The following is a 72,089-nucleotide window of genomic DNA, read 5'->3' as shown; positions in this document are numbered from 1 at the left end:
GTTGTGTGAAACCCCCTATGACCGGCAGTGGCCGCATCATGGGCGTGACTTTACATCAGGCTTCGGAATGAGGTAGGAACCACCCACTGATCGTGGCCAGCTTTGGATTTCCTTACCAGCAAACCGTCTTGGATTCGGAACATTTTTGGACATTTCATCAACACTCTTAGGTCCTCTTTCCCAATGTAATCGGTATCCGCCAGGGGAAAGTTCTCAGGGTCCTCAAGGTGCTGGTAAAATTTACCAATAATTGGATCCCCCTTCTGAGCGGTAATCAAATCAGCATCAGGGGTCTCCTTACTCCATTGTGCAATTGAAAGGTCGTTGTGACCATTTGTCTGGGACCTAGTGATAGCAGTGACCTGGATTTCCCCCAACAGGGACTCAATCTCAATTAGATCCCCTTGGATGGCCCCGGTTTTGGCCAGCTGATCAGCTAAGTCATTTCCAGTTTTGTCTGGTCCCTCTACTTTGGAATGACCCTTGATCTTTTTCCAGTAGATGGTCATCCCATTCGATGTGACCAGATCATCAATGTTTTGGATCAACTTCCCATGTTTCAAGGGTTTGTTGTTAGCACATAACATGCCTCTGGTTTTCCAATTAACCAGGTGCTCCACGAACCCGTTCCGTACATAATCCGAATCTGTGATTATGACCAGTTCGTGGAGTTGATGCTGGACAGCAGTGAGGATGGCCTGATGCACAGCCATCAATTCTGCCACCTGACTACTTCGGGGACCAATTTTGTATCCAGCGGAGGGTTCTGGGGACTCATTCACCCATGCATTCCCTACGCCAGCCACCAGTTCTTTCTCCCCGTCGTTGTCAACATGGTAAGAGCATCCATCCACATAGACAGTGGGCATTCCCTCACACTTGTCTTCTTCAAAGACTTTGTGTGGGGAATTAAGGTATGCCTCCATGTTGTCCTTTATTTTTAGACTTTCGTCCTCGAGACAGTTTTCTCTGGCACAATCATGCAAGTCAGCCAGACCTTGCGCGAGGGGACTCTTCTTGTTTTGGCCATATCTGACCTCCACAGGAAAGCCTTGCATTGACAGAATCCAGGAAGTAATTCGGGAATTACTCACATTTCCGGCCCGGATTCTGTCACTTTGGAGATATTGCAGAGGCTGGTGTGGAGTCTCCACTATGATGTGTTCCCCCTGGATAAACGGGCGGTAATTCTTCAATGCCCACACCGTTGCCAGGAGTGCCTTCTCACAATCGTTGAATTTTTCCTCCACAGAGGATAAAGTTTTGCTCGCATAGGAGATTACTTTATTGACCTTGTCATGCTTTTGATATAATACTGCCGTCAAGCACGTATTAGAGAACCCTGTCTCCAGGAAGAACTCCTTGTTTCTGACCGGGTAAGCTAGGCAAGGCGCTTGTGAGAGGCTTCTTTTGAGTTGTTTTACTGCCTCGGCTTGTTCTGGACCCCATTCCCACTTGACCCCCCCCTTTAGGAGATGAATCAGGGGTCTGGTGATCTCTGCGTAGCCCTCAATGAACTTTCTGCTGTAATTAGTCAGTCCAAGGAGGCTCCTTAGTTCCCGCAGAGTTGTGGGGTCTTTCAGTTTCTGAAGTGCTTCCACTTTCTTTTCCTGGGGACAAAGACCCTGAGGAGTAATCTCATGCCCCAAGAAGTTAACACGGGTTTTACACCACTGTGCTTTCTGAAAGGAAAGTTTTGCTCCGGCGGCCCTCAACTGTGTCAGAACATAACGGATCTCCGCTATGTGTTCCTCAACAGTTGAGCTTTTGATGAGGACATCATCTACATAAGCCAGGTTACCCCTTGCACCCAAGTCGGGCATGGCCTTGTGTAGAAAAATGTTGAATTCATTGCCGGAGTTGAGGTATCCGAAGGGAGTCCGGGTCCATGTGTACTGCTGGCCCCCAAAGGTAAAAGCCAGCTTGTATTGGTCCTCCCTACTGACAGGCACAGTCCAGTATCCATTGGTCAGGTCTATTGCAGTGAAAACCTGTGACCCCTGGATCTGGGCCAGCCCTTGGTCAATGTAGGGCAGAGGCCATCGGGAAGTATGGACCCGTTTGTTGAGCTCCCTGAGGTCGGCGCAGAGTCTCCACTGGCCGTTTGGCTTCAATATTCCCAGCACCGGATTATTGAAGGTGCTGTGGACTGGACGGATTATTCCCCGGGACTCAAGGTTCTTAATTATTTCAGTAAGGGACTCCATTGATGCGAGAGGCAAGCGATATTGCTTCACAAACACAGGAGTCATGCCAGGGTCCGTGGGGATTGTTGTTGTGTGGATGTCAGTGCGACCACAGTCATATGAGTCTACCGCAAAGAGATCTTGGAAATCCAAGAAAACTTGTTTCAACTTTTGCTTTTGTTCCAGAGTCACACAGGCATCAGCTAGGTTGACTCTCTCTTCCACCATCTGCCTGAAGCCTGGAAAGACTTCTGGTTTGGCTATTTCAGCGGCCTCCTCCAGCTGGGTGGAGAAGTCCCTGGTCAGAGTGCTGATTTGGACTGGAGGCTTCAGGTGGGAAAGGCAGCCCTCATGGACCTGGAAAATCACCTCATCCCTCCTGAAGTCACAAGTCACATCTTCCTTACCATAAGGGCAAGAAGTGTACACCAGGAAGTTCCCCCCACGCCGGGTAAAAATCCTGTCTGGTGTTGTATTGTCATCACTGTCACTGTCAAAGCAGTCCTTGGGGATTGGTCCTAACAGTTCATTTACTAAGTCGATGGAAAAATGTCGGTCATCAACCGCCATTCCAATAATGGTGCCTGCGGCTAGAGTAATACTCTTTAAGTCGCTGTTATCCACCTCTATTAGAATGGTGTCATGTTCTATGTTGACTAATGGTGTTGGGTTTACCCCCAACCCTTGCTGTTGGAGAGAAGCATTTAGATGTATGTAAGCATCAGGGTTTTTCAACTCTTGTCCCCTTTTAACTTTCACTTCCAGGGAGAATTGTCGGGTCCTTTCTGGGATGGTGACTTCCTCTTTAACCTGAATTTCAACTGCATAAGGTAGCAATTGAGCTGACCTAAATGCTTTTTCTGGATCATCAAAGCCCATGGGATTATCCGCTAATCGGGACCAAGCTTTGAAGTTTATTAGGTCCAAACTAATGGCAAAGCGATTGAGAATGTCACTGCCTACGTAAAAGGCGGCAGGGACGTCTCGCACGACCCAACAATTATGGACTATGCTCTTGTTGCCAATGGAGATTTTGAGCATACACCTGCTTGGCAGGAGATGTTTGGAATTAGGTGCTTCCAGGTCCATTTCCCATTTGTCTATCAGTTTGAAGGTGGGAATGGCTGGATCTTTTGGGAGTTGGCGAAACATGGCTTCGCTGATGAAGCTCTTACCGTTGTTCACACACACTCAAGCGAGAACAGAGTCCTTCCCATCATTTAACTGAACAGGGATGAACAACTGCTCTCCAATTTGCTGAATATCAGCCAGGCTCTGAGCTGATTTCACATCTTTCTGGACTATAGGAGTGGGAGTTTCTGATTGTGGATTAGTATAGAATTTCAGAGTGTTTCCTTCCAGCGTGGAATACCACTTTAGACTGGAAGGAAGGTTGATTTTCAGAAATAGAGAGGACCCCCCATCACCAGTCTGTTGTCCTACTGCTATTACTGTCACGTCTGGAATTTGGTTGTTCTGGAAGTGGAATTCTACTTGGTCTGATTTTTGTTCAACCATGTGGCATGTGCCATTTAAACTAACATGGTTGACACTCTGTTTTAATTTTATGGGTCGGCTAGTCTGGGTCCAGAGGACCTTGTTTACGCAATCAATTAGGGGTGACAACCTTCTCAGGAGGTCATTCCCTAGTAAACAAGGGGTGCCCTCTGGGGTCACAACTATGACCGGGTGTTTCAACTTATGTCGCCCAATTTTAATGTCCAAGTCTGCCGTCCCCTCAACGGGAATTTCCTTCCCGTCAAAGTTCTGGAGTTGTCCAGGAAGAGAGGTGAGAGGAATTTGGTAATTCTCTCCCCTTCCTGCATTCAGTTCGTCAAAGGCCCTTCTGGACAGAAGGGTAGCTTGAGATCCAGTGTCCACCAGTGCCAAAATTGTACCCTGCCCCTGTACTTGTACCGGGGCATAATATCTTCCCTCCTTCTCCTCAAGGGGGCACAGATAATGCACATTCTTGGACAACTGGTGGGCTAACTTTCTGGTTTTGGACATCGCTAGCGAAGAGATTTGGGCAGAATTCTGTGGAGAGCCTTGGGAATCTGAAAGAAAAAGTTGGCAACTGGAGATCAGAGCCATTGTGGGTTCCCCTGGCTCCGGTTCCGGGCCGCCCCCCCCTTTTTGGAGGCAGTCACCGGGATGGGTTTGAACCAGGGGATTTTCTTGCGGTTGGTTCTGGGATGAGATGGTGGGCGGCGGTAGCTCAGTCTCCACATCTCCCCAGTCTGGATTTGCATTCCTCGGGACCCATTTTTCTTTGGGAGGAGTTCCCCCCTCTCTGAAGGAGAAGATCCTTTTCCCAGGATCCTCTGAGGATCCCTCTCCCTCAAATTGGAAGATCTGTACCTCCTCCTCAAATTGAGTCTGTTTGGGTCTTTTGTTTCTCCTACCCCCCCTCTGCTCCTTAGGAGGCAGACTTTCAGGGGCAAGAGATTTTGTTTCCGGTTCCTGGGTTTCCAGGGGCTGTTTACAAGTGAGGAAGGAAGCTTCCTCCAAGGCTTTACACCCCCCTTCCCTTTGTGCCTCCTCCCTGGGAACCGGTGAGTTATCGGGGTGCTGCCCCCGTCATTGTTCTGGAGCACCAGGTCCAGAGTTGGGTGCGTTCTGCGCCGGCACGCCCATCTGAGGGTTCTGCTGAGCCCTCAGTATGTGACCCAGATCCCGCGCCATGTTTTGAACCTGGCGCTCTAACTGTGAAACCCGCTCAGGCTGATACGGGGCCCTGTTTTCTCCCCTGGGCTGATCCCGGGAAGGGTAGCTGTCCCTCCTCTGGTAATACCCCGGGTTGGGAAGATTTGGGTACCCCTCCACCCTTGGCCTCCCCTCTCCCGGATTCAGTGGTCTGGGCTCAGGGAATTGGGGAAAGAAGGATGGATGGTTTTGGGGCTGGAAGTCGGGTGGATATCTGGGGAAAAAGTTCTGCCCAGGGTTTGGTAAATTTCTGCCCTCCTGTGGGAAGTTTGGAGGGAAGTTCCCTGGGTTAGGTGCTTGTCTGGATCCCCCCCCCTTGGGCTGGAGGAGTCCACACATAACCCAGGATGGGTCGATTTCCCTTGTAACGGGGACTTACATAATCAGGAGAGCGAGGGACCCCATTTGTGGGGCTGCCTCCTTGGCTCCCTGTCTGTGACTGACCCGAGGACCTCCTGGGCCTAGCATTATTAGGTGCAGGCAGGTTTTTAGGCCCCCCCATCTCCAAATCCAAAACGGGGGTGACCTTTACCTCTGCCACCTTGGCAGCAGCAGGGGTGCTGTTGGCTTTGGGGGTTTTCTGGGCATTACTTTTGCTATCTATCGGTTTCTGCACCTCATAGATCCGGGTAGCCTGTTCAATGACCCAGTCTAAAGATCTTTTCTCGTGAAAATCCCTCACGAGCTGGGTCATGATGTATTTGGGCAAGGCATGGAAAAACGTATTTATGAACTCTCTACTATCTGTGCGCACCCTTCTTGTGGTCTGTGCAAAAGCACGCTTTAACTCCTGCACAAATTCTTGTGGGGCCTGATCCTCCCCACATTGCAAATTGTAGGCTGCCTTGCGAGCCTCTTGAGGATTTCTGTGAACAGAAAAATGTTTCAGGATGGCCGCCTTATATGTGGACCATCTTAAATGATTTTGGTCCTCCAGCCCCGCAAAGAAACTGGAGTATTCCGGGGAGAATGTCCACTTTACATATTGAATACAGCTTTGGCTGTCCTTCAAATGGAAAGTCTCCATCATTTGTTCAAACAACTCTAAGTGCTCCCAAACAGAATACTTAGCGTTCTTATGGTAAGGCGTGATGACGCTCCTGATCGCCTTAATCTGCTTTAAGGGGTCCTTAAGCAAGGCCCTTTTTGCCTTATTGGCCTTTTTGGTTCGGGTAACCCTTGTCCATTCTTCCTCGGACTCAGAGGCACTGCTCCCAGAGGTTCCCGTCTGTTCTTCCAGGTTTTCCCGGATTCTGCGAGCCTGGGAATGGCTGGCAGAATGTGGGGACCTGGTCTCCTGTGTCCTGCGCAGTTCAGAGGAGTCTTCAGATTCCTCCTTGCTGCCAGGATTTGATGGGTACCCCCTCCACTGACCTAACTGGGCAGAGGTTTTCAGGATGCCCTTAATGGGCCTACTCTCCTGGGGTTCCCCATTGAACTGTACTGTACTTGGGTGCCCATACCCGGATGCCCACCCCTCCATTCCTGAGTGGTACTGGCCTATGAGCCCCATACTCTTAGCTGGATAGTAATCTGCCATCCCTGCGGCCCTGTGCTCATGTGCGCCAGGGGACATGGGGGTGGTAGAGTCCAGGGACTGGGGGAGATGAAGGCCCCTGGGGTTAGGGCTCCTGCGGTTATGGTCAGGAGTCTCTCTTTCCCAGCGGACCTCATCTCTATCCGCCCCTGCTCCCTGTTGCAATGCAAGAGCCTGCATTTGTGCTTTCAGTTCCTCTGTTAAGGCCTTACTCGACTCTATCAGTTTCTCCTGCATCGCTACCTGTTGTTGGAGCCTATCATTGTGTTGACAGAGGGCCTCATTTTCCCTCTGTGCTTCCTGGTTGGTCCTGGAGAACTGGGCCAGTCTTTGCTGCAGGAGGTTTACCTCCTGAGCTGTGTCCCTATTGGCCTGCTCCTTTCTTGCCAGAGCCTCTTCCACCCTCCTGGTGTGCTCTAACAAGTTCTGGTTTTCTTTTTGGAGGTCACCCAGCCCCTGGAGGGACAGGTGATTTTCTTCCATTTTCCTTTTTAATTGGCAGACTTCCTGGCCTATGGCGTCTCTTTCCTGACTAAGAGCCTGCATCTGTGCCGCCAGGTCGTCCCTTTGCCTTTGGAAGGCACCAGCATTCTGGCGCTCCTGATCAAACTCTGCCTGGGTATCCAGGTCTTTCAGAATTAGTTTGTTGCTCTCTGCCTTCACTCTATCTAGGTGGCCTTGCAGGGTGACTACCTGCTCAGCACATACCCTGTTGAAGTCCAGTTGTTGCTCCAGCTTTTTCTGGCTTTGCAGTAGGGAGTCCAAACCTTCTTGGTGTTCCTTCTGCAAGGCCAGAAATCTGGTATCCTGTTCTGACTTTTCCTTTTGCAGCACATCCATATCCTCCTTTATTTTAGTGATGTACAGTCTGCTGTCATTTTCTGACTCCTGGCTCCTCTGCAGCCTCTGCTCAGAAGAGACCAGGTCAGATTGGACCTTCTCTAACACCATCTGTTGCCTATTTGCCAGATTTTGGCTTTCAGCACATCTATCCTGCATGTCTCCCATATATAGGTACAGGTATGCTGCTATCCTGGCAATCTTATTGTGTTCCTCTTTGGCTTTAGGAGCCATATATAGCTCACTCAGGGCCACATGTAAGGGACCCTGATCTCTATATATATCTGACCCTGTTTCAGTGACCTGTTGTGTAATGGCCTGCAACCACGCATCCTGGCCCTGTTCAGTCCATTCACCTCTCACAAATAGCTTATGCAAGAGGTGCTCTCTGGCTATTTTCATATCTACCAAGGTCGTCATTCTAGAGATTGGTCTCTGTCCTGACTTACAGAAGTTAGTATTTTATTTTTGCAGAACAGAACTTTTCTTGGAGTGTCCCTTTTGAGGAATGCTTTACAGCGTAACACAGCGTGGTGATCCGACCGGATGTATGTATCCCGTCAGTTAGCACACTGTATTGAGCTGCACAAGTGGTAAATCTAACCCAACGTCTCGGCTCGAGCCCCCAATTTGTAAGAGGATTCAATTCAGCACTACAGCTAAGTTAACGCCTAGTCTAGAATACTGAATGAAAACCCTTATTGATATATCTTTAGGTCCAGTTCATGCGTTCTGGATGACTACCCCTATATAACACCCCTCTCTTGGAATCCCCCTGACCCCACTGAGCCAGGAAGTAGTTCTGTTTTGCAAGTTAAAGGGTTTATTTGATAAATTAAACAATAGATATATATATCCCACTTTATAATAAATTAATAATTGAATACCACACTTAATCTGATATGATAAATATTAACAACGGAGAATCTGGCGCTAACACGCTTCTCTATAATCAATAAGGAGTTGACATGAAATGGATAAGGTAGCACACTGGTAAATAGGTACAGAAGTATAATGTGGTAGAGAATGCTTTATAGGGTTCAAACGGATGCAATGTTGAATGAAATGCAGTACAGAAAATACTCAATATGATTTCAACAAAACAATGTAATCACTTTTCTCTGGCAATCCCCTCCCCCCCTTGATGCAAGGCAAGGAAATGGAAGGAAACACACAGTTCTCAGAAATGCAATCAAATGTGATTCAGTTCACCCCAGCAAGCTTAGACAACAGAAGTTTAAAAACACAGGCCCAAATTGCTTTGATATGTGCTGGCAATGAATTGAAAAGTATGCTAAAATACTTTTAATTCCCTTTCAGAGGTTCAGGGTGATTGGTATCTAGTTAATATTAGTCCAGGCTCACACTAGCAATGATGCAGGGATAGTTAGCAGGTTAAACGAATTTCTGGCAAATGGAAGGCAAGCAGCAGCTGATTTTACATGTGGAGAAATTTGCAAATCGCGGCAAAATTCGCGGATGCGCCGAGCGCTATTACAGAGGAACCACAAGGACTATCTCTATCGTTTTGGGGTCCTAGGAAAGCCTAGGATCTCAGCTTCGAAATGAAAGTTACTGCAAGTCTCTAGCACAAACGGTTGCGGAGATATGAACGATTGAATAAAGGTCGTTTTTCAGATTTGAAATTTTAAACGCACACTTTTTCAGCTTTAAAATGATGGCAGGATAACACAATTGCTAAGCTGCAGTTCTACTTAGGTTAAAAATGGATTGAATTATATTATTTTAACTAAGAGATGGGTTCTACACAGTTTTACTATGTACTCACACTATATTCTTGAATTAAATGGGCCTCGTCACGGATCTGATCAGGGTTTTAGACTCGCCTCTGGTCTCTGCACTTCACAGTGATCTGGGTCAGCTCTCTCTGCTGGTCTGGGTCTCTCTGGGTACAGCACTGCTTTCTCTCTGGTCTGGTCTCTTAGTTCTGGATAGATTGAAGTCTCTAGTTTGGCTCTCTGGAGGTTTGATGGAGGTAAAGTATGGATTTTTCCGGCAGAGCGTCCCGCTGCAGATGGAATTTGAAGGTCCCTATCTGTCCTGTCTGTCTGCTTTTATGTGTTTAGAATGTGGGTGTGTTCTAGCATCACTGACCCTACCTCTCTCTCAGCTTCTAATTGGTCAAACTTCCATTTATCATTTGATTGGGGAATGAACTGTGAGTCAGAGGGATGTCATTTTATGGCTTGCAGATAGGACACTCCTCTGTCAGATTGCACATATTCTATATTTGATAATAAAAGACATATTTCACAGTTACACAGTTGCTTGAAATTACATATACATGGTGTGGCTGAATTTAGCCATGTCTCTGTCCAAATCTGCTGTTTCTAAGAGCTTGCATTCAGAAATGGCACATATTTCACTTTTTAACTGATTTTTCAATTTCTGACATTGACCCAACTTTACATACATGTGTGCAGGGAGTAGGGACATTAACTGATGAAGTTTCAGATTTTTAACATGCACACATTTAGAGTAATATCCACTTTTCCGCTGACACCCCCCTGAACATGCCACCGGGTCGAAAAACCTCTTAAAATGTGGGCAGAAAAATCACAAGAATTATGGTATCATTTATAAAATTTTCACATGTCCGCACCATGAGTTATTAATCTTTTTCTAAACAATATTCTGGCTACAAAGGGGTGTGGTTTTCTCTCAGCACAAGGTAGAAATACTGGTTAATCCAGTTCTGCCAAGCCAGCTTGCTCTCACAGGCAGTGCCCCTCCCAGCTCCTGCCAAGAGGAAGCTACATTTTACGACTGCGTAATAAAACCTTTGCCTGAGTGAAGAGGGCTTTGTTCACTCTCCTGCAGAGCACAGGTAATTCAATTATCAGATAGATGGCATATCCTTAGTGTGGGCAGCAAAAGGAAGGTTGGCCTGGGAACACAGTGGTGACTCAAGTTTCACTCCTGATGGGGGTAGCTGCCAAGCAAAATCAAGTTCCTTAAGCCAGACCTTCAGCTAAAATGTCACTTTTTGTTCCCCAGTTCCTGCATTCAAATAAAACTAAACATTTTTACATATGCAGCTAGAATGCTGATTCTAAGTGCAAAACGATGACATTTCAACAGTTACAAAGGCATGTGACACCAAACATAGGTCACTCATTTAATCTAAACATTTTCGATTTTAGTGTCTTTAAATCCAGTGCAAATTAAACTGCTGACTCCATAGCTCAGCCAGTTTTGTTATAAGCATTGTTCTGGGCTCTTCATTTCCCAGATTTTGTAGGCACACAAAACTCCATTCTACCAAATGTCTGCTGGTGTTCAGTGAATATTTTGCACATATTGCAATGTTTGAAATAGGCACTTTGGCTTGCCTTCAGAGAAACACAGGGTGGTTTTAAACTGCCGGCTTTTGGATAGTGGTGAGTACTGGTACTGCACCCCTTTTTGGGATTTAAGAAAATGAATTCCCAACAGTTATGGGTTTGCTTTTGGCAATCAGCATTGCCATTCCCAATGGTTTCAGACTACTGTGTGGGTAGTCCAATGGTGGTTTTAGGCAGTTTCCTTCTGTGCCCATAACATCGGCAAAATGAGTGGCAGCCTATTCTTCATGCATTTCCCTGTGCATTTTCTGGGAAGCTCTGGCCATCATGAGGTTTTCCATGTCAGTACTGCACAGTTTTGAGGTAGGGCTCGGATGCATGGGTAAATACATCCCACAGCCCTATGGGGCAAAATGGGAATGGGGAAGGGCAAATGGTGAATGGGGAATTACCGCCCCACCAACCTTGTGATGGGGGCGGTAATTCCGCCATCCACCATGCCGGAGACCGGCATGGACCATGGTGCTAATAGCACCATGGTCCAGCGCCTGGGTCGTAATGAGGCCCAGAGTGTGTGTGTGTGGAATGCTCTATGCCATGTGCACTGTTCTAGGGACTTGTTCAGACCAGTGGCATGAACAGCGCTATCAACATAGCGGATCTGTACTATAGCGCTGCCAGATGTGAAGAGGGCCAATATGATGCAAAAGCGTCTAGCTTCTTTTCCTTTGCGGTAACTGCGAGCTATAATGAATGTTTGGTTTACAAGAAATATGGCTATTATTTTAGTTAACATATATTTGTACTTACCAGTTGGTTTGAGAACTATGTTTTTACTCCCTAAAAACTATGTTTGCTCCCATCCTCTCAGAACAGGCAGTACAATATTCTTAGCTCGAAGTCTTAACAGGAGACTATGCTGAAGTTCATGGTGGAAAGTGATACATTTGCATTTGACCTTAATCTAGCACTCAAGCCAGATAAAATGAACAACTAGTTTTGCTCAATATAGTGTGGGATCTTAAACAAATTGGGGATTTAAGATGATCTCATCGTCCCTTCCAGAGGGTGGCACAGGTGGAGGGCATCGCTCCCAGCTGAGTCCTTGATAAACGGTGGAACACCTGAAGCTATTTCAGCCTTTCGATCATTGTTTGTTACATCATCAGTTTCTTGAAGGCACAACACACATAGATGCTGAAGACTTTTCTCCGAAACCTATGTACCAACTCGCCATTTTGATGGCATATCAACTGTTCACATTCATTAAAAGAAATTGTGACAGTAACCAAATTTCACAAATGCAAGAAAGCCTGGTGAGTTATGGTAAAAATGCATGTGGCAAAGATCAGAGGAGTAAGAACACATATGTGTGATCATTTAGAGTGAATGACAACCTGTTTAGAGCTAATGACAGGCAGCCTTAATTAATACTTTATAACTAAACTAGTGTAGAAGCCCATCTACACGAGCCAAAGTGCGGGTTTACATTAAAATCGTAGAACCACTATATATGTAACTCCCCCTAGCAGTGACAACAGACAAAGCTACATCTGTTCGGGCTGGGCCATAAAATTGTCTCGGCACGAATGAAAAAGTGGCCCAGAGTTGCAAATGGCTATTCATTCCTTTTGCGACAGACTGTTTGAAGAGTACCCCAGGGGGAGTTTTTTTTTTACAAAATGTGATGAACATTTATCAGCAACACTGCTCAGAACTACTAGCCGTATAGTGAAGTAACTCATCAAACTGTCCAACATTGGCCAGAAAAGTGGCCCACTTTGACCCAAAAAACAGGCCCACACCAGCATTTAGCTTTTTTGGTTCGTCCATGGGCCTATTCCCCTATTGGCCAGTCCCAGCCTGAAGCTACTGCATCAGACACACATACAGGGACAAACATGCATCTGGCCTTTTGCTTGTATTGTCAGATTAGATGATCATTCACAGTGCAACCGGTGTTGCTCTGCTTTGTCTTGCTTCCAAGGCAAACGAGTTGCCCCTGAGCAATCCTCCCTGCCCCACAGCAATCCTCCTTGCCCCACAGCTTTCACAAGCGGCTGTGTTTTAATTCAATCCAACTTGATTTTTCCTTCCTCACCCAAGTCTGGATTTCTGATGCTTTGTACCATGTGGTCTCGTTCAATCGAGAGCTGCCACCAAGACTACAGTTTGTCCAGAACATGGGCTGCACACCCCAGATGCGCGCGCACACGCGCACGCACGCACGCACACACACAAACATTTTTTAGGGCATCATACAACCATTGCTTCTACCTTTCATTCGCCATTAACAAGGTGTGTTTTGACCTCAATGCATTGAAACTCTGCATGTCAGTACCAAGTCAAGTGTGTAGTACACACTTGAAAAGCAGCATCTTATCAGTGAAACCATTCCTTTCTTTCAGATAAAGTTTAAGAAGAAAATGACCAGCAGTCGAGTTATATCTTAAGCTCGCCAAGACCCGCACTTTGGAGCACAGGTGCCAGATGAAATGGTGGAAAGAGTCCAAAACGAGCTCTCAGGAATGCCTCAGCTGCACACTTTGGCAAGTTTAAAAAGGTTTATTTTAAGCACAGCGTCAAATGACTCTCTAGAACGCCCTGAGATTCGTGTGCTTAAAATGAATCTTCGAGATTCACCATCATGGATAACTTCTAATGCCGCTCCCCGAATAGAACACTATTTTCCTGGAGGCATTTGACTCTTCATTGCAAAATTGTTCTAAAAACTGTTTTGCCTCTTCTTCAACTCGGAGATATCACAGCCAATCACTATGATCCTGTAGTCTAAGCAGCAGAATGCTTCTGCTTCATTTTCACTTATATGGCCATTTAAAGGCAAAAATTGACTTCAAGGTCGCGCATTGCTTCTAATATGCGCTCATCCCCCTCCTCACCGCCCCTGCTTGTTACTGTTCATTGTCATAAAATGCAGATCATCTTCCTGTACTAGGTTTGGCACATGACTCTTCACTCCCCCAACCATATAACACAAAGCGTTCATTACACAATCAGGCATTGCCACAGTACCAGCTACCATGGCTTATGTCCAATAAGGGATAAAGTGTCTGTGCATCAATATTCTTTTGTGGTTTTTCAAGACGTACATTTGGAAAGGTGGCATAGCTCTGCAAAACTTGGTTTAGGTAGATCGGACTCTAGTGCTGTCTATTCCGACAATTGTGATGTTAGTATCAAAGTGATTTTAGAAAAACATGACATCCTTTCTTGTATCATGACATGTCTACATCAACTTGTGTTTCGGGAGAGAGACATACACAACAACTGACATATCTTGGTATAAGGTGTGTGGTCTGTCCCCTTCTTCAGGACGCTGTCAATTTTTCATTGTATAATCCAATACACGGACAAAAAAGCAGTCAGTCATGTGATCAGCATGTAGTGCCTACAAACATAAACAAATACAAATGACATACTGTTCAAAATCTATAGTTCAAGTGACCGTGATTCTTTCTCAAAGCAGCTCAAGAGCTCAACACCCTAGTGACCTGCTACTTGCGTAGCTTCTTTCTACGTGTGGGAGTCTACTTTCATAGTTCGGTGTCACAACGTCGCCTCAGTAGGTCATTCCATACTGTGAGATAAAGAATAAAAAGGAGTCATGTAGACTCTCTTCCTTCTATTCTAAGCCTCTTGCACATATTTATTGTTTGGCATTTACCTTTTAGTCGTACAGAGTGTATAGGGCTTCTTGGTACCCTGTGTTGTTGTCGTGAATGGGCGAGGGATAGTCTCCGCCTAGTTATCTTCAAACATGATTGCAAGGCTGCGCTGCTGCTTGCACATGAAAAGGGAAGGGGGGAAGAAAAGGGGAAAAGGAAAAGGGGAGGGGACAAAGAGAAACAGGGTTTCAATCCGCATCCCTACTGTGGTGTGTATTTGTTAAGCGTCTATGTTCTTTCATGCCCACTTACTTAGGGGTCGCACCTGGCGTAGTGAAGGTCCAAAAATCAAGGATCTGCTGCTGCCTCCCGTTAAGGGTAATTTCAATATTGAAGACCTCCTAGGGATCAAAGGAATGGATTAGGAGGCCTATCGGGGCAGTGATCTGAGCCAGTGTGTATATCTAGTGGCTGTTTTACTTACTTCAGGTTGATAAGTCCTGGTCTCCCTGTACATCCGTCTTGCAGCGGCGTTCGAGTTCAAGCTATCGGCCGGCATCTTCGATTTGCGTGCAATTTTATACATTTGACGCGTGGAGGTGTGCGTGCGTCCGAGCGTCGTCACCATCTTTGATTGGGTGGTGTGCAGTGTAGCTGGATTGCCACGACTGAATGTCGTTTCCAGCTCTTAGCTTGGGGGAAATCCGCCGAAATTTTGCGCTCATACTGCCAGCGGGAAATCCGCCGGCGGTAAGAGCGCAGAATTTCCCCATTGAGCCCAATGGGGAATGGGGCATTCCCGAATGGGCTCAATGAGGAATGGCGATTTCCAATTCCGCCAAACCCGTGATCCGGCGCTAATAGCGCCAGTGGGTTTGGCGGTAGGGCGGATAACGCCAGTGATATTAGCGCCAGCGTTACCACCCAACTCGTGATGAGGCCCATTGTCTAAAACTTCAAAAGGCCTCCACAAGATGATACGATTTAATGCTCTCTTGAGATCTCTAGATAGTGGTAAGCTCCAGGTTGGACGGAGAGATGAGGTAGGGTATGGGATACCCTGAAAACCTCTTACAGCCTACCTGCATACTCTTCAACGCTAGCCATCCAAACTCTTAAAGTGGAGAGTGAAAGACCCAGCAGAAAACCCTCTGGTAGGATAACCAGAGGATCACATGATATTGGTCACAGGGATTTGGAGGACCACCACACAGAAAATTAAATACAATGTTGGTCAGACAACCTTAGAGCCAAAAGGTGCCCAGACCATTGAAATGCTGTTGTCAATTCCACTTCTGTTTAGTCTCCATAGCGACAGTGATAGGTGCCTTAAGGTTTGGATCAAGAGGGCTTGCTATCGAAGTGGGCAAGGTGCTAAGTGAAGAAGCCTCTCCTATAATACTGACAGGGACAGAGCAAGGGGGACTACATTTTCCATGGCCAACGACAAACTACCTAAACTAATAGTTCCATGGAACATCGACTGACGTCTATTTTGACCCATTTTTAATTATTAACCTCTTTTAATCCTGACTTTTGGACCCCCTGTTACCTGCCATTTATAATCCCCACCTTTGACTTTTGTCCCAATACTGTTTGGTGTGGGACAATTTGGGATGTTAATTGTTCTCCTTTTTGTTAATGGAAGATTTGCTCCCATTTACTCTTTTATATACTACTACCAGGCTGTATCAAACCATCTGAGATTCCTCCTGCCTGCTCTTGAAGAAGTCCTACTCGATTCATAGAATCAGTGGGAAAGTAAAAACCAGCTGCTCTGGCAAACTAAATGTCATTGCATCTGGCTCCAAAGTTTGGGGATTCCAGTATTGTGGAAGGACAGAATTTCTGCTGAATGCAAACATGTCTACCCATGATGTACTTTCCATTTGCCAAATCTCAAAGATGATTGTTGGGTTAGAGCATATTTTAGGGACGATAGGGCCACACAGCCAGGGGAGTTGCTAGGTCTGGAAAAGACCCGGGGCTAAACTGATGTCGGAACTGTTGGGACTGGGGGCTAGCTAGTCTTTTGGCTGTAGCTCCTGAGATTCTATCCGGGGCTACAACCAAAAGATCAGGGGCTATAGCCCTCTTAGCCCCCCCTTAGCAACGCCCCTGCACACAGCTCAGAGAATTCACCAATATGTTCTCTTAAATGTGGTTATAAGATGTCTTTACATACAGTAGGTGATCCTCTGCCCATTGTCTTAAGGGGCGAACTGAAACTGTCAGCATCCTCGAGTGTAGGCCCACTTTTCCGTTTACTTGGGCAATTGCCAACAGAGAGTGTGTCCTGAAATAACGTAACAAGAATATATATAAACCATAATGTGCAAATATTATCCTAGAAATACACTGCTGTCCCTTAGGGACTCACAAACAGGCACTTTATCATGTCGTGCTCTGAACAAAATTAGATCTTTAAAAAATCAGCTCTGATCGACCTCAGATTGCTGCAGATTCCAACAGGGCAACCCGATTAACAATGGCCTTAATGAATGCCAAATCAGCCATTAAGAATGCCACTGCTTTAAATGATTTTATTCATACCATTTACCCCGATTTTCTTTTTTTTATAACTGAGTCTTGGTTTACGTCTACTTGTGTGAGATCTTTTCATCTTCTGGTGCCGGACAATTCCTAGATCAAGTTGCATAGCAGGGAACATCATAAAGGAGGTGGAGTTGCCATTCTGTATAAAAGCACACTTGAACAGCAGAACGTCCACACTCCAAACTAGGATACTACATCCCAGGTACTGGCTTGCACCTTTCAGCTGACTCCTAATGATTCCTGTCAATTGATTTTATTTTTACAGATCTCCAGGATAAGCTAGACATTTCCTAGACATCCTGGATGCCTACCTGGGTACAGAAGCACTTTTCAATTGTAAGTTAATTATTTTAGGAGATTTAAATATATGGTGCAATGACCTGAAGATGTAGAATGCAGACATCTGAAAGAGATCCACAAATCACATAATCTTCAAATTGAGTGCAGTAGAGTGTTAGAGCAGTTGGGCAACTGATTTGTGCTTTGGATACTCGCCTCTGGAACTTGGCAGGAAAGAACCCATATCAACACTTTTGTTGGACTTTCTACCATGCAATAATCTACTAGCAAGCCTGGGAGCTTTCTGCTCAGCTTGTCTAGCCTTGCCTGCGATTTTCTATCAAAAACCTGCCTTCTGCGCAAAGTGTGAGCACGTGAGTGTGGTAGAGTTTTGGAGCAGCTGTGCAGTTCGGCAGTAAGGTGGTTTGTGTGTCTGCCTTACTTGTCAGCCACAACCCATTCATTAAATAATTGTGTTTTAGTCCCGTAAAAGTACTCTATCCAACAAACTGGACTCAATATATGAATTCCGTAGTGGTAGAGGCATGGCTGTTAATGTCCCTGCAAACCTGGTCCACATTTCGGATCAGGACATGCCATTGGCAATTAGCCTCCCACTTCATTTATCAACGGCGGAGGTTGTATCTGTTAGTGAGATCACTCCAGAACTTGTGGCGTCCTGCCCTCTTTCTCCTTCACAAGCTGCGAACTTGCTCGCTGCCTCATTATATGGCAAAATCACTGATCATTTTTCAGTTGCAGTATCACTCCCTTGTGGAAATCTTGAATTGTGTGATTCTCTTTCAGCTGTTAAAACCTTGTTGTTGGTACCAATGTGTATGTATCCTTTAATAGTTTCTGCTTCAGTGTGTGGCCAAGTGCACCAAGGACTGTTTCTGAACATAATGATCAAAGTATCATCTCTTTAATGATGAATTTGCCTCTGGATAATTCTCCTCTACAGCTGACTCAATCTCTTTCTTCCTCTTCTTCACTCTCTTCTACGCCTGTGGATTTGCCACCACACAGTCTCTCGACTATGTTTAAGCATATGGATAATAACTTCAATGGTTGTCAGAAGGAAATGTTGAGTGAGATTAACCAAGTTTTATGTGCCTTAGTCCCCTTGTATGAAGCGATTACAAAGAGACCAAGACACATTCTGCAATGTTGAAGTCTCTCCTGTATAAATTCAATAATCCAATAGTTTATAGCAATCTGAAAGACTTTGTTACTCAACATTATTGTACGGTGCCTGTAATGAATCCCCCCTTAATTAATGTGGAAGCTGAATCTTCTATTAATATTAACTGTTCAAATTTGGGATTGAAATCACAAAATAAACTAGTTGACCTGTCTTCTGGTGGGACTTTAACATGGAAAACAAGGTCAGAACTGTATACGGCCAGTTTACCAACTATTGTTGCTCCAGGTGATAGTGATCTACTCCCGTTCTCTCAAACTGGGGAGGTTGGTAATGTTACACTTATGGAGTTCCAAACTCATTAGGAGCAACCAAGCCTTGAGGTTATAACTGTTGGGGTATTTTGTGGATCTCAGAGCCACAGGACTACCTGATGTTATTTGTATATTCGGATCTTGAGCGGCAAGCTGAAAAACTGATTTGCTGTGCACTAGGACCCAATTTTCCATTTTTGGTGGTAAACTATTGGTGGTAAACATTATGCATAGACTTACCAGATCACCTGAAGACTGTAATATGGGAAGTCAGCTATTTATGATTTGCCCCAATACACAGTGTTCCCGTATATCTTGCTTTTTTTTTACCACATGCAGTAAAATGAAAATACCACATTAGCTATACACCTGTCTATATGCTATCACCAGTAACTAGGACACATAACATATAGACCAAGGCTAATTTATGTCTTTTGTATATACTTTATAGTCAGTCAATGTGTTTATTTGGATCCAATACTCCATCAAACACATGCAAAATACAAAGACACACTACATGTTAAAATTGTTATTTCCTCTTAACATCATAAATGAAAAAAACAATCAAAACACAATTCACGATAAAAATATAGAATGATAATAACAATATACAAACATTTCATAAGGTGCTAAGTCCCCAGTAATCTAAGTGATCTAAGTACAACTCTTTAAAAGGGAAAAAAAGACAACTATAACATGATACAAGTAGTTCATAAAATCCCATACAAATTAATGTAGGTAAAGTGCAAAGTGGCAGGTTCCTTGGTTATAAACATTCATAGAAGCAAAAAGTAACGGGGAGAAAGAATGGCATGATGCTCTTGGTTCATTAGAGCATGTACTACAACTGAATTAATGAATTTATGATCACTTACTATTCTTTTTATATCAATTATCAATTAGGTTAACAACCCCTTTCTATAATGCATGGCTCTTTTCAAGAATTATAATAATGCCCATGCTGTTAAGACAGAGTCAGCAGTCAGAAGGAACTGAACCGCCAAGTTACATGAATTGATGTTGGCTGACTGAAGGACCGGCAGTAAAGTTGACTGTCTGATACTATTATAGCTTGGGTAAAACAATAACAAATGGACTATATCCTCTTTAAGCTCTTTATATGCAATTAGAAGTTATGAGAAATAAACATGTACTATGTACTACATTTTCACATGATGTTTCCTGTAGTTCAAAATGAAAATGAACATAGCAGTGAACACATTTCATTTGCAATTCTTCCCCCCCATGCTAAAGAGCCTTTTCTCACAATGGACTAGCACCCTTTTGGCGATAAATGGCCAGAACACTGTTATAACTACTGTAACTGCACTTGAAATTTATCATTTGGCTTACTAGAAACCTGCTTCTTGGACAGTGAATGAACACATAAAATAAACTACCCACATTTGTAACTGTAGGACAGATTTCTCCAGCCTGTAACGGGCTGTAAAATGCACTCACAAACCATCAATTGCACACCTCACTTGGACTTGTGACATTACCTAAAGCACACTTGCCTCCATGTGCCCTCGGGCTGCAATGCTGGAATTCCCTCCCTCCAATCAGCTGGTGAAAATCTCTCTCCCCTGTCTGCCTGGACAGAGCCCTCACTTGAACGTTTCTTTATCAGCTTTTTTCCCTCTCTGCAAGATAGCTCAGCACACACTCTTCCAACAGCCAGCCTGCTCACCATCGGCCAATGCAGAGAGCCCAGCCCCTCTGACGGACAGCTTTTATAAACCATCTCTGTGATCTGCCCATAAAACATATGCTTGCCTACAGAAAGTGTAAGAAAATGCCGCCTCTGACAGTGATGTCACATGCCAGTCAAATACCACCTCCCTTTGTAAAGCCCCCAGAAGATTCCAGAAAGCATGTGTTCAGCCTGAACCTTTGCACAGAGATTCATGCAGCAAACAGATGAAAAAGAGTTCCATTATCTGTGCTCTTTTCCTGTGGTAGAAAATAAATGAACAATGGAGCTACTTTGAGCAACGTGGCTTTTCACATTGCTCAGCTCACATCTTCCTCGCAAAAACAGCTTAAATTCTGCATGTTTATTCTCTTTTGCCTTCTCCAAGCACATTGCATAGCCTGAGCTTGCCATCTCATTTAGTGTGGCAATTTGTACCCATGATCTGCACCAACATTTTGCACCAAAAAGATATGGACTGAGCTGCCTTGAACATAAATCAGGGAATAGGTTAGTTGTGCTGGGGTATTAGTAGAGTAAGTAAACTGTTAGTCTCATGCTTCATTGCAACTCATTCCATATTCCCATGGTGTGGTGATCACATCAGCTTTATGTCGTGCCAAATTTAAACCCCTCTTTCACCTTGTATGTTTCTACACACTCACAATGCCAACTCACACCAGATTCAGCTCAAAGTCTCACACGTGAGTCTGACACTGCTTGTTGTCAAATGGGATCAGTTTTCATTTTTGGTAACATGGTGGTATAGCTAAAATTCAGAGCGTCCTTTTTCCTTACATAACCACTGGCGATGTGGCTCGCATTCCATCTAGTGATGATGCTGCCATAGGAGGTGTTTCACCTGGGGCTGCAACAGTGGTTGTGGGTGCGGCCCTTGGGGACATTCCTTTAGGGCGGTTTGTGAGCTGACTTTGAATAACAAAAGGTGTGGTAAACATTTTAGGAAGACAAAAAACATGCCCCTTAGTAGGTTTACTAAACAGGCTATAAAGACATTTCTGAATAGCTTTTTAAAGCGTCCATTGGTAAAAAGGACTTTGGAAGGCAAGGTCATGGAAGTCAATGGGGAACCTTGCACCAAAGCTTCCAGTGAGAGTGTGACAAATATGGAACGGCGTGATTGGGCTAGGCTGGGGAATATGGGTCAACTCCGTGTTAACTTAGTGTCTGATAATACTTCGGATCTGAGGAGGTCTGAATGTGCAATTATCGATGATCAGCTTCCATCTAGTAGTTGTCTGCTGGTTGACCTAACACAATCTGTTACAGCTTTCAACTCCGGGAATCCATTATTATTGCAGGTGCGGTTTACTGGACTGCAAAATACTGTACCTACGGAGCCATCTTGTTTGCCTACTATTACTTGCAGAAATATTTTCCTTTTATTGTCCTCTGAGGCTGTACCATCCACTGAAAGATTTGTGCCTACTAATCCATCTAAAAAAATATACAATTTTAGTTCTAAACATCTTGTGGCTTGTAATGTTTCCACCAAAGGTGGGGAGCATGTGTTTTCCTTTCATCTGAATGCTTACAGTATTTTAAAGGTCACTAAGGGTTGTGAGCAGCCTTACCTTCGAGGACCGCCATCCAATTGGCCCAGAGGGGATCAGAAACTTGGAATTCGTGAGTTCCTCTGATTTTGGTAGAGTCCCGAATTCAGATCAGGAATTTAGAATTATGCTTGAGTGTGTTCTTCTGGATAACAAACATGTGCTGAATCGAAGCAAAATTTTAAGGCTACTGAATGCAATTTCATCACTTGGGGTCTTAACTTCCCATGACATTGAGCAGATCTATTTCTCTGACCATTTTAGAACAGATTGGGTTTTACTTTCACTCTAGATTGATCTTGGACGCAGTCATGAAGGAACAAAATACTGTTTGCATATTCGGTTTTGATATTACACCCTATGTGGATAGGGGTACTAATTGAGACAGAAATACAGAAGGAGGTGTACCTATGGTCATGCCTACGGATATTGTTGTTTCTTTTGATCAGGGTGTGATCTCAACTAGGTCGATCCAATTATTCCCCTGCAAAACCAGTGTGGCTAAGTGGAGGCAACAGTGCTGGACCCCTGAAATCTCCCTAACATTAAGGGCCTCATCACGACTTTGGCGGTAACCCTTAAATCCGGCGGTAGCGCTATTACCGCCTGATTTAAGGGACCGCCAAATCAGGACTTCGGTGGATTTCGCCCCAGGTCTGAGCTGGGGGGAAATCTGCCAAAAATGTGTGCTATTACCGCCGGCAGGAAATCCGCCGGCGGTTAGAGCGCGAAAATTCCCCATTGAGCCCAATGGGGAATAGGGCGTTCCCAAATGGGCTCAATGGGGAATGGGGATTAACTTTACCGCCAAACTCGTGATCCAGCGCTATTAGCGCCGGGGAGTTTGGCAGTAGGGCTAATACCGCCGGCGGTTACCGCCAAAGTCGTGATCAGGCCCTAAGTCTTATGACATGTTTTTTCTATCATGGAATACTCAGGGTCATATTCATCTCTTCACAAATCCAGCACTGAATCACAAACAACTTACAAGAAACGTGGCTCACTAATGCACCTATGATTGATGGTTATGTTAATTCCTTTCAATTGGTCAAAAAGGGATCATTTGGCCACCCATTTGGTGGACGTTTGACATTGGTTAAATCCACCTGAGTATTATCCATCATTGACCAAGTAGATGTCTGTTTTGGCATAATGGCAACGCACATTCGACGTACACCTGATTCTATAATTGACATTATTGTCGTGAATGTGTATTGGCATTTGGGACATGGCAGTATAAATAGCTCTGTAGAAGAAACTTTGGATTGTATTAATGAATGGCTGGACAACTGGGAGAGAGGATTCATTCTCTTTTCCGGTGATCTTAATTCTTTATGTTTGCCTTCTCTGTCATCAGTGGGAGTTAGCGCGATTAAAGAAGGAAAAGGCCATTTTGGCCATTTTTGGTCCAAAGTTCTAACGGAGATTGGCCTAGAAATGTCGAATGGAGCTACTTGTGGGGATTTACAGAGCCATTTTGCATGTTTCAGTGGCTTGCGTCACTGCACTCTGGACTATATATTTGTTAGTCAAGTTTTGTCGGAGAGATGTCGTCATCTAAACGTCTGCTCCAGAAAATGTTGTAACCTCTGCACGTTATCTGCAAAGTTTGGGATGGGGGGAGTTACAGGCATAGATCCAGGGCCTATTGCAACAGGTTTGAGAGTTAACATGCCCGGCAATAGAATTAGCTTGAATACTTCATCAGTGACAATAGTTAATTCTACCATTGCCACGTATGTTAACTACAATACAGAGGCCAGTCATTATTCTTGCTTTTCAGTGGACAATTTTGAGGATTCAGTTAGACATCTAATTGATCAAAGTGTGCCCATGCATAAAACAACCCCTAGTGACATGTGAAGGAAACATGCACTTAAACGATGGTGAGGTTGTCACCCAAAAAAAGAATTTGAGGGCTGTGATCATAGTAATAAATAGATCTTTTTTGAACTCTCTGTGTTTGAAAAGTCTAGGCACATAGGCACATCTTAAAAGTTAAACAGGTATATCAAAACTGGTTAACGGGCCATCATTTTCTGAGGGGTCATCGTGAAGCTGAGCATATGGTCTCTATTTTGGCAAATAAAAATGTGCAGGCCTTCTGGCAGGTATTAAATGATCTTAACAATCCTAAATCTGCAAGCTCATTAAACCCAATTTGTGAGTTGACTAAGGTATGCCATTGTACAACTCTATTTGCCCTGCTTATAGGCCCAATTGGGAATAAGAATTGGAATTTAGGGCTGGCTGATAGTGCCTGGAATCTCCCTATTGAGTCCAGAGAAATTGAGGTGACTATAAAGAAAATCACTTCCTCAAGCGCCACTGGGCCAAATAAGTTGTCCAACCTGTTATTTAATGGTTCCCCTGAATTATGAGCTGAGATTTCGGCTACTTTATTTGAGCAGATTGTCTCTTCTTGTCAGTTTCCCTCCTCTACAGTCTTTGTCCTGCCTATTGTCAAAGAGGGATTGAGATCCAATCCGATGAATTATCGTCCCATTGCCATCCTCAATGCCAAGAGCAAGGTCTTTTCGGCTTTGCTGTTGGTGCATCTTGAGGAATGGCAGAAGACGACAGGGAAGATCTCGAAATGGCAGAATGGGTTCCGCAAACACTTGGGCACTTCCATTAAAGGCTTTGTTCTTAAAGGTCATATGAATCAGGCATGGTGTTCTAAATATGACTATTTTTCTGGTTACCATTGACCTCTCGGCTGCGTTTGACACGGGCAATTGGGGCCTTTTATTGTCCAAATTAAATATTGGGGAATTCCAGAAGGGTTATTGCGTCTTTGCATTGGTTTCTAAGAAGGCTTGCATGTTGAAGTCAGATTGGACGATCAGTGCTATCTTTTGCAAAGTTAAGACGTGACCCTGGATAAAACAAAGGTAATGCAATGCACTCAGCATAAGATTGCTCCAAAATATAGTTGGCATGTCAAAGCTACTCCAATCGAGCTGGTAGATAACTATTTATTTGGGCTTTCCTATTCTGGCAAAACCACATAAAGAATGTATTAAACCTTGGCTAAAGACGCGGATAATCAAATTGTTAAACCAATTTTGTAGAATTGATGTTAGGTATGGTACATGTTCCCTGATTACTGCTATGAGATTTTATGAGGGTAAAATTGTCCTAAAGATTTTATACTGGTTGGAAATTCAGGCAATTTGGGTATTAGACTTACTACCCTCCTTGGAAAGTTTTATTTGGAAAAGGTTGCTGCAACTACCGAATTGTGCACTTCTTGCTCTGATTTGGTATAAAGGGTGACTACTCTTAAAGCTAGGGCCTGCTGGAAACTCTTAAATTTGTATTACATTTTAAATCCACCTTAGGACTCCCTCTACATAGACTTACGTTTCATTTTAGATAGTAAGGGGGATCGCTTTGTGTAGGAAAGACACAAGGCGGAAAAGTAAGTGATTACTTTTAGTTTAATATGGCGAGCCCGCTGAACAACCGCTCCTCCAGCTGCCTACACCAACTGTCACTCCCGTCACGCGAGCTCCCCTCTACTCAAAACAAACAAAGTGACAGAAGCTTGCGCAACGGCACGCACCTTAAGACAGTGCTATTCTCAACACATCTCCCCCCTTAGGAAAAAAAATAAAATATCACATTTAATGAACAATGGATAACATTGAATATTATATAAATAGCAAGTACAACATATTAGAACAATATGAAGCACCAAAACAAAATATGGTAAATAACATCTATAACAAAATGCGGAACCATTAGAGATACCAACATCTATAAATAAAATGTATAATGTCATATTATTTCAACACAAAACCTGATATGCTCACTGCATATAGTCTTTCATCCAAACTGGTTTGAACCTCAATATCAATTTCCCAGCTTTCACTTCTTCATCCTCACTCCCCTTTCTATCACGCTGACCCTCATCCTCCTGTCTTTCATTCACTCCATACGCCTTTGCAATTCTTCCTTTAGACCACACTTGGCCTCCTTCCAAAATGACCACTGACATTTCCACTGCTGATATCTTCTTTGGGCCCAAATATTTACTTTCACAACATTTATTAACCAATCTGGGGTTCTTTACATACACTTTCTCTCCCACCTTCCACTCACGTTCCTTTACTCTCTCACGAGCATTGAAATCCGCTGTACTCTTTTCTTGACTGGCATGTATGAGTCTCATTATCTGTTCTCTATCTACAGGAATCATTTTGGCAACCCCTAACCAGCCCGGACACAATTTAGTCCCTGGTTCTTTACTCTTCAGAGACACAAAAGGAGACACTCCTGTCACTGAATGTGGAGTGGTAACATAACTCCACGTCAATACATTCAACACTTCTCTCCACGGTTGCCCCCCTCTCATAGCTAATTGCAACCCTTCTTTCAGCCAACGGTTGACTCTCTCCACAAGACCATTCGCTCTTGGGTGAATCAACGCCGTTTTAATGTGTCTTATACCATAACTTCTGAGAAACGTTTTCATAGCTTCTGACACAAACTGAACCCCATTGTCTGAAACAAGTTGCATTGGCACCCCTTCTCTAAAGAACACTCTCTCAAAAAATGTTATTAGTTCTCCAGCTGTGACATCCTTAACAGCTTCCCATTCAACCCATTTTGAATGATAATCAATTAGTACAAACAAAAACCTCAAACCCCCACCTAGACCTCTTATTGGACCCATAATGCCCACAGCAACTTTGGTCCAAGGTTCACTGGGAACAGGATTAGGACTCATTGGAGTCTCACGCACAACTTTAGTTTTGTCACTCGTCTGGCAAATCACACAGTCTTTCACCCATTTCTCAGCCATCTTGTCAATCCGAGACCACCAATAATTTTGACAAAGTTTTCTTTTCATAGCTCCTTCCCCTGGGTGACCCTCATGAGCAAGTTTAAGTAAATTGGATCTGACAGACTCAGGAGGAATAATACACCTCCTTCTCCTTAGTTTATCCTCAAAAATATTCAATTCCTCCTTGAGCTCCCACCATACATCATATTTCCTTTCCAAAGATTTCTTTTGGGGCCATCCCTTTACTGTCCACTCTTTGATTAACTTAAGTTCAAGATCCGCTTCTTCTCCCTGCGACCATATTTCCTGACTTACCGCTTCCATTACTTCTGGCACTACTGACTCCTCCATACTACCATCATCAACTTCAAATTCACTGTCCTCAACCAGCAACCTGGATAGGCAGTCCGCAACTATATTTTTCTTTCCTAGAAGAAAACTCACCTCAAAGTTATATGAATATAGACCTAAGCCCCATCTACTTATCCTGGGTGAACCTAAAGCCCACCTTCCACTTTCAAATAATTGCACTAGCGGCTTGTGGTCTGATCTAACAACGAACTGTCTTCCCCACAAAAAATATTTAAAGTGCCTTATGGCCCAGTACATAGCTAAAGTCTCTCTTTCTATGACAGAGTACTTAGACTCCGCTCCCTTCAATGCCCTTGATGCAAATGCAATGACCCTCTCACTCTTATCCTTGTCATATTGTACTGACGTAGCTCCAAGACCTATCATGCTTGGATCCACTACCAACACTGTCTTATCATATGAATCAAATCTTCCAATTGAAGAAGCTTCACTTATCCCTCCCTTCATATTTTCAAATGCCGCAGCACACTCTGGAGTCCATTCAAACTTGGCACCCTTCTTGAGTATCATTCTTATGGGAGTCGAAACCATTGCAAAATCCTTGACACATCTATGATAATATTCAGCAAGACCCAAAAAGGATCTCACTTGATCCTTACTGTTTGGTACAGGCGCATTCTTTACTGCTTCTACTAAGCTTCTCTTTGGTTTCACTCCAGACTCATCAATTTCATGCTCAAGATATTCCACTTTACAGACCACAATCTAGCACTTATCTCTCCTCACTGTCAAACCCGCCTCAGACAGTTTGCGCAATACATTTGCTAAAATCACATCATGCTCAGCCACACTACTTGCATACACCAGAACGTCATCTTGAAATACTATAACATTCTCTATCCCTTCTAAGACAGTGTCCATCACTCTCTGAAACACTGATGCTGCTGAGGCAAGCCCGAAGGGCATTCTACAATACTTGAAGGTACCAAAGGGCGTTATGAACGCAGTTAGATGTTGACAGTTCTCTTCCAAAGGAACCTGATGATATGCTTGAGAGAGATCTATCACAGAGAACACTTTGGCACCCTTGAGAATAGACAAAGTATCCCCAATTATCGGTAATGGATGTATGCCCACCAGTATATTTTGATTTACATCTCTCATGTCCACACAAAGCTTTATTTGTCCATTTGGTTTTGCAGCTACCACAATCGGGGACAACCATTCTGAGCTCTCACATTGTTCTATGATCCCCTTTTGCATCAGAGTCTCAATCTCCAATTTCAGTTTATCTCTCAAATCGTGAGGTATCGGTCTCACTTTGTGCACCTTTGGTATTGCTCCTGATCTCAGACGAATTTCATGTTCAAACCCTCTGAGCATCCCTAAATCTTCCTGAAATACCTTGGTAAAATCTCTTTCTCACTTATCCTTCACTTCTGCAACCGTAACTGTTTCCTCTGCACTTGCTTGAATCCGAATACCTAATTTACGTTGCTCACCCCAACCCAAAAGAGAAGAACCCTCTTGCGTTACATAAACTTCTTATTCACAACTTCTCCCTTTTTACTTAATAGCTGCATGAAACTTCCCCAACACCTCGATCCTCACTTTACCATAAGCATATGGTTCAATGCCATGCTCCTTCAGTTCAGAGAGTTTTCCTTGCAAACAGCTTACACAGGTCTTTTTAGATACTAAAGTCCAAGGCGAACAACTATCCACTTTTAGTGTAACTACTCTTCCATTCATCAAAAACACATCTGTCGGAGAACTGTTTTTATTGGAGACTTCTGCTACCTCCAACACATGTCTGGTTTGCGTGTTCTGGACTGTGCGCACACCATCTTCTTGTTCAGGGAATCTCGCTCCAGATTCAATATCATGAACTTGATTTGCCTCTCAACAAACCCTTGCAAAATGCCCCCTCTTTTTGCACTTTAAGCAATTAACATTTCTCGCTGGACAAAATGCACTTGTCGATATGTGGCGATTGATACCACACTTGTAGCATTTGCTCTCTCTATTCATGTTCAATTTTCTAATCCCTCTCACAGCCACCACCTCTCCCTCCTGCTTGTCCCCCTTCATAGTCGACATGTACTTATGCGTCTGCTCCATACTTCTGGCAGTCTCCACTGCTACTTCTAAAGATGCATCTTTAGTCAAAAGTCTTTCTTGAATCTTCATGTTGTTAGTACAGCGTACTAACTGATCCCTTATCAGTAAATATGTCAATTGACCAAATTCACATGTGTGGCTCAGAGATCTCAATGCCGCAATGAAGTTCTCTACTGTTGATTAGGGTCCTGTGTTCTTTGAAAAAATGTGTGCCTCTCAAATGTTATGTTTTTCCTAGCCTCAAAATGAATTTCCAGCTTCCTTTCTGCCAAAGTGTACTGGTCTACATCTCCTTGGCCTTCTTGTGGAGGCTGTGGCAAACCTTCATATACACTTCGCCGCTCTGTGCCTAAATTATGCAAAAAGATTGCTTCCTTTCTTGCCGCAGCAACTTTGTTACCTCCAATTGCCACAAGATGTATCAAAAAGTTTCTTCCACCTGTCCCACCTTATTCCACCTGTCCCACCTTATTATCCTGGTTCCATTATAAAAGGAGGGGGTGGGGCCATACTGGCTGCTGCCATGTTGAATATTCAGAGTCCAGAAAAAAAAGATTTGTAGCAATAAAAACAAATTTAAACTTTACTGCAGCTTTATACAAATCCAAGGAATATAGTCTTTTCCTGTCTAAACCACAGTATGTGTGTCACTTTTGATATTCTTTGCTTCCTCTGCACATGTGCTAATCAGACCAGTCTTTGAAACAAATATCTCCTTCTAATTAGAGTCTGCGTGGAGATTGGGCATGTTTCCCCCTTTCCACTGTGGCCATGGACTTGTTTGTTTACATTCGAGTCCTTTAGGCGGTGGAGCTTGTTTTGCAGTGACTTCCTGTATAGTGGGCGGGCCGAGGGATGGGCTACACTATCGCTCTGCTGTGTACTGCAGTGTTGAGTGACGATAAGGGAACGCCCCCGTGGCCTTGCTCCGTTCCCGCCGCACTCCCGTATGCCTCACAGGAGTATGCGCTGAATGAGGAGGCTGGCAGCAGGCTCCGGCGGCGCCTCTCACTGCGTTCCCTCGGGGCTCAGGGGAAAGCAGGGGTGCCGGAGCACACCGGCGGTCTCCTGACACGGCCGGCGTCTTGCTGCAGTGTTGCTTCCTGCCACGGGCTCGCTGCAGAGTTCGTCCTCGTCACCAAATGTAGGAAAGACACAAGGCGGAAAAGTAAGTGATTACTTTTAGTTTAATATGGCGAGCCTGCCGAACAACCGCTCCTCCAGCTGCCTACACCAACTGTCACTCCCGTCACGTGAGCTCCCCTCTATTCAAAACAAACAAAGTGACAGAAGATAGCGCAACGGCACGCGCCATTAAGACAGTGCTATTCTCAACACTTTGCTAATAAACTACAACTATTTGGTTATGACTGGGTTCTTACCATGGAGGAGATGAATGCATACAAGTGTCTGAGTCACTTAGTGGTCACTATAAAAAAAAGCTGGTATTCCTTAAAAATATATACCCACTTAAGAATCAGAGGTAATTTTCTGCATTTTCACTGGAGCTTACTACCAATAGGGAGGTTTTAATTTGTTATGGGCTGCTTCACCCTGAGTCAAGTATGAGTAAATTTGGTCAGGTGGAGAATCAAATCGAAACACAGAGGCATCTAATTGCATCTTGCCCTTCACTGATAGCCAAAAGACTCATTTATTTTAACAGATATGTTAATTTATTTGCCTTGTGTGAAAATGAGTCTGTCTGGCAGCTTTGTCTTTTGGGTAGAACTACTGCTATTGTGATTGTGGTGACTAACTATCTAGATTCTCTGTTATTAGACTCTTTAGCATAGGAATAAGGCACTCTCAGCACTTTGTCTTTCATGAATTGTAAGATATGACAAAATTGTTCATTTTCTTATTGATTGTATTTGCATATATTGTGGTAATAGAATCTGAATGCATCTTCGTTTTCATCTTAATTGTAATGAAATTGAATGTTATTTGTTTTTTAATCCTGTTTTTATCATTTTCTTGTAATTGTTTCTTCTTTTTAACTGGTGTTTAAAATATGTAATTTTGATGTACTGAAGATTTGATAAAGGTTATTTATAACCATATAACATTAAAACATTACAATAATCTTCAAATTCTTTCCAACCTACCGACACATAAAAGCGTGCACTACCTCCACCCTATATTGTCCAGAGACATAAGTCTATGCCACCATGATAATGTGCCAGTTAGTTGGTCAGACCATTTCATGGTATACTTCACCATGGCCACTAAGCATACTTTAGGTAGAAAGAAGCTGAATTTTAACTCAGAACTATGTTGTCGAAAAAAGGATCTTGATTGTATCTTGGACGACGAGCTACTGGGTAATGTAACAGCAGTACAATCTGAAACCACTTGTGCAGCTTTATATACTAATTTGATGATACAGATGCAAGCCAAATGTGACATCACTGTTCCTTTGAAAAAGGTTAAAGCAGCACCTAAGAAAAATAACCAATGGCAGAATGAAAAATGTAAAACCATTAAGGGATTATACTGGAAAACTGAGAAACTATTTCTCCAGACTAGAGCTGACCACCTTAAGGTTAAACTTGCACTGAAGACATATGAGGATGAGATTTTATTGGCTAAATCTTTATGTCTTCAAAAACAGATCAACCTTGTGGATAACAGACAAAAAGCCCGGTTTAGGGCAAGTAGACATTTTTCTAACCCAACCTGCATAAATGCTAGCATACTGGTATCTCAAAAGATGGGCAATGTTTGTTTCAGAAAACATTGATCCCCAAGTAGTGCCCCCTCATATAGAGGCAACAACCTTGCCTTTTTGTTGGTTACTGCAGAAAGCATTGTGAAATTAATTACTAATATCAAACCTACCAATCATAGTTGTGACATCTTCTGTCCTACATGGCCAACCAGCATGCTCAAACCCTTAATAACCCTGTACAGACCTTGGTGAATGCCTCGTTAACCCATGGCTGTGTACATGTGAGATTAAAAATATATTATCTTACTCCATTGTTTAAAATGTCCACACTGGACCATAAACCACTGCCTAATTATCGTCCTATTGGGGCCCTCCTGTGGCCGGCCAAAATCCTAGAGAAAATTGTGACACTGTTGCAGGGTTTCCTGGAGGAAAATAACATTCTAATTTCCTATCAGTCAAGATTTAGACCAGGTCATGGCACTGAGACAGCCTTACTTGCCGTCTGGGACAATCTTCTCGAGACTGCTGGCAATGGTGACATCAGCATGCTTATCATGCTTGACTTGTTGGCAGCCATCGATGCGGTTGACTTTGGCATTCTTAAATCCAGACTTTGATTACCGGCACATGTATTTGAAGAGACTATTCATTGGTTTTGCTCTGTCCTGGCCAACCGCTCTCAACAGGTTAAAGCAGGTCCATACTTGTCCGATGCATTGTCAGTAACCTGTGGAGTACCGCAGCGGTGATCTTTGTTGCCGGTACTGTTCAATGTAAATATACGGTCACTGCTGAACATATTTGCCCAATTTAACTTGCACTAACATTCATATGAGGATGATCCGCAGATATATGTTTGATTAAAGCAACCGTTGGAAGCAGTGCAGCGAGTTTTAAAATGTGCAGAAAAAAAATTAATCTTGGATGCTGGAAGACAAGCTCCATTTAAACCCTTCTAAAACAGAGATGATTGTCTTTGGTCCAAAAAATAAATTGTTTAATATACTACATCTGGTTCCTTGTCCACCCTTGTTCGGAATTGCTACTAAATACACTCAGAGAGTAACAAATCTGGGATGCATCTGACAGTCCAGCATGAGTTGTAACTTACAAGTTAATCAAATTATCAAGTCTCTACATCTTCAGTTGAAACTTCTTAAACATTTACTCCCGCTCATTTCTGAGAAGGATCGTCCAGCTGGGGTGGGAACCCTCACAAACACCAAACTGGACTATTGTAATGTCCTTTTATCTGGCAAATAACAAAATATCGACTCCAGCGGCTTCAGGTTGCCCAGAACTCAGCAGTGCAACTGATTCTTGCATTACCACGGAAAACATCAATTTCAGAGTTACGAAGAGGACTTCACTGGCTTCCAGTGCAGCAACACATACAGTATGTCTTGTCTTTAAGTGTCTTCATGGCCTTGCCCCAACTTACCTGAGATCTAAGATTGTAACCCATTGTCCCACTCATAAATTGCGATCTATGCAAAAAGGCTTGTTAGTGATCCCCCCTGCAGAAGTACCACTTGGGGAGACAGACGGTTCTCTCTTGTGGGTCTCCATGCTTGGAATTCTCTTCCGCCACAGTTACGGAAAATCAATTCCTTAGCCACCTTTGTGAAGCAATTGAAAACATGCCTCTTTGATAACTCTGTGGTCAAATTTAAGGCAGGCAATATATTTCTACTTTATATTAATTCTATCTCTGCCCAGGTGAGTTCTCTACCAGGCTCCCATCTAGGGATATATCCATTACAAATATAATTCTCAAATCAAAATCAAATATTAGTGGCAGAATAGCCTGCAAAACCTAAAAACATTTCTGCTAATTCCAACCAGTTCAAGAAATGTATTTATTTATTTGTGCATTTGTTAAGCGCACAAAGCCCAAAGGCATCTAGGCACTGACTCTTAAGAAGATGGTTACAAGTTTTGCAAAAAATTAGATACTGACTTCGAGACCGAGGGTAACAAGAGTTGCAGTGGCTAGAGGCTAGGTATGCATGGTGTTCATCCTGGTATCGGCAGAAGTGTCAGCATAAAGGCTGTGAGCTGAGAGGCAGGGTTGTGTAAGGTCTAACCTGAATAGTAAGGTTTTTAGGTTTTTTTCTGAAAGACCAGAGGGATGTGTTGTTTCTAAATTGTGTGGGGCGGGAGTTCCACAGTTTAGCTGCTATCACCGGCAAGCTTGAGCCTCCCGCTTTCTGTCTTCTATATCTAGGTGTGATAAGCAAGTTAGTATATGATGAGCGAGTAGGTCTATTTGATTGGGCTTTGCTGGTCTGGTTGCTAAGGTAAGCTGGTGCATTATTTGTTAGACATTTATGTGTGGGTGTAAGAATTTTAAATGTAATGCTGTCATGGACTGGGAGCCAATGGACATTCCGCATAGTGGATGAAATGCGTTCATTGATAGGAATACTCAATGCTGCTCTAATGGCATTATTTTGTACAGTTTGTAATTATTTTATGTTTCTGATACTAGTTCCAGCGAATAGTGAGTTGCAATAATCAATTCTGGAGAGTATCAAGGCTTTACTCAGTCTTATCATCATTAAGAAACAATCCATTGAGGGCCATCCAGTCCTGGATTTCGAGGTAGATTTTGTTCAAGTTTTTGGAGTCTGGGTCATAGCATCCAGTAATCGCTATGAGTATTTGTGTATCATCCGCATAATTTGTATACGTGATACCCATTTTATCAAGTTTGTTGAATAAGAGCTTGGTAAACGCATTGTATAGGGTAGGTGACACGCAGGATCCTTGTGGTTTTCCACAGGTTACCAGTGCAGGGGGGGCTGCTGAGGTGTCCGAAAAGACCCTCAAGGTCTGGTTAAAAATAAAGGATTTGATCCAGTTAATGGGTTCAGGAGAGAAGTGGGCAGCTATTTGAAGGTGTTGGCACGGAATATTATGATTGCCCAAATCAAAAGCTGCAGAGAGGTCCAGCAGGAGAAGGATGCACAAGCCACCTTTGTCTTTATAATGGTCCATTTGCGTTTTCAAATCTTAGAGGGCTGTTTCTATTCCATGGCCAAGTCTGAATCCTGATTGTCTTGGACCCAAGAGATTATTATGTTCCAAGAATTTCTGGATCGGCAAATAGGCTGTGCGGTTGAGGATTTTTATTAAAAATGGTACTTTGGTAATGTGACAGAAGTTAGTACGGATGTTGGGATCTAGTGTGTTTTTCTTTAGTAAAGATAGGACTGAGGCTGATTTTAGGTCTTTCGGAAATGAATTAGTGGCAAATGAGCTGTTAATGAGGCTAGTTATGAAGGGTGAAAATTCAGGCTCACATTCTTTTACCAAGGTTGCCGGGTAGGTATCACCCTTACAACTGGAAGATTTTAAGCCTTTAATAACATTGATAGTGTTGGAAGTGGATAGAGGTGAGAAGGAAATGTGCACTCCTTGAGTGGTTCCGATGGTGGAGGTGTAGTTGGCATGGGAGGGATGATGTTGAGTTTGGATTTTTTTAATGCTATTTTTTTTTTAAGTAGAGAGATTTTGTCTGCCAAGGCATTTTGAATATTAGTGCACCATTGTTTGTTTTTGATGGTGTGATCAGGGGTAGGTGCTGGTGATTCCAATTCGCTGAGAATGGTAAATAATTCTCTGGAATTAGACTGGGCGTTCAAAATTCTTTGGTTATATACTTCGCTCTTTGCTTTAATAATTTCTTTTTTGTAATTATTGGCTGGAGTCTGGAAGAGAATTTTGTTCTCAGGTGCAGGTGACTTTGGCCAGTTGTTTTTAGCTGACCTTTTAGTTGCACGCATGGTATGGAGTTCAGGGGTGAACCACGAGTTGATATGAGCAGTGGGTTTGGCTTTCTTAATCTTCAATGGGGCTACTTTTTTGATAGCTGCAAGCATAACTTTATTGTATTGACTAACCAGAGCAGATGGGTCATTGTAGGAATAGGAGTGGTAGCATGTTGTCTTGCTCAATATATTTCGGGCTTCTGGATGGCACTGTAGGTAACAGAGGTTTTTTTCGTAGTTTTGGTGGTGAGAGAGGTGGAGAAGATTATGATGTTGTGATCTGACCAAGGCGTAGGGGCGTTGGAGAGGATGTCAGTGACACAATTAGAGTCAGCTATCCAATCTATGGTACGTCCTTTATAATGGGCAGGGGAGCATATTCTTTGTGTGAACCCTTGGGCTTTCATAGAATTAGCCAGGAGACTTACATGGGTGTCCTGAGGGTCATTAAGGCCTAAGTTGAAATCGCCCAGAATGATGACTTTAGAGAGGGGTTTCATATTATGTGCCAGGAGCAAGGTGATGTTGTCTTCGAATGTGGAAATAGCGGCTGGGGTCCTATAGACAATATTTAGAGTGAGAGTGCAAGTATGAGTAAGAGAGATTTTTAAGGTGATGACCTCACCTGTGGTGAAGGGGGGTTCAATAGTGAGTCTGATGTTCAGGGCTTTTTTGGCTAATAAGGCTACTCCGCCTCTTTTTGTTGTTGTTCTGTCCTTCCTAAAGATCAAGTAACCTTCTGGGATGGCTAGGGAAAGTTGGGGGCATGAGGCTGTGTGGAGCCATGTTTTGGTGACTGCTATGAAGTCTAGATCATTCGTTTTGATGACGTCTGCAATATCAAGGGCATGAGCAGTGATGGATCTAGCATTGATGAGACCACCTTTTAGGTGTGAAGTCTAGTTGCCGTTGGTTAGGATCTTGTTAGGTGGGTAAGCAATTTTGTGGCATTTAGGGGGGCATCTGGCATATGTGATTTTGGTGAGTTGAAGTATGAGGGGTGGACACTTTTGTGGTACGTGGAATGTTATTCGGGTGTGGAGCTATCGCTACATCAGGAATCTTGTGAGTCTTGGTTTCTTTTGAGTTAAGGATGCCTGGTTTGTTATGCCTTTGGGTATGGCTATGGTGGGAGCGAGAGGAGAGTCTGAGTCTTCTAGAGAGTCCAACAATGGGACGTGAAGGCAGTGATGGGGTGGTAGTTTGTAAATCAAATTGCAAAGGTATCAGCAAAGAGATGGCAGGCGGTGGGGGTGTTGTGGCATGAGAGTGTTTCCGGGCTATCAACGCAGATAAGCAGTGTGTTCTTGTGGGTCCATCCGAGGAAGTGTAGGTGGGATGCAGGTGTTAGTGTGGAGGGTATGACCTCACCTTGTCCGGGGAGGGAGAGGAGTAGTTAGATGGTGGGGCGAGGTCAGGGAAAGGCTTGGTTGTATCAAGGATGGGGGAGGGGCATGAGATGGGATGGTGGTGGGTACATCGTAGGCGGGCTAAGCCCATCCCTAGCTGGATGAAAGAGCCTGCTGTACAAGGCATAGCGTTTAAGGTGGAGTTTTCCATGAGGGAGCTGGAGTGTGTAAGTTGCAGGTCTGTAGGTTTGTCCAATGTTCCCGGGTCGAGAGATACTTCAGAATCATGCCCCACCTAAGCATGCTGGTACCCATCATGTTGACCTGAGGAGGATCTGGGCCAATTTCTAAACCTTTCAAGTAGGTGGTCATCCTGCATCAACCACATCAGATCATCTACTAAGCAGGAATCTGGTGACTGGACACTGAGGTTTATTTATTTAATTTTTATTTAATTTCATTTATATTTTTAAAGCGCTGTTAAGTGACTTCAATTCAGCAATCCCACTAAGTCAGTGCCTCGACTGGGATGCCCAAGGGAAGCCCTTATTTATATATTTTTATGACAAGTTATAGCCTGGATGATAAACCCTTATATAACACCCCTCTCTGTGAATCCCCCTGACCTCACTGAGCCAAGAAGTAGGTTTGTTTTGCACTTTACAAGGTTTATTGAGAAAGTAAACAATATATATATATCCCACTTTTATGAATAAATTAATATTTGATAGCACACTTAGGCATATGACAGTGATCAACAATGGATGATGTTACACTAGCAAACTGATTTAATTACTTAGGAGTTAGTATAGGGAGGATAAGGTAGCTGAGAATACTTTTATGATTTCAAGGAAATGCAATGATGAATAAAAATGCAGTACAGAAATAAACTGATAGGGTTTCACAAGAGATAATATGTTCACTTTTCCCCTTGTGGCAATTCACTCCCCCCCTATGCAATATAAGGAGATGGAAGTGAAGCACACAGTTTTCAGGAATACAATCACAATACAATACGAATTTCAGTTCCCCCCTAGCAAGCTTTGAGAAACAGGGATGGTTTTAAACACAGGCAAAAGTACTTTTAAATGTGGCATGCAAAGAAGGGAAAAATATGCTAAAAATGATTTTAATTCCCGATAGGAGATTCAGGGTAGGTGACAGCTTCTTTGAATAAGTTCAAGTCACCCTAACAATGATAAATAAGGGATTATCAGGTTGAAAACTAATTTCAGCAATGCAAGCAAAAGCGGTTATTTTGACAGAAAATGAAATTGAGCGAAATGACAATTCGCGGCAATTTAGTCGCGTGCGTCGAGCGCGATTACGGAAAAACTATAAGGACTAGAAAGTTGGCACATACGGATCAAAAGATACGGACGATTTTGTGGAGGTAGTTTCTCGAAATTAAAGTAAACTTCAGAATGACAAAATTACACTTTTACAGCTTTGAAATGACAGAATGAACACACGATTCCTATGATGCAGTTCTGGACAGGTTCAAATGTTTTGAAACAGATTATTTTAAACTATGAGATGGGTTCTGCACAGGCCTCAGGATACTCACTCCTAATTTTGGAAAGAATGGGCCTCGTCACGGATCTGGTCAACAGGTTGGACTGGACTTCTGGCGGCTTCTGGTTCTGCTCACAGCGGTCTGGTCTGGGTCTGCTAGCGGTTCTGCACAGCGGTCTGGTCTGGGTCTGGTCTCTCTGGATACAGCACTGCTTTCTGGGTCTGCTACAGGTTCCGGCAAAAGTTCTTGGCAAAGAATCCAACAGCACACCCAGCTGTTGACTAGTTTGGTTAGGTTGCTGGATTCTGAGGCCTCTGAAAAGGATTCAGCTTGTGGAGTACGCCTCTCTGCTTTAAGCTCTGGCTTCGGTCTGGATCTATCTGGAGTTAAGTTCTGGATCTCTGGATATTGTCTGGATTTGAAGTCGTCCGGCAAAATGCTTCGCAAGAAAATGGAAAGTGAGTGTCTTGCCTGTTCAAAGCAGTCTCTTTTTATGTGTTTTGAAAATGAATGTGTGCGTGGGCATAACTAAGCCTGCCACTCACAACTTATCATTGGTCAAGCCCTCCTCTCTCCCTTGATTGGGGGAAGGAATGGAGTGTCATCGTGATGAGGTATGTCTTATGGGTCAGAGGATCCTTCCCTTTGGTTTCACTTGGAAAAATTAATTTTACCCAAAACACATATTTCCCAGATACACAGTTTGTTGAAATTACATGTACACATCATATATTAATTCGGGTAGGTCTCTGTTCCAACTCTGATGTTCCTAAAAGCTTGTATTCAGAAATGACAACTTATTTTCGTTTTTGATTGGTTTTCCAATATTGGACTTTTACCCAAATTTACACAGAGGTACACCCCCCTTCTGGGCATATTACAGTAATTTACTATGTCTCTAGCATAAACCCTGTGTCTGCAATATTATTAAATAGTGGGGTTCGGTCCCAGAACACTGGACAAAGTGGAGTTTGGTCTCAAATCGTGAGGGCATTTTTCATATTGAGGACCCCCAGATATTGAAAATATCTTTGAGATACAAGATTTTATAAGCAATTTAATCAAACATACATTTGCCCTAAATTGAATTCACATATGAGTCTGGGTCTTCCCCCAGAAGCTTGGCTTGACTCAGAGCTCAAATGTCTCTCCTTCCCCCAGAGCACTGTTTACAGTCACAGCTCAAATCAGCATATTCTATTCAATGGAAAGAGTCTATTGTGTTGACTGAGGTCAGCAGACCAGGGGGCCACTCTGCATTTGGTTAACAGAAACCTGTGATTTCCTGCCTTCTTGTGTGGAATTCTGAGGTGTGAAGGCTTCCCAGCCTCTGGGACTGATAAGTTGAATCAGACTGTCTTCTGGGAACAGCAGGCGTTAAGAATTTTCATTAACCAGCAAGGCTTTGAAGTCCAGGCTGGCTCAGGCTCCTTTGTCAGCTACTGAAGTACAGTTCTCCTGTCAGAGTTTAGACCGCTAGCGCCGGTTAGTGTCCAATGCCGGTACTGCACCTATTTTTGGAAGCTGTCTTGAATTAATACATTTCAAAAAGAAAGGATTTTACTTGATAGTATATGATCCTTGCTTGACATGGCATTGATGTGTATCTGCAGTAGAGTAAAGTAGAACACTCAACCAGAGTTGGATTTTTGTTTGGTGGTTTCGTGCCCATGATCTTAGCAATTTTTGACATTAATAAAAACAGATTTTGAACAGAACCATCTTTCTTTGCACTGATGGGTAGCAGGTCAGGCGACCATTTTGGTGTGCGCAAAACTGCGCAGTTCTCCTGGATTCTGGCACAAATGTGGGCTTTTCCGCCATCTTGTATTTTCTAAGCCCACAGCACCAAATGTTGTAGCATAATAGTTCAAACATGGGTCAGGACACCCAACAAGCCCCCCTGCCCGACTGCACTTTGATTTCGAGTTGAGGGGGAGTCGGGGCAAAGGATGTTTTGATCCACGTGCTGGTATGTCCGCATCATCTTCTTCTGATTCCAGAGATGACAAAGTTCAGCATCTTTTCCTCCATCAGGTGGATCGATCGGTTCTCCATGCCGGTCCTGATGGGAGTATTGGGCAGTACTCAGGGCCCCTCAGATCTCTGCTCCCGGTCCCCGGATCGTCCTCCTTGGCCAGTCTCCAGGTTTTCTCTCTCCTAGGATGACAAAGCAAAGCAGCAATACCTATGCGTAGACATTTCCATCCACTATCGATATAGTGGGGCAGCATATACATTTTATAAATCAAGAGACATTTGCATCTCATTTAAGAAAAACAAGATGTAATCAGGAGACATTTGCATTCAAGAATCATATTATTTTAGAAACTATATGTGGGATATTTTAGGGTTGGAACTGAATTACTCTGGAGCAGCCCCATCTGGTATTGCAGAAGACTCCTCCAGTTGCTGCAGAGTGTGCCTGGAATGGCAACATTTTTAACTGATTTATATGGACCCACTTGTCTTCCCCTTCCACCAAACTACCTTTGGGGATGCGGATCTTGTAAGCGACTGGGGAGATCTTGTCTACAATTTCAAAGGGTCCCTTCCATGTAGGCAAACATTTTCGCTTTTTGGCCTGGTTTTTTTGGAAATTGTATAGATAAATCTGGTCTCCTACATTGTATTCTTTCCTGGTAGTTTTCAAATTGTAATGGGTCTTCATGCTATCAGCTGATCTTTCTAGATTCCGCTGAGCATAGGCAAAAGCATGTTAAAGTATTTCCTTAAATTCTCAACGTATTCGTGAGTTGTGGAGGCATTTATTAATGTCTGCTCTTGGGTCCTGTAGAGCAAATGCTGGGGAAGCACCATCTAGCGTTGTCCAGTCATCAGCTCAAATGGTGACATTTTAGTTGCAGAGGAAGGGGTAGATCGGATGGCCATTAGGACCAGAGGTAATCACATATCCCAACTTGGCCCAGAATCCGTCATAAACTTTTTTAAGATGCTCACAATGGTTCTGTTGTATCTCTCCACCAGAAGAGGCTGGCTGGTAAGCAATATGTAGATTTCTTTTAACCCCCAGTATCTCCCACATCTTAGTCATTACTACGCTGGTAAAATGGCTACCTCTGTCTGACTCAATCCTTTGGGGTAGACCAAAACGCGAAAAGATGTGGTTGATCATCAGGGCAGCTGCTGTTTCTGCTTTGCAGTTTGGGGCTGGGAGACATTCCACCCATTTAGTAAATAAGCATGTCACTGTCAACATATACTTATTTCCCCTGGAGGAGCGAATCACGGGGCCTATGAAGTCGACTTGCAAATCTGACCATGGCAGAGTCATCCCCCTCTTTTGGAGAGGCGCACGGTGTGTGAGGGATGTTGGCTGAAATTTTGCACACATAAGACACCCCTTCAAGTATTGGTCGAGGTCCTGCCCCATGTATGGCCAATATGCAACCTCTCCTAAGATCTCAAGTGTTGTATGAAACCCCCTATGACCGGCGGTGGGCGCATCATGGGCGTGACTTAACATCAGGCTTCGGAATGAGGTAGGGACCATCCACTGATCATGGCCAGCTTGGGATTTCCTTACCAACAAACCGTCTTGGATTCGGAACATTTTTGGACATTTCATCAACACTCTAAGGTCCTCTTTCCCAATGTAATCGGTATCCGTCAGGGGAAAGTTTTCAGGGTCCTCAATGTGTTGGTAAAACTTACCAATTATTGGATTTCCCTTCTGAGCCGTGATCAAATCAGCATCTGGGGTCTTCTTACTCCATTGTGCAGTTGAAAGATCATTGTGAGCATTTGTCTGGGACCTAGTGATAGCAGTGACCTGGATTTCCCCCAACAGGGACTCAATCTCTATTAGATTCCCTTGGATGGCCCCGGTTTCGGCCAGCTGATCAGCTAAGTCATTTCCAGTTTTGTCTGGTCCCTCTACTTTGGAAAGAACCTTGATCTTTTTCCAGTAGATGGTCATCCCATTCGATGTGACCAGATCATCAATGTTTTGGATTAACTTCCCATGTTTCAAGGGTTTGTTATTAGCACATAACATGCCTCTGGTTTTCCCAATGAACCAGGTGCTCCACGAACCCGTTCCGTACATAATCCGAATCTGTGATTATGACCAGTTCGTGGAGTTGATGTTGGACAGCAGTGAGGATGGCCTGATGCACAGCCATCAATTCTGCCACCTGACTACTTCGGGGACCAATTTTGTATCCAGCGGAGGGTTCCGGTGACTCATTCACCCATGCATTCCCTACGCCGGCCACCAGTTCTTTCTCCCCGTTGTTGTCAACATGATAAGAGCATCCATCCACATAGACAGTGGGCATTCCCTCACACTTGTCTTCTTCAAAGACTTTGTGGGGGGAATTAAGGTATGCCTCCATGTTGTCCTTTATTTTTAGACTTTCGTCCTCGAGACAGTTTTCTCTGGCACAATCATGCAAGTGCGCCAGACCTTGTGCGAGGGGACTCTTCTTGTTTTGGCCATATCTGACCTCTACAGGAAAGCCTTGCATTGACAGAATCCAGGAAGTAATTCGGGAATTACTCACATTTCCGGCCCGGATGCTGTCACTTTGGATATATTGCAGAGGCTGGTGTGGAGTCTCCACTATGATGTGTTCCCCCTGGATAAACAGGCGGTAATTCTTCAATGCCCACACCGTTGCCAGGAGTGCCTTCTCACAATCGTTGAATTTTTCCTCCACAGAGGATAAAGTTTTGCTCGCATAGGAGATTACTTTATTGACCTTGTCATGCTTTTGATATAATACTGCCGTCAAGCACGTATTAGAGAAACCTGTCTCTAGGAAGAACTCCTTGTTTCTGACAGGGATAGCTAGGCAAGGCGCTTGTGAGAGGCTTCTTTTGAGTTGTCTTACCGCCTCGGATTGTTCTGGACCCCATTCCCACTTGACCCCCCCTTCAAGAGATGAATCAGGGGTCTAGCGATCTCTGCGTAGCCTTCAATGAACTTTCTGCTGTAATTAGTCAGTCCAAGGAGGCTCCTTAGTTCCCGCAGAGTTGTGGGGTCTTTCAGCTTCTGAAGTGCTTCCACTTTCTTTTCTTGGGGACAGAGGCCCTGAGGAGTAATCTCATGCCCCAAGAAATTAACACAGGTTCGACACCACTGTGCTTTCTGGAAGAAAAGTTTTGCTCCGGCGGCCCTCAACTGTGTCAGAACATAACGGATCTTTGCTATGTGTTCTTCCACAGATGAACTTTTGATGAGGACATCATCTACATAAGCCAGGTTACCCCTCGCACCCAGGTCGGGCATGGCCTTATGTAGGAAAATGTTGAATTCATTGCTGGAGTTGAGGTTTCCGAAAGGAGTCCGGGTCCATGTGTACTGCTGGCCCCCAAAGGTAAAAGCCAGTTTGTATTGGTCCTCCCTACTGACAGGCACTGTCCAGTATCCATTGGTCAGGTCTATTGCAGTGAATACCTGTGACCCCTGAATCTGGGCCAGCCCTTGGTCAATGTAGGGCAGAGGCCATCGGGAAGTATGGACCTGTTTGTTGAGCTCCCTAAGGTCGGTGCAGAGTCTCCACTGGCCGTTTGGCTTCAATATTCCCAGCACCGGATTATTGAAAGTGCTGTGGACTAGACGGATTATTCCCCGGGACTCAAGGTTCTTAATTATTTCAGTAAGGGACTCCATGGATGCGAGAGGCAAACGATATTGCTTCACAAACACTGGAGTCATTCCAGGGTCCGTGGGAATTGTTGCTGTGTGGATGTCGGTGCGACCACAGTCATATGAGTCTACCGCAAAGAGATCTTGGAAATCCAAGAAAACTTGTTTCAACTTTTGCTTCTGTTCCAGAGTCACGCAGGCATCAGCCAGGTTGACTCTCTCTTCCACCATCTGCCTTAAACCTGGGAAGACTTCTGGTTTGTCTATCTCAGCGGACTCCTCCAGCTGGGTGGAGAAGTCCCTGGTCAGAGTGCTGGTTTGGACTGAAGGTTTCAGTTGGGAAAGGCAGCCCTCATGGACCTGGAAAATCACCTCATCCCTCCTGAAGTCAAAAGTCGCATCGTCCTTACCAAAAGGGCAAGAAGTGTACACCAGGAGGTTCCCCCCATGCCGGGTGAAAATCCTGTCTGGTGTTGTATTGTCCTCACTGTCACTGTCAAAACAGTCCTTGGGGATCGGTCCTAACAGTTCATTTCCTAAATCAATGGAGAAATGTCGGTCATCAACCGCCATTCCAATAATGGTGCCTGCGGCTAGAGTAATACTCTTTAAGTCGCTGTTATCCACCTCTATTGGAATGGTGTCATGTTCTATGTTGACTAATGGTGTTGGGTTTACCCCTAACCCTTGCTGTTGGAGAGAAGCATTTAGATGAATATTAGCATCAGGGTTTTTCAATTTTTGCCCTCTTTTAATTTTCACTTCCAGGGAGAATTGTCGGGTCCTTTCTGGGATGGTGACTTCCTCTTTAATCTGAATTTCAACTGCATAAGGTAGCAATTGAGCTGACCTAAATGCTTTTTCTGGATCATCAAAGCCCATGGGATTATCCGCTAATCGGGACCAAGCTTTGAAGTTTATTAGGTCCAAACTAATGGCAAAGCGATTGAGAATGTCACTGCCTAAGTAAAAGGCGGCAGTGACGTCTCGCACGACCCAACAATTATGGACTATGCTCTTGTTGCCGATGGAGATTTTGAGCATACACCTGCTTGGCAGGAGATGTTTGGAATTGGGTGCTTCCAGGTCCATTTCCCATTTGTCTATCAGTTTGAATGTGGGAATGGCTGGATCTTTTGGGAGTTGGCGGAACATGGCTTCGCTGATGAAGCTCTTACCGTTGTTCACACACACTCGAGCGAGAACAGAGTCCTTCCCATCATTTAACTATACAGGGATGAACAACTGATCTCCAAGTTGCTGAATATCAGCCAGGCTCTGAGCTGATTTCACATCTTTCTGGACTATAGGAGTGGGAGTGTCTGATTGTGGATTGGTAAAGAATTTCAGAGTGTTTCCTTCCAGTGTGGAATACCACCTTAAACTGGAAGGAAGGTTGATTTTCAGAAATAGAGAGGACCCCCCCATCACCAGTCTGTTGTCCTATTGCTATTACTGTCACGTCTGGAATCTGGTTGTTCTGGAAGTGAAATTGTACTTGGTCAGATTTTTGTTCAACCATGTGGCAGGTGCCGTTCAAACTAACATGGTTGACGCTCTGTTTTAATTTTATTGGTCGGCTAGTCTGGGTCCAGAGGACCTTGTTTACGCAATGTATTAAGGGTGACAACCTCCTCAGGACCTTGTTTACACTACTATGACCGGGTGTTTCACCTTGTGTCGCCCAATTTTAATGTCCAAATCTGCAGTCCCCTCGACAGGAATTTCCTTCCGTCAAAGTTCTGCAGTTGTCCAGGAAGAGAGGTGAGAGGAATACGGTAATTCTCCCCCTTCCTGCATTTAGTTCATCAAAGGCCCTTTTGGACAGAAGGGTAGCTTGAGATCCAGTGTCCACCAGCGCTGAAATTGTACCCTGCCCCTGTACTTTTACCGGGGCATAATATCTTCCCTCCTTCTCCTCAAGAGGGCACAGATAATGCACATTCTTGGACAACTGGTGGGCTAACTTTCTGGTTTTGGACATTGCAAGAGAAGAGATTTGGGCAGAATTCTGTGGAGAGCCTGGGGAATCTGAAAGAAAAAGTTGGCAACTGGAAATGGTTTCGGGTTCTGGGCCACCCCCCCCTTTTGGGAGGCAGTCACCAAGATGGGTTTGACCCATGGGATTTTGGTATTGTTGGTTCTGGGATGAGATGATGGGCGGCGGTAGCTCAGTCTCCACATCTCCCCAGTCTGAATTGGCATCCCTTGGGACCCATTTTTCCTTGGGAGGAGTTCCCCCATCTCTGAAGGAGAAGATCCTTTTCCCAGGATCTTCTGAGGATCCCTCTCCCTCAAATTGGAAGACCTGTACCTCCTCCACAAAGTGGGTCTGTTTGGGTGCTTTGTTTCTCCTACCCCCCCCTCTGCTCCTTGGGAGGCAGGCTTTCAGGGGCAGGAGATTTTGTTTCCGGTTCCTGGTTTTCCAGGGGCTGTTTACAAGTTGGGAAGGAAGCTTCCTCCAAGGCTTTACACCCCCCTTCCCCTTGCGCCTCCTCCCCGGGAACCAGTGGGTTATCGGGGTGCTGCCCCCGTCATTGTTCTGGAGCACCAGGTCCAGAGTTTGGGGCATTCTGCGGTGGCATGCTCATCTGAGGGTTCTGTTGAGCCCTCAGTATGTGACCCAGATCCCGTGCCATATTTTGGACCTGGCGCTCAAGTTGTGAAACCCGCTCAGGCTGATACGGGGCTCTATTTTCTCCCCTGGGCTGATCCCGGGAAGGGTAGCTATCCCTTCTCTGGTAGTACCCCTGGTTGGGAAGATTTTGGTACCCCTCCACCCTTGGCCTCCCCTCTCCCGGATTGGGTGGTCTGGGCTCAGGGAATTGGGGAAAGAAGGATGGATGATTTTGGGGCTGGAAATTGGGTGGATACCTGGGAAAAAAGTTCTGCCCCGTATTTGGAGAATTTCTGCCCTCCTGTGGGAAGTTGGGAGGGAATTTCCCTGGGTTAGGTGCTTGGCTGGATCCCCCCCTTGGGCTGGAGGAGTCCACACATAACCCAGGATTGGTTGGTTTCCCTTGTAGCGGGGACTTACATAGTCAGGGGAGCGGGGGACCCCATTTGTGGGACTACCTACTCGACTCCCTGTCTGCGACTGGCCTGAGGTCCTTCTGGGCTGTGAATTATTTGGTGCAGGCAGGTTTTTAGGCCCCCCCATCTCCAAATCTAAAACGGGGGCAACCTTTACCTCTGCCACCTTGGCAGCAGCAGGGGTGCTGTTGGTTTTGGGGTTTGTCGGCGCATTATTTTTATTTTCGATGGGCTTCTGCACAGCATAGATCTGGGTAGCCTGTTCAATGACCCAGTCTAAAGATCTTTTCTCATGAAAATCTCTCACGAGCTGGGTCATTATGTATTTGGGTAAGGCATGGAAAAACGTATTGATAAATTCTCTGCTATCCGTGCGCACCCTTCTGGTGGTCTGCGCAAAAGCACGCTTTAATTCTTGCACAAACTCTTGTGGGGCCTTATCCTCCCCACATTGCAAATTGTAGGCTGCCTTGCGAGCCTCTTGAGGATTTCTGTGCACAGAAAAATGTTTCAAGATGGACGCTCTGTATGTGGACCACCTTGAATGGTTTTGATCCTCCAGCCCCGCAAAGAAACTGGAGTATTCTGGTGAGAAGGTCCACTTTACATATTGAATACAGCTTTGGCTGTCCTTCATATGGAAAGTCTCCATCATTTGCTCATAGAGCTCCAAGTGTTCCCAAACAGAATACTTGGCGTTCTTATGATAAGGCGTGATGACACTCCTTATTGCCTTTATTTGTTTCAATGGGTCCTTAAGCAAGGCCCTTTTTGCCTTAGTGGCCTTTTTGGTTCGGGTAACCCTGGTCCATTCATCCTCCGACTCAGAAGCGCTGCCCCCAGAGGTGCCCGTCTGTTCTTCCAGGTTTTCCCGGATTCTGCGAGCCTGGGAATGGCTGGCAAAATGTGGGGACCTGGTCTCCTGTGTCCTGTAATGCTCAGAGGAGTCTTCAGATCCCTCCTTGCTGCCAGGATTTGATGGGTACCCCCCCCCACTGACCTAACTGGGCAGAGGTTTTCAGGATGCCCTTAATGGGCCTACTCTCCTGGGGTTCCCCACTAAATTGCACTGTGCTCGGGTGCCCATACCCTGATGCCCGCCCATCCATTCCTGGGAGGTACTGGCCTATGAGCCCCATACTTCTAGCTGGATAGTAATCTGCCATCCCCGTGGCCCTGGGCTCATGTGCGCGAGGGGACATGGCGGTGGCAGAGTCCAGGGACTGGGAGAGATGAAGGCCTCTGGTACTAGGGCTCCTGAGGTTATGCTCAGGAGTTTCTCTTTCCCAGCGAACCTCATCTCTATCCGCCCCTGCTTCCTGTTGCAAAGCAAGGGCCTGCGCTTTCAGTTCCTCAGATAAGGCCTTACTAGACTCTATCAGTCTCTCCTGCATCGCTACCAGTTGCTGGAGCCTATCATTGTGCTGACAGAGAGCCTCATTTTCTCTCTGTGCCTCCTGATTGGTCCTGGGGTACTGGGCCAGTCTCTGCTGATGGAGGATTACCTCCTCAGTCCCATCCCTACTGGCCTGCTCCTTTCTTGCCAGAGCCTCCTCCACCCTCCTGGTGTGTTCTAGCAAGCCCAGATGCTCTTTTTGGAGGTCACCCAGCCCCTGGAGGGCCAAGTGATTTTCTTCAATCTTTCTTTTTAAATGGCAGACTTCCTGGCCTAAGGTATCCCTTTCCTGACCAAGAGCCTGCATTTGTGACGCCAGGTCGTCCCTCTGCCTTTGAAAGGCACCAGCTTTCTGGCGTTCTTCATCAAACTCTGCCTGGGTATCCAGGTCTTTCAAAATCAATTTATTGCTTTCCTCTTTCTCTCTGTCTAGTTGGATTTGCAGGGTGGCTACCTGCTCTGTGCATGCCCTGTTGAAATTGATCGGTTGCTCCAGCTTTTTCTGGCTCTGCAGTAAGGAGTCCAAAATGTCTTGGTGCTCCTTCTGCAAAGCCAGAATTCTGGTATCCTGGTCTGTCTTTTCCTGTTGCAGTATATCCATGTCCTCTTTTATTTTAATGATATACTGCCTACTATCATTTTCTGACTCCTGGCTCCTCTGCAGCCTCTGCTCAGAAGAGACCAGGTCAGATTGGGCCTTTTCTAACGCCACCTGTTGCCTACTTGCCAGATCTTGGCCTTCAGCACATTTGTCCTGCATGGCTCCCATATATAGATACAAATATGCCGCTATCCTAACCATCTTGTCATGTTCATCTTGAGCTTTAGGAGCCATGTATAATTCACTCAGGGCCACATGTAATGGACCCTGATCTCTCCATATATCTGACCTGTTGCGCGATTGCCTGCCACCAGACCGTTTGGTCCTGATGAGTCCACTCACCTCTCACAAATAGCTTATGTAAGAAGTGCTCTCTGGCTATTTTCATATCTACCAAGGTCGTCATTCTGGAATTTGAGTTCCTTCCTGACTTACAGAAGTTTGTATTTTATTTTGCAAAACAGACCGTTTCCTTAGAGCGTTCCTTTGAGGGATGCTTTCACAGTGTAAAACAGCGTGGTGATCTAACCGGATATGTGTATCTGGTCAGTTGGCACACTGTATTAATCTGCACAAGTGGTCAAACTAACCCAGAATATCCCGGCTCCGAGCCCCCACTTTTTTAAGCGATATTCAATCAACACTACAGCTAAGTCAATGCCTAGTCTGGGATGCTGAGGAAAACCCTTATTGATGTATTTTTTGTGGGATGTTTTTACCCATGCATCCAAGCCCTGCCTCCCCTGCAGCCTCTTCTGAGCAGAGGCTGCAGGGGAGCCAGGAGTCAGAAAATGAGAGTAGACAGCACATCATTAAAATAAAGAGGGATATGGACATCCTGCAACAGGAAAAGGCTGACCAAGATACCAGATTTCTGGCCTTGCAGAAGGAGTACCAAGAAGGTTTGGACTCCCTACTGCAGAGCCAGAAAAAGCTGGAGCAACAGTTAGACTTCAATAGGGCATGTGCTGAGCAGGTAGTCACCCTGCAAAGCCACCTAGATAGGGAGAAGGCAGAGAGCAATAAACTGATTTTGAAAGACCTGGATACCCAGGCAGAATTTGACCAGGAGCGCCAGAAAGCTGGTGCCTTCCAAAGGCAGAGGGACGACCTGGCGGCACAGATGCAGGCTCTTACTCAGGAAAGGGATACCTTAGGCCAGGAAGTCTGCCACTTAAAAAGGAAATTGGAAGAAAATCACCTGGCCCACCAGGGACTGGGTGACCTCCAAAAAGAAAACCAGGACTTGCTAGAGCACAACAGGAGGGTGGAGGATGCTCTGGCAAGACAGGAGCAGGCCAATAGGGACACAGCTCAGGAGGTAACCCTCCTGCAGCAAAGACTGGCCCAGTGCTCCAGGACCAATCATGAAACGCAGAGAGAGAATGAGGCTCTCTGCCAGCACAATGATAGGCTCCAACAACAGGTAGCGATGCAGGAGAGACTGATAGAGTCTAGTAAGGCCTTAACTGAGGAACTGAAGGCACAGGCTCTTGCATTGCAACAGGGAGCAGGGGCGGATAGAGATGAGGTTCGCTGGGAAAGAGAAACTCCTGAGCATAACCCCAGGAGCCCTAGTACCAGAGGCCTTTATCTCTCTCAGTCCCTGGACTCTGCCACCCCCATGTCCCCTGACGCACATGAGCACAGGGCCACAGGGATGGCAGATTAATATCCAGCCAGAAGCATGGGGCTCATAGGCCAGTACCACCCAGGAATGGGCATCCGGGCATGGGCACCCAAGCACAGTGCAATTTGATAGGGAACCCCAGGAGAGTAGGCCCATTAAGGGCATCCTGAAAACCTCTGCCCAGTTAGGTCAGTGGGGGGGTACCCATCAAATCCTGGCAGCAAGGAGGGATCTGAAGACTCCTCTGAGCGGTACAGGACACAGGAGACCAGGTCCCCACATTCTGCCAGCCATTCCCAGGCTCGCAGAATCCGGGAAAACCTGGAAGAACAGACGGGAACCTCTGGGAGCAGTGCCTCTGAGTCAGAAGATGAATGGACCAGGTTACCCGAAAAGGCCAATAAGGCAAAAAGGGCCTTGCTTAAGGACCCATTGAAACATATTAAGGCAATCAGGAGTGTCATCACGCCTTATCATAAGAACGCCAAGTACTCTGTTTGGGAGCACTTGGAGCTCTATGAGCAAATGATGGAGACTTTCCATTTGAAGGACAGCCAAAGCTGTATTCAATATGTAAAGTGGACCTTCTCCCCTACTCCAGTTTCTTCGCGGGGCTGGAGGACCAAAATCATTTAAGATGGTCTGTCTATAAGGCAGCCATCTTGAAACATTTTTCTACTCATAGAAATCCCCAAGAGGCTCGCAAGGCAGCCTACAATTTACAATGTGGGGAGGATCAGGCCCCACAGGAATTTGTGCAGGAGTTAAAACGTGCCGTTGCGCAGACCACCAGAAGGGTGCGCACAGACAGCAGAGAATTTGTTAATACGTTTTTCCATGCCTTGCCCAAATACATAATGACCCAGCTCGTGAGGGATTTTCACGAGAAAAGATCTTTAGACTGGGTCATTGAACAGGCGACCCGGATCTATGAGGTGCAGAAACCGGTGGAAAACAAAAACCAGCCCATAAACCCCAAAACTAACAGCACCCCTGCTGCTGCCAAGGTGGCAGAGGTAAAGGTCACCCCCGTTTTAGAGTTGGAGATGGGGGGGGGCCTAAAAACCTACCTGCACCTAATAATGCTAGGCCCAGAAGGCCCACGGGCCAGTCACAGACAGGGAGCCAGGGAGGCAGCCACACAAATGGGGTCCCTCGCTCTCCTGATTATGTAAGTCCCCGTTACAAGGGAAATCGACCCATCCTGGGTTATGTGTGGACTCCTCCAGCCCAAGGGGGGGGATCCAGCCAAGCACCTAACCCAGGGAACTTCCCTCCTAACTTCCCACCGGAGGGCAGAAATTCTCCAAATCCTGGGCAGAACTTTTTCCCCAGGTATCCACCCAACTTCCAGCCCCAAAATCATCCATCCTTCTTTCCCCAATTCCCTGAGCCCAGACCACTGAATCCGGGAGAGGGGAGGCCAAGGGTGGAGGGGTACCCAAATCTTCCCAACCAGGGGTACTACCAAAGAAGGGACAGCTACCCTTCCTGGGATCAGCCCAGGGGAGAAAACAGGGCCCCGTATCAGCCTGAGCGGGTTTCCCAGTTAGAGCGCCAGGTCCAAAACATGGCGCGGGATCTGGGTCAAATACTGAGGGCGCAGCAGAACCCTCAGATGGGCATGCCGGCACAGAATGCCCCAAACTCTGGACCTGGTACTCCAGAACAATGACGGGGCAGCACCCCGATAACTCACCGGTTCCCAGGGAGGAGGCACAAGGGGAAGGGGGGTGTAAAGCCTTGGAGGAAGCTTCCTTCCTCACTTGTAAACAGCCCCTGGAAACCCAGGAACCGGAAACAAAATCTCTTGCCCCTGAAAGTCTGCCTCCTAAGGAGCAGAGGGGGGGTAGGAGAAACAAAAGACCCAAACAGACTCAGTTTGAGGAGGAGGTACGGATCTTCCAATTTGAGGGAGAGGGCTCCTCAGAGGATCCTGGGAAAAGGATTTTCTCCTTCAGAGAGGGGGGAACTCCTCCCAAAGAAAAATGGGTCCCTAGGGATGCAAATCCAGACTGGGGAGATGTGGAGACTGAGATACCGCCGCCCACCATCTCATCCCAGAACCAACAGCAAGAAAATCCCCTGGTTCAAACCCATCCTGGTGACTGCCTCCAAAAAGGGGGAGGCGGCCCAGAACCGGAGCCAGGGGAACCCACAATGGCTCTGATCTCCAGTTGCCAACTTTTTCTTTCAGATTCCCAAGGCTCTCCACAGAAGTCTGCCCAAATTTCTTCTCTTGCAATGTCCAAAACCAGAAAGTTAGCCCACCAGTTGTCCAAAAATGTGCATTATCTGTGCCCCCTTGAGGAGATGGAGGGAAGTTATTATGCCCCGGTACAAGTACAGGGGCAGGGTACGATTTCAGCGCTGGTGGACACGGGATCTCAAGCTACCCTTCTGTCCAGAAGGGCCTTTGAAGAACTGAATGCAGGAAGGGGAGGGAATTACCAAATTCCTCTCACCTCACTTCCTGGACAACTCCAGAACTTTGACGGGAAGGAAATTCCCGTCGAGGGGATGGCAGACTTGGACATTAAAATTGGGCGACACAAGTTGAAACACCCAGTCATAGTTGTGACTCCAGAGGGCACCCCTTGTTTACTGGGGAATGACCTCCTGAGGAGGTTGTCACCCTTAATAGATTGCGTAAACAAGGTCCTCTGGACCCAGACTAGCCGACCAATAAAATTAAAACAGAGTGTCAACCATGTTAGTTTAAACGGCACCTGCCACATGGTTGAACAAAAATCTGACCAAGTAGAATTTCACTTCCAGAACAACCAAATTCCAGATGTGACAGTAATAGCAGTAGGACAACAGACTGGTGATGGGGGGTCCTCTCTATTTCTGAAAATCAACCTTCCTTCCAGTTTAAGGTGGTATTCCACATTGGAAGGAAACACCCTGAAATTCTTTACCAATCCAAAATCAGAAACTCCCACTCCTATAGTCCAGAAAGATGTGAAATCAGCTCAGAGCCTGGCTGATATTCAGCAAATTGGAGAGCAGTTGTTCATCCCTGTTCAGTTAAATGATGGGAAGGACTCTGTTCTCGCTCGAGTGTGCGTGAACAATGGTAAGAGCTTCATCAGCGAAGCCATGTTTCGCCAACTCCCAAAAGATCCAGCCATTCCCACCTTCAAACTGATAGACAAATGGGAAATGGACCTGGAAGCACCTAATTCCAAACATCTCCTGCCAAGCAGGTGTATGCTCAAAATCTCCATTGGCAACAAGAGCATAGTCCACAATTGTTGGGTCGTGCGAGACGTCCCTGCCGCCTTTTACTTAGGCAGTGACATTCTCAATCGCTTTGCCATTAGTTTGGACCTAATAAACTTCAAAGCTTGGTCCCGATTAGCGGATAATCCCATGGGCTTTGATGATCCAGAAAAAGCATTTAGGTCAGCTCAATTGCTACCTTATGCAGTTGAAATTCAGATCAAAGAGGAAGTCACCATCCCAGAAAGGACCCGACAATTCTCCCTGGAAGTGAAAGCTAAAAGAGGACAACATTTGAAAAACCCTGATGCTTACATCCATCTAAACGCTTCTCTCCAACAGCAAGGGTTGGGGGTAAACCCAACACCATTAGTCAACGTAGAACATGACACCATTCTAATAGAGGTGGATAACAGCGACTTAAAGAGTATTACTCTAGCCGCAGGCACCATTATTGGAATGGCGGTTGATGACCGACATTTTTCCATCGATTTAGGTAATGAACTGTTAGGGCCAATCCCCAAGGACTGCTTTGACAGTGACAGTGATGACAATACAACACCAGACAGGATTTTTACCCGGCATGGGGGGAACTTCCTGGTGTACACTTCTTGCCCTTATGGTAAGGAAGATGTGACTTGTGACTTCAGGAGGGAGGAGGTGATTTTCCAGGTCCATGAGGGCTGCCTTTCCCACCTGAAGCCTCCGGTCCAAATCAGCACACTGACCAGGGACTTCTCCACCCAGCTGGAGGAGGCCGCGGAGATAGCCAAACCAGAAGTATTTCCAGGCTTCAGGCAGTTGGTGGAAGAGAGAGTCAACCTAGCTGATGCCTGTGTGACTCTGGAACAAAAGCAAAAGTTGAAACAAGTTTTCTTGGATTTCCAAGATCTCTTTGCGGTAGACTCATATGACTGTGGTCGCACAGACATCCACACAACAACAATCCCCATGGACCCTGGCATGACTCCTGTGTTTATGAAGCAATATCGCTTGCCTCTCGCATCAATGGAGTCCCTTACTGAAATAATTAAGAACCTTGAGTCCCGGGGAATAATCCGTCCAGTCCACAGCACCTTCAATAATCGGGTGCTGGGAATATTGAAGCCAAACGGCCAGTGGAGACTCTGCACCGACCTCAGGGAGCTCAACAAACGGGTCCATACTTCCCGATGGCCTCTGCCCTACATTGACCAAGGGCTGGCCCAGATCCAGGGGTCACAGGTATTCACTGCAATAGACCTGACCAATGGATACTGGACTGTGCCTGTCAGTAGGGAGGACCAATACATGCTGGCTTTTACCTTTGGGGGCCAGCAATACACATGGACCCGGACTCCCTTCGGATACCTCAACTCCGGCAATGAATTCAACATTTTCCTACACAAGGCCATGCCCGACCTGGGTGCGAGGGGTAACCTGGCTTATGTAGATGATGTCCTCATCAAAAGTTCATCTGTGGAGGAACACATAGCGGAAATCTGTTATGTTCTGATGCAGTTGAGGGCCGCCGGAGCAAAACTTTCCTTTCAGAAAGCACAGTGGTGTAGAACCCGTGTTAATTTTTGGGGCATGAGATTACTTCTCAGGGTCTCTGTCCCCAGGAAAAGAAAGTGGAAGCACTTCAGAAACTGAAAGACCCCACAACTCTGCGGGAACTAAGGAGCCTCCTTGGACTGACTAATTACAGCAGAAAGTTCATTGAGGGCTACGCAGAGATCACCAGACCCCTGATTCATCTCTTGAAGGGGGGGGTCAAGTGGGAATGGGATCCAGAACAATCCGAGGCAGTAAGACAACTCAAAAGAAGCCTCTCGCAAGCGCCTTGCCTAGCTTACCCTGTCAGAAACAAGGAGTTCTTCCTGGAGACGGGGTTCTCTAATACGTGCTTGACGGCAGCATTATACCAAAAGCATGACAAGGTCAATAAAGTAATCTCCTATGCGAGCAAAACTTTATCCTCTGTGGAGGAAAAATTCAACGATTGTGAGAAGGCACTCCTGGCAACGGTGTGGGCATTGAAGAATTACCGCCCGTTTATCCAGGGGGAACACATCATAGGGGAGACTCCACACCAGCCTCTGCAATATCTCCAAAGTGACAGAATCCGGGCCGGAAATGTGAGTAATTCCCGAATTACTTCCTGGATTCTGTCAATGCAAGGCTTTCCTGTGGAGGTCAGATATGGCCAAAACAAGAAGAGTCCCCTCGCGCAAGGTCTGGCTGACTTGCATGATTGTGCCAGAGAAAACTGTCTCGAGGACGAAAGTCTAAAAATCAAGGACAACACAGAGGCATACCTTAATTCCCCACACAAAGTCTTTGAAGAAGACAAGTGTGAGGGAATGCCCACTGTCTATGTGGATGGATGCTCTTACCATGTTGACGACAACGGGGAGAAAGAACTGGTGGCTGGCGTAGGGAATGGCTAGGGACAGCTACTTTGAATTAGTTCAGGTCACCCTAACAATGATTAATGAGGGATTATCAGGTTGAAAACGAATTTCAGCAATGCAACCAAAAGCGGCTATTTTGACAGAAAACGAAATTGAGCGAAATGACAATTCGCAGCAATTTAGTCGCGTGCGTCAAGCGCGATTATGGAAAAACTATAAGGAATAGAAAGTTGGCACATACGGATCAAAAGATACGGACGATTTTGTGGAGGTAGTTTCTCGAAATTAAAGTTAACTTCAGAATGACAAAATGACACTTTTACAGCTTTGAAATGACAGAATGAACACATGATTCCTATGATGCAGTTCTGGACAGGTTCAGATGTTTTGAATCAGATTATTTTAAACTAAGAGATGGGTTCTGCACAGTCATCAGGATACTCACTCCTAATTTTGGAAGGAATGGGCCTCGTCACAGATCTGGTCAACAGGTTGGACTGGACTTCTGGCGGCTTCTGGTACTGGTTCTGCTGACAGCGGTCTGGTCTGGGTCTGCTAGCGGTTCTGCAAAGCGGTCTGGTCTGGGTCTGGTCTCTCTGGATACAGCACTGCTTTCTGGGTCTGCTACCGGTTCTGGCAAAAGTTCTTGGCAAAGAATCCAACAGCTCACCCGGCTGTTGAATAGTTTGGTTAGGTTGCTGGATTCTGAGGCCTCTGAAAAGGATTCAGCTTGTGGACTAGGCCTCTCTGCTTTAAGTTCTGGCTTGGTTCTGGATCTATCTGGAGTTAAGTTCTGGATCTCTGGATATTGTCTGGATTTGAAGTCGTCCGGCAAAATGCTTCGCAAGAAAATGGAAAGTGAGTGTCTTGCCAGTCCAAAGCAGTCTCTTTTTATGTGTTTTGAAAATGGGTGTGTGCGTGGGCATAACTAAGCGTGCCCCTCACAACTTATCATTGGCCAAGTCCTCCTCTCTCCCTTGATTGGGGAAAGGAATGGTATGTCATCGTGATGAGGCATGTTTTATGGGTCAGAGGATCATCCCCTTTTGTCAATCTGGAAAAATGAATACCCTTCATTTGAATGATAGACGTAACTTGATGGCCGTGGGCCAACCGTCTTATGCACCAAATTATAGAAATATAGACTGTTATGCTTGACCAACAAACGGCCATTTTAAACGTAGCAGGATCGCCATTTTGCTTGTTAACCATTGCTCATTGCTTTCTGTCTAAAGACTGCTTTGCAACTTGCAATTCTTGCGGATTCTGCTTACTCTGCTCAACTGTTAACATTGTTGTCTGAATATGAAAGGACAAGGTCGGGGGACTGAAGAGTTTGCTGAACTTCTCATGAGTAGCCCAGAAAGGAATGCCCATGCTCCCTCTCTGTAGCCTTGGGAGGAAGCTGGAGGGCATTTAATCACTTCACAGCTGCCAGCCATTCTCGTACGATGGTAGAATATGTTAGAATATTACAGTTAAAGACTTGAATTATGCTTCTCTTACGGCCCCCCTTCGCAAAACCCCTTAGAACGTGTCGGCTCCCAGGACCGAACGTGTCGGCTCCCCCACTTGCCCCATCGTATACGTTGTAACAGAGTAAAGGCGGAAGAACGGCGAGGACGGGACGGTCGAGCCGGGATCAAGAAGTGTACGGGGCGCCCTGTAGAAGAGAGGAGAGATTCCTTCCGCAGATCTATACACATCTGATCCCTGATCGATGTACCGGGCCAGAGGGCAAAGGAGGCGAGGGTCCCGAGATGAGGCAGAGGCCAGAGAAGCGCAGACACGACGTGGGGAGAGGGTGCGTTAAAACAGGCGACTTGTTTTATCAGGTGAGTCATTCCCCGATTCAAAGAGAACCGTGATTTTTGGTAGAGTGTTGATTTTGCAAACTCAAACATCCAGGTAAAGTTGGCTAACCAAAGGGGAAATTTAAAGAAACATGCCTGGAGTACTGTCCACTTTAGCAGGGCTTTTCAGCTGCGGTAGACAGTCCTTGGAATATGGCCAAAGTACACTGCCTAGGGGAACGCCAGCTTATGATATGTATGCGAAATATGGTGTGGGTGCGATAATATTTTGTGAAATTTGGCATAGGCAAACTAGAAAGCAGCCCGACCATCAGTGGCCGATTAATGGTAGTTTTGAGATGGGGAGGATAGATATCCTAGAGAGGGTGTTGATTAGAAAGAAAGCGCGACCTGTAGCTTTTGAGACCGTCAAAGATTGGAGGAGGGAAGCGATGCTCCGATTAAGGAGTAGAGGGAAGCATGCGTGTAGGCACAAAACGAAGCTTGGGATAGCAGAAGAGAAGGAAGAGGAGGAGTGGACTGAGAGTCTAAGACAGGAAGGGAGACGGGACCAGATGGACATAGACAGAATATACCCGCAGCGGGAACTACACATAGCAGATGAATTAATGGAACATTTGTTAACTAACACGGGTCGAGTCCTAAAACCAGAATCGAAACCGAACACGCCAGCAGTGACTGCGCGGGCCCAACTAATAGCTCTCATACCCCCTCCCATAGCCCAACCACTTCCCCTCACGCAAGCATTAACCCAAGCCCCACCAACAGCTCGAGCCCTCCCACAAGCGCAGACCGTGGACACACAATTTCCCAGCACCCAGCAAGGCCCTTCACAGATGCCACCTGTGTCACTTGTCCCATCCGCACCTCCCGCTTTAGAGACAGATTCAGCACCATCGGCCCCTCCCGAAGTCGAGATTGAGACTGGGGAGGCGAGAGGCGGGGCTGAAGGAGCAGGATTTGGACGGGTAACTCGAAGCGCAATCAGCAAAGAGAGAAAGATTGAATTACAGCAAGAGGCAGAAATGTGCATAGAAGGAAATGACGAGACGGCAGCATTGGCCTCATTGTATGGGTACCGAAGAAGAGACGAGAGACAGATAGTGTTGGAATGCATCAGGGAGATTCTGGTGGGAGAGTGGAAAAAGATACTTGGGAATTTACCGCCACAGCGGTTGTTAGATTTGAATAAGTTAGCACGCGGTGAGCAAAGAGATGAGGATGTAAGAGAACATGTTCACAAACTGATTGAAGTAAAGAATGAAATGGAAGACAAATATGCTGAAATGTTTGCTAGTAGAGAGTTTATTAAGAAAGGTAGGAAGGAGGCATCAAGGTTGAGTATGAAAAAAACATGGCCGAGAGTTTTTCCAGGTAGTACAAAGCATTTGCCGATACCGGGACAGATAGGCGATAAACAGTGATTGCAGGTATGGGTAGGGGAAACAATGCAATGGATGTCGAACAAAGGAACGTCAGTAAAAGAAGTAAGTGAGATATGTAATGGGTACCCATTGGAGATAAGGAAGGAAGTGATGCAAACGATAGTAAGGGTGTTGCTGCAGCAGGTCATTGGATACAATAGAGGTCGAGGTAATGCACAAGGCCGGGGAAATTTGAATAATATGCACGGGGTGCCATTGGGAGTAAATCAATGTGCATACTGTAAGGAGGAGGGACACTGGCGAGCGCAATGCCCGCACCTACAGAATAGAGGTGGGTTTGGTCAGAGAAGGCCTCATAGAGGACACCAGGGGTCAAACGGCCCAAGCAGACGTAACATGCAGCAGCAGCAGGGATATACCAATGGAGGTACTCAAACCCAATCATATGGCCAAAACCAACCACAGCATGGGCTTCATTACGAGTCAGGCGTTAAGGGGTTAACGGCGCCATAAATGGCGCCGACCCTTAACCCCTGATTCCGAGGTCCCTTTGCGCCATGGTGAGTTTAATGCCTGCTTTTTGCAGGCGTTAAAATCCATGGCGCTAAGGGACCATGGTGCTAATTACACCACCGTAATTTACGGTGGCGTAATTAGCACCTTCCCCACTCCCATTAAGCCCTATGGGACAAAAATGGGAATGGGGAAGGGTAAATGGGAAATGGGGATTTACCGCCCCACTCACCTTGGATTGGGGCGGCAAATCCACCATCCACCATGGTGTAAACATAGTTACGTAGTTTACATAGTTTACACCATGGTGGTAAGGGTACGACCCAGGCGGTAACTTACCGCCTGGGTCGTAATGAGGCCCATTGAACCAAAGCGTTTTGAACCAAAATCAGGGTGGGCAGGGCCAACAGAGAAATGATCAGAGTGGCGGACATCGAGGGGGAAATGGGAATATTTTTGACACACAACCAAACATGTATTATAGCAGTAGCAGTGACTACACATCGGACGATGTGTTATTTTCACGATAGGACAGCCCACGACAGGGGTCGGAACCAGTGTCTATTCCCGTGAATCAGAGAGGACCCTACGTAGAAATGAAAGTCGGGAATAAGGAGGACCGTTTCCTTGTAGATACAGGGGCACAGAAGTGTTCGATAGACCACCACTTGGTTCCAGAGATACCACTGTCGGGGCAGAAGAATGTTTCTGTAGGGTTCGCAGGTACACCAGTAATTAACCCCATGTCCGAAGCTGTCCCAATTACAATAGGACCATTTACGGAACAGTGTCCATTTCGTTTGACAGAGAATTGTGGAGAGAACTTGCTAGGATTAAATTTGTTGAGAAAATTGGGGGCAGTCATACATTGTACGGCAGACGGGGTGTTCCTCACGATGTGGCCTCATGATGCACCAGTGACGGAATTTATGTCAAAAGAGTTGCCAGAAGAGCTAAGTAGAGTACCAACCTGTCTGTGGGCAATGCATGATAACGTTGTAGGATGCTTGAAAATAGAGCAAGCAAAAATAACTTTGAAAGAAGGTGTAACACTACCACAAATTCCCCAGTATAAGATTTCTGTTGAAGGTGAGAAGGGATTGAAAAGCATTCTTACTGACCTGGTGAGATTGGGGGTGGTTGAGAAAATTGCAGGAAGCACGTGCAACAGCCCGATTCTTCCAGTTTACAAGAAAGGAGGCAATGAAGTACCCTATCGTTTCATAATTGATCTGCGCGCATTAAACAAAGTGGTAGACCCACAATTCCCTTTGGTCCCAGATGTCACAACAATACTGACAATGATACCGGCCGCTGCAGAATACTTTAGTGTAGTTGATTTGAAGAACGCATTCTTTAGCATTCCAGTGGATAAGAGCAGTAGATATCTGTTCGCGTTCACTCTAGGAGGTCGATCATTCACATTCACATGCATTCCACAAGGATATACAGAAAGCCCGAGCATTTACAGCAGAGCGCTAAAAGAGCAGCTAGACATGCTAGAATTACCCGAAGGTTGCGTACTCTTGCAGTACATAGATGACTTGTTATTAGCTGCTGACACGAAAGAGATCTGCAAAGAAAGTACTATATTACTATTGACACACCTAGCGACCCATGGTCATAAGGCAAGTTTGAAGAAATTCCAGTATAATCAAAAGGAGGTGTCTTATTTGGGATACCTACTTTCGAAAGAAGGGAGAAGATTAACACCAGAACGCATAGAAAGTATTTCTAGTATGCCTATTCCAAAAACTCAAAAAGGAGCGAGAGCTGTAATAGGCATGGCCTCTTATTGTCGGCAGTGGATCAGTAATTTTGCGTTGATTGTGAAGCCGATGATAAAATTGACTAAAAAGGATGCAGAGATGCCTTTACAGTGGGATGAGGAATGTCAGAAAGCATTTGAGCAATTGAAACCTGCATTGTGTGCTGCGCCAGTTTTAGGCACTCCTAACTATAAAAAGATCTTCAGACTATTTGTGAGTGAGAGTGAAGGATGTGCATTGGCGGTTTTGACACAGGAACAAGGTGGAAGAAATAAGCCGTGCGGCTATTTTTCTTGCACGCTGGACCCTGTAGCGCGCGCACTACCACGATGTTTGCGATCCGTCGCAGCGGCTGCTGCGTCAGTGAAACAGACGAAAGGAATGGTATTGGGGCACACTTTAATTCTGATGGTGCCACATGCTATAGACGTTCTATTAAATAGGTCGCAGACGCAACACCTCACCTCAGCTAGACTGACAAGATATGAGCTCATCTTGTTTGCACCCCACATCCAAATTATGAGGTGTAGTGCATTGAATCCTGCAGAATTAATGCCACTGCCCATAGCAGAAATTGGTGACAACGAATCACCACCCCATGATTGTTTAATGATCACTGAAGAAGAAACAAAGGGAAGGATTGATTTGAGCGATATCCCGCAAAAAGAGCCAGATGGGGAGTTATTTTGCGATGGCTCTTTGTTTTAAATTACTTGATGGCACATCAACGGCTGCATATGCAATTACTACCCTAAAGAGAGTTGTAGAGAGCAGAAGGATCCCCTACAATTCGGCACAAGCCGCAGAAATAATAGCACTGACCCGAGCCTGTGAACTCTCTGAGAATCTGAACGTAAATATTTATACTGACAGCCAGTACGCCTTTGGCGTGGTTCACAATTTTGGCTGACTTTGGGCTGAGAGGGGTTTCTTGACATCACATGGAGCCAGGATTCAGCATGGCCCTTTGATTGTGCGATTGTTGTCTGCGCTCACGTTTCCAAAACGCCTAGCTTTAGTAAAGTGCGAGGCGCATAAGAAAGTAATATGCAGAGTGGGAGAGGGAAACGCGTTTGCAGACAGGATTGCGAAGCAAACAGCCACAGATTTGGGGAATAAAATGATGACAGTACACACTGAGGAAGTACCTTGTATGATAGAGAATGGAGTTGCCACAGTCAAAGAAATGCAGGCTGATGCCACGACCAAAGAGATTCAGGGGTGGGCCAAGGGCTCTGCTGAGTTAGATTTGGAAGGATGTTGGGTGGACAAGGAAACAAAGAACTGGATGTTGCCAAATTATTACGTAACTGCAATGGTTATAATGGCGCATAGCCCTACCCACATTTGCGCAAAGAAAATGGTACAGCATTTATCCACAGTATGGAAAAATGAGCACATAAAAAAGAATGCAGAAAGGCTAGTGCAGAATTGTATCACGTGCCTGCAACACAATGTAGGAAAGGGAACCGTGACACAAGCAGGTAGTTTCGGCCCACCCTCTATGCCGTTTGAGGTAATCCATTTTGATTTCATAGAAATGGAAAGGTGCCAGAATTACAAGTACGTGTTAGTGGTAATCTGTGCATTCAGCAAGTGGGTGGAGGCATATACTTTAAAAAACTGTACTGCCATGTCCACAGCAAAAGTAATGCTGAAGGAGTATTTCTCCCGGTTTGGGTTGCCTCGTGTCCTGAGGTCAGACAACGGCCCCCACTTTGTGGGCGCAGTAGTGCTACAGATCTGTGCAGGTCTGCAAATAGAGAAGCGGTTCCACAGTTCCAGGCATCCCAGTTCTGCCGATCTTGTGGAGAGACACAACGGAATCCTGAAGTCAAAGATAGCGAAAATTTGCGCTGGGAGCAAGTTGAGTTGGGTGGATGCATTACCCCTAGCGCTGTTATGTATGTGCACGTCTGTGCAGGCTAAAGCTGCGCTCTCCCCTTATGAGATTATAATGGGGAGACCAGAAAATGTATGGTGCGCACCGCAGCCTAGAAAATTATGTGAGGTCGAGCATCCTATGTTAAGCACTTACTGTGGATTTTTAATACAAAAGTTGCGTTTGATTCATCAGCAGGTGCAGGAGGCGTTGCCGATGCAATATACAGGACCAGGACACTCACTGGAGCCTGGGAGCTGGGTGCTAATCAAGAACTTTGAACGGAAGACAGCACTAGCACCAAGGTGGCGTAGCCCCTATCAAGTACTTTTGGCAACACAGACAGCCATCCAAGTGGACCGACGTAAGGCATGGATCCATGCTACCCATGCCAAAAGGTTCCCAGCGTCACTGAAAACTTTGCCTGATCCAGACGACGAGAAAAAGACAACGGTCTCGGAAACTAAAGAAACTATTGCCAGTCCAGCTCCACAGCATCAGTTTGAGCGAGAAGTGAAAGTTGAAACAAAGCGCAAACGAGAAGTGAAACTCGAAACAGAGTTTGAGGAGGCTGCCAGTAAGGGGGAAGGGCGAAAAGTGCCCCAACGTTGCTCAGTGGAAACAACATCACTGCCGAGCGACACAAACCCTGCATTGCAAACACGAGCAGAAACAACGCGTGTACCCCTTTGGCGCCCACCAGTTCTCGCGAATGCACCAAAGCCAGAGAAAGAAACTACATCATTGCCATGACGCCCATCGCTGCCCAACATTGTGCCACAGGCTGACACTGAGCCTGACACTGGAAATGCAAGGGCACTATTCACGGATCATACAATAGCAGGAGTGAATCGATACAACCTGCGGCCTAGACAGGCAAAGTGATCCACAGATCTTTGGTGCTTTTCTTTTTGGCCTTTGGTTCTACTCACAGATGGAGTAGGAACCAGGGGCGTAGAGGAGAGAAGTGTGAGAATTGTGCAAGTCGGACAATTCAAAACTCACAGCTCCTCGGTGCGCTTATAGAGTACCTGTGTCCTAAACCAGAGCGGGACAAGCTGGATGCACATGGTACTCTATCAATAAAGAACTGTTCAGAAATCGTCTGAGCAGTGGGAGAAAGAACAACTAATCTTGCTCGGGAGTGGATAAATGATCCAGGCTGTGAAAAGGCTGGGAGAATTGAACTGTGACATTTTTCGTTGAACTTTTCTGGCATCAAGAACGAGAGACATTCACAATGAACTTCGCCAGCAAGAAGAAGGATGATGAAGAACAAGTCAAGACCGGTTTCAGCCTCCTCCTGCACCCCTGCTGAAAAGATAATAGATTTAGAGACTGTAAATTTAGGGGAAAAGCATGATGAGAAGAATAAGGTACTAATTTGGACATTGGTCCTATGTTTCTTAAGTATGATGGTACCAACAATAACATCTATTACATTATGGTTCCTGGAGTACGTACACCCATTAGAAACACTTTTGCCAAAAACAGCTACTGAAAGCCCGTTTCATGTAATCACTGGTACTTTGTCTCCAATGGAAGAAAGACATAGAGAAGGTTACGACAACAATACATTGTTGCTCATCATGAACATGACCCATGCGGTGTTAAAGAAAAAAGATTGCTGGGTTTGCACCCATTTACCACAGCACGGTGGGAAAGGGATAGGTTGGTATGCACAACCATTGCCATTGATTTATTCCTGTGAAGTAACATTAAGTGCAATGTTCTTTGGGAAATGGAACAAGAGTAATACGGGTCAGCTAGATGAGACCAATATCAATGAATTTGAGGAAGTAATCATGAGACCTGTGGGTTGTTCCATATTCCAAAAGGCTCGCGTATTTGCACTAGAACAGTGAGAAAGAATACACAGAAAATAACAATACTAGATAGATTGCATAGGCAGAATAGACCACCCCCGCCAGCAGAAAGAGCATCAGTAATGACATTTCGGATGAAGGATGAATGGAACAAAGATGCTGTGCCCCCTGCCTATGCAGTGAATCACAGCCCCGAAATTGCTCCCCTATGTCTACAGAAAAAGGGTTCCTATAAATTAGGAACGTTTAGAAACTGCCTGAACACATTGGTTTTAAAACATGAAATAGAACCCGTGTACGTGGGAGACCCTGTTTATTTTATATGTGGAGAAAAAGCATATCCATGGTTACCTAGGAATTGGGGAGGTACATGCTACCTAGGTCTACTGCTTCCAGGAGTGTTCCTCTTGGAGACAGCAGAAGTAGCCAGACAAACAAAAGGTAGAACTCAAAGGAGTAGTGAGGATGGAATGATAGCAATGGATATAGCCAAATCATTTATACCGTTCTTGTCCCAAATAGAAAACTCTTACAATATAAGAAAACTGTCTGGAATATTACAAAAAACAATAGATTCCACAAAGGATATTTTATTGAATATGACGTTAGAAGAAAAAGGAATAAGGCTGATGGCACTTCAAAACAGGATGGCTCTCTATATAATATTTGTTGATCGTGGGGGAGTTTGCAAGCTCGTAAAAACTGCATGCTGTCTGTATATCGATGATTACTCCCCTACGATATTTAAATCAATCCGGAAATTACATGTCATAAGTTCCACACTCTCTACTGAAGCAGGGGGTTGGGGGATAGAATCCTAGTTATGGGGATTATTGCGGTCTTGGGGATGGAAGTTAATTTCAATACTAATGATGGTACTTGGGATATTCATAACATGCTGTTGTTGCATACAATGCTTACCAATAATCATCACTGAAATAACTGATGGATGTACTAAGGAATGTATGCACATGGTGTTGAGAGGAAAACAAACGCATGGCCGGAATAACAGAGACACTGAGGAAACAAAAATAGTAAAACAATTCATGGCGATAGACATTAATGATAGAGATGATTCAGATGCAGATACCCCAGACTCCTCCTCAGAAGAGGAGGATACAATGAATAAATAAGACGTTTGGCACATGGCCAAAAGGAGGGTTTGTCAATCTGGAAAAATGAATACCCTTCATTTGAATGATAGACGTAACTTGATGGCCGTGGGCCAACCGTCTTATGCACCGAACTATAGAAATATAGACTGTTATTCTTGACCAACAAGCGGCCATTTTAAACGTAGCAGAATCGCCATTTTGCTTGTTAACCATTGCTCTTTGCTTTCTGTCTAAAAACCGCTTTGCAGCTTGCAATTCTTGCGGATTCTGCTTACTCTGCTCAACTGTTAACATTGTTGTCTGAATATGAAAGGACAAGGTCGGAGGACTGAAGAGTTTGCTGAACTTCTCATGAGTAGCCCAGAAAGGAATGCCCACGCTCCCTCTCTGTAGCCTTGGGAGGAAGCTGGAGGGCATTTAATCACTTCACAGCGGCCAGCCAGTCTCGTACGATGGTAGAATATGTTAGAATAATACAGTTAAAGGCTTGAATTATGCTTCTCTTACGGCCCTCCTTCACAAAACCCCTTAGAACATGTCGGCTCCCTGGACACGAATAGTACCTCATAGATAGTAATGCTTGGAATGTGGCTTTTCCCCCGTTACAGATTGCTTCCAAGAACAGAACCACCGTGTTCTAAAAGATCCCTCCGCACTTTGTAAATTGAACATTGTTACTAGAATAGACATCGAAAGCATTATGATCGTCATACTCGTCGGATATGTCCATCGTCATCCCGAGTTCAAAGGAACTTAATACAGAGGGGTGTTGAACATGACTTTGCTGATTGTATGATACGCATTTTGTATATATGTAACTGATGTACGTAATTTGCTCTCTTGCGTCCCTCGAGGTCTAGGAAACTCACGTCGCGGGGCGTGAGATCAGAATTGACCAATTGATACTATCTTTTGCTTGCAATAAACCCTAGCATTGGGATTTTGAAACCTTGTGTCTGGCGCATCTTTTCGTGTGTGGTCATTGCCTTGTTTCCTTAGCACGAGGGACCCTTAGGGGCCCCTTTCACTTTGGTTTCATATAGAATAATCAATTTTACCCAAAACACATATTTCCCAGATACACAGTTTGTTGAAATTACATGTACACATCATATATTACTTCGGGTAGGTCTCTGTTCCAACTCTGATGTTCCTAAGAGCTTGGGTTCAGAAATGACAACTTATTTTCGTTTTTGATTGGTTTTCCAATATTGGACTTTTACCCAAATTTACACAGAGATACACCCCCCTTCTGGGCATATTACAGTAATTTACTATGTCTCTAGCATAAACCCTGTGTCTGCAATATTAATAAATAGCAGGGTTCGGTCCCAGAACACCGGACAAAGTGGAGTTTGGTCTCAAATCGTGAGGGCATTTTTCATATTAAGGACCCCCAAATTGTACATTTCTGTGAGCTTAATACAAGATTTTATAAGCAATTTAATCAAACATACATTTGCCCTTAATTGAATTCACATATGAGTCTGGGTCTGCCCCCAGAAGCTTGGCTTGACTCAAAGCTCAAATGTCTCTCCTTCCCCCAGAGCACTGTTTACAGTCACAGCTCAAATCAGCATATTCTATTCAATGTAAAGAGTCTATTGTGTTGACTGAGGTCAGCAGACCAGGGGGCCACTCTGCATTTGGTTAACAGAAACCTGTAATTTCCTGCCTTCTTGTGTGGAGTTCTGAGGTGTGAAGGCTTCCCAGCCTCTGGGACTGTTAATTGAATCAGACTGTCTTCTGGGAACAGCAGGTGTTAAGAATTTTCATTAACCAGCAAGGCTTTGAAGTCCAGGCTGGCTCAGGCTCCTTTGTCAGCTACTGAAATACAGTTCTCCTGTCAGAGTTTAGACCGCTAGCGCCAGTTAGTGTCCAATGCCGGTACTGCACCTATTTTTGGAAGCTGTCTTGAATTAATACATTTCAAAAAGAAAGGATTTTACTTGATAGTATATGATCTTAGCTTGACATGGCATTGATGTGCATCTGCAGTAGAGTAAAGTAGAACACTCAACCAGAGTTGGATTTTTGTTTGGTGGTTTCGTGCCCATGATCTTAGCAATTTCTGACATTAATAAAAACAGATTTTGAACAGAACCATCTTTCTTTGCACTGTTGGGTAGCAGGTCAGGCGACCATTTTGGTGTGCGCAAAACTGTGCGGTTCTCCTGGATTCTGGCGCAAATGTGGGCTTTTCTGCCATCTTGGATTTTCTAAGCCCACAGCACCAAATGTTGTAGCATAATAGTTCAAACGTGGGTCAGGACACCCAACAGCACTCACACAGCCCGCGGGCATTGAGGCGCTGTTACAGGAATTGTTTGTTTTGTTGCGTAATAGGTTTTTATGTGTTTTTTTTGTCTTAGTTGCGTTTTTATAACGCGCTTAAATACCCAGGGGTTTCTAAGCGCGGACTCGGGGATCGAACCTGTGTTGATTCGTGTCGTCTTGTTTCCAAGGCGTACACGTTGCCGCTGAGCTATCCTCCCAGGTTGTATTTTACAAAAGGCTTTAGATATAGTCTTGTCTATGTCACTGTAAATATGCAAATAGCAGCATCACTGTGTACCTGACGTCAGTTGGAAGAGTATCAGAAGCAATCTACCCACCAGGAGAGCTGTTAGTAGAGATTGAAGCGCCTGGGCTTGACAACAAGGAAGGAGAATCTTGCCCAGGATAGTACTGACTACTGTGTCTATAATCTATTAGTAATTAATGGTTAGTAATTATAGATTATGTGTCACTTTTTGATGTTCATGATCCACCCATGTTTTATGAGACAATTTCACCCTCTCTGAGTATGTTCCAGTGACTGAACATAAAAAGTTGCATGGATGAGCCAGTCTTCCAAGTGCTAATGGACATCAAAGTGCAGAAGTGCCACAAATAGGGGTGGCACTTTCATGAACATTCTTGCTTCTCTGTTTAATCCAACTGCATAGGTTGATTGATGGCATTAGCTTCCTTATGGCTAGACGCATTGTAATGGACTTTTTGGATATGATCATATAACTCGAGTTATAACATATCCAATCAACTATAAGTTCAGTACTGGTTGAAAGCCACCTGAAATGTCAACCACGATGGCTATTAAATAAAAACACTGGCCTTGTGAGTTTAGTGCCATTGTGGAAATGGCCAACTTCATTCCAGAGGTTCTAAATTCCTTCCAGCAGAGCTCAGCCTTTACAGGGTTCTTTGGGCGTGCTGCTTCTGTAAAGCTCCATCTTTCTGGGTCTTGAATGAATTCAATAGCACATCCATTGTATAATATATCGATAACCCACTGTTCAAATGTATTCTTTGGTCTAGCTTTGGTTAGCTGGTGACTTCCATGAGGTCATTGGGGATCTAAGTTTGACAGTGATAGACAGCTTTTTGGCTTCAACTGCTTGCTACATGAATTCCCTAAACTGTGGAGAAATACCAGAAGGGGGAGACATAACTGGACAGCCTTCTGAACTGTATTCACCTTCAGAAACCACAGTGAGCACAGGCTCTGGGCTCAAGGGTAGAGATAGAGGAAATGGCTGCAGGTTTCAGGGCTGTTGCATGAAATGTCAAAGCATAACTGAACCTGTTTCTCCATATTATAAGTTTGCCGGTCCGGTAACAACGATACCGGTAAGCTACCTGTACCATTGTTACCGGACCCGCAAACTACGAGGTCTGACCTGACGGGCGTACCGGCACCCGCGAGCAGAGCATGTTGGATGCACCGGCACCATTCGGTGCACCCGACCTCCCCATTCCCATTGAGCCCTATGGGGCTCAAATGGGAATAGGGAACATTTTTTTCCGGCACCAGCGAATGGGCGATTACCGGGTCTGGCAAGGCCATAATGACCCGGTAATTGCCCATTCATGGGTGCCGGAAAAGAAATTATACTGGCAGCAGCCGTGTGGGTTTTACTGTCACGGCTACCGCCAGTATCGTAATGAGTCTTAGTACAGTTGGAACTGCTAAGATCCAAAGAGATGCAAAATGATGAGGAAAAGCATTGAAATCTCCTCGAGCTGAGCAATTTGATGCACCAAAAGTATAATTAATTAATCTTTTATAACGCGCTTAATACCGGCGACCGATCCCTACGCATGGGCGTGGGATTCAAACTGTGTCTTTCTGCACTGTCGTGCTTCAAAGGCAAACTCATTGGCCCTGAACTTTCCTTCCGGGCCGGTTTAAAGTGGTGGGCTTGCCCTTTGATTAATTGGATTGTCCAAAGATGCATTTTTGATGCTGTAGCAGTATGGCATCAACAAACATAATCAGTACAGTCTGTTCTAACAAAACAATTACTGCCTGTAATTAGTGCTTCATGTCACATGTTAGTATATTTTCTGACACATACAATTTTCGTCAACTCATTTTAAATATGTATTTCTTTTTACAAAATCTTTTTACAACAAACAAACATAGGGAACAGGAAATGTGTTGGACACTGAGGACTATTAACTCTATTCCATCCTGAGTTACTGGAGCAAGGCTGCAGGCCTGAGCACAGCAGACATGTCACTCTAAACTGGACAGTTGTGATGAAGCAGAAATCGCCAAGGGGGTGGAGGACCTATGCCCATCAGCTGATGAGGCAGGACCAGAAGGACTCCTTGGAAAAGGATCCCCACCCTTCATCAGGGCACGCTCCAGCAGAGCTACATTGTGTTAAATACCACTTCCATTCATGAAAACTGCAGTAGAACTTCTATCGCCTATGAAGGGATCCATTATTTGGCAGGATGTGGGATAAATGTGCCAGAAGCTCATATAGCAACAAGTCTATATGGGTGACGGGTATGGAAGGTGGGTCAGGTTAGTTAGATGGGTTTTTTATGGGCACAAGGCTGCATTCCTTGACTTCCAAGACAATGAATAAAACACCTCTGTTTTCCATCAACTTGAAGTGTGAGCCTGGTTTTCTCAGACTGTGTGGTGACTGTGACTCTGATCTGTTGTGCAACACAGAGCTTGCAGGCCGCCTCCTCTCGAACGTCTCATCTTCGCAACTAAAAAGAGGTAAGGAGTCCTAGTTAAAACTCCAAGTGCCATTTGTAACTAGCTTGCTTGCTTCAGTCGCTCAGGGAGCCGCGGGTTTTCACAATGGACACATTTTTTTTTCAGGGACATTTGAATACGGGGTGGAATTTCTGCGTTGGAAATCTGGTTTTATTGTTTGTGTTGGCCTGGCTTATCATCATTCCGAGAGTGATATATGTGTTATGTCCTGGTATAGACTTGGTAAAATACTTGCAGTTTTTGGTTAGTTAGGGCAGAACTGTTAAGAGCGAGTAAGCAGCTCTCGGGTGTATTCTGGTTTAAGGTCTGGTAAAAAGGTTTGTGGATCCAAAATGATTTCTGGTATTCTGGTATAATTGGCAGTGACAGGAATGGCAAATATAGATTGGAAGTTAAAGCATATGGGAAATATTGCCCATGTAAAATAAGGAGCTTGAGGCAAGCGCAAGGTGAGTGCCCTATGAACCCTATCAGGGACATTTAGCAGAGTCTCAGCTGAATAAAACCACCCTGCTGAGGACCGTGCACGAGAGGAGTGAAAGTCAGAGAGGTACAGCAGTGAGTGTAACTGCA

The sequence above is a fragment of the Ambystoma mexicanum genome, chromosome 14 (assembly GCF_040938575.1).
Source record: "Ambystoma mexicanum isolate Mex_15411 chromosome 14, UKY_AmexF1_1, whole genome shotgun sequence".
NCBI classification, from domain to species: domain Eukaryota; kingdom Metazoa; phylum Chordata; class Amphibia; order Caudata; family Ambystomatidae; genus Ambystoma; species Ambystoma mexicanum.
Note: the sequence above shows the minus strand (reverse complement) of the source record.